We start from the raw sequence: 62381 nt of genomic DNA, 5'->3' as shown, positions 1-62381 counted from the left end.
CTGGATCTCCCTCTGATGATGTCAGATGTTGACCCTGTCTGACTTTAGTCAGTCTGTTTGAGACTTCCAGGAATCTACTGTCTGTGGCTGTCTCCTTCAGTTGTTAATCTAGTCAATCTGCACTCAGTAGTCAGGCTAGGACACCACAGGGCAGGGCAAAGTCCCTCCTGGAGGTGGGGTTATTGGGTCCTCTCACATAGCTGCTGCTCAGGGGAGTGGTCTGCCTGAGGAAGATGGCTGCTGCCATATGGGGAAGGAGTCAGCACCAGGATCCTGTCAGCTACTCTCTCCATTCTCTCCCCAAAGCCTTCGTCTCCTGTCTCTCCTCAAGTATCTCTAGACCACTCTGTGCCCCCTTTAGCCAGGGATATACTATCTGAGGCTGCCACTCTGTACTCAGCTGTCAGGCTTTAGCACCACCAGGCCAGAGCTGCATCCCTCCTGTGGGTGGGGCTCCTGGGTCCTCCTATGCTGCTGTCACTCAAGGGAGTGATCTGCCTGAGCAAGATGGCTGCGGCCGCATGGGGGATGAGTCAGCACTGGGATCTCGCTGGCTATTCTCTCTGTTCTCTCCCCAAAGTCTCCTTCTCCAGTCTCTCCTCAGGTATCTCTAGCCTACTCTGCCTCTGCCTTTGCCAGAGACCAGGGTAAGTGGCTGCAAATAAAAATTTATGCATTGGCCCTTTAAAAGGCTCTTCGCTTCTCCAGCTGCCCATCTCTGGCAGGGAGCAACCCTGCCACTTTTCTCTGCTCTTTGTTATTTGTGTACTTTTTGGGCTCTGGTGCTGTAGGCTGGAGATCCCTTCTTGTGGTTTAGAGCTTGCTCTTCTCAAGGGGATCCAACTGGCTGTTTCAATATCATTCTGGTGCTGCAGTCCGTGGGTGCCCCGCCTGCCTTCTTGAGTCTCTCCTGCACTCCTTAGCAGTTAAGTTGTGCTAAAGCTGATTCTTCTGTCTATCAGAGATTATAAAGCTCCTCTCTTGCTATTGTTCAGTTGTTTGTTACAGGTGATTTTGCCACAATTTAGTTGTAATTCCAGATTGGTCCTAGGAGGAGGTCAGTTGACTTCCATTCACTCTTCCGCCAGCTTGATTTCCTGGATTTGGATCATGCAGGAACGTCACTTCACTCAATGAGTTACAAGGATAGATTTTTCATGATGTTTTCAGAAAAGCTTTTCCAGGAGAACTTTCAGAAGTGATTCACATTCCCACTGGAAATGTTGAGCTTTGATATAAGGCTTGAAATTGCTACAGTGCTTTTGATGGGAGCCAGACTATATGAAGTCAACATATGGGGAAAGCAAAAGAATAGCAGAGAAATGAAACTGGAGTAATAGGATCACATCAACTGTCCAGTCTGTTCTACTTTTGGATCTCCAGTTATGTGAGTTAATCAACTTCCTTATAATTTAAAGCAGTTTGGAGTTGGGTTTTCTATTTTACACGGGTAGCAAATACAGGCATGGTATCTGACATGATCTAATGGGAAAGGCAATCAAATGTCTGGGTAGGACTGTACTTCACACAACAGAAAATCAGACTATGGAGAGGGTACCCTACAGAAAAACAGATTTTATTTATTAAAAAATTGTGCATTTATTCTTACATGTTTAAGCTTCAGTACCTTCAAAGTACTCTCCATTTGAGGCAGTATACCTATCAAGACTTTTCCACTGCTCAGAACAGTTTTTGAACTTGTTGACTTTGATGCCTTTTAGCACTTTTGCTGTTTTTTGTTTCACCTCTTCCACATTGGCAAAATGTTTCCTTTTGAGGACTTTTTTTCATCTGGGGAAACAAAAAAAGTTGCTTTGGACAAGATTGGGTGAATAGGGAGAGTAGGGCATGGGGCTCATGCCATTTTTGGTCAAAAACTGCTGAACACACAGTGCAGTGTAGGCAGGTACACTTATAAATCATCCCCCACGAAATAGCCAAACATGTTGAAAGAGTCTCCCCCTTCCCGGCAAAAAAAAGTCACTGAAGCTGAACACAGCTGCTCATAACACCAGGTGGTACACTGATATAGGTGGGTTCCCAGAGACCTACCAGAGGGAGAAGCCTGAACTACAAAGGGGCCCACCCTCCAGAAGATAATTCTGGGTTTTGGGGGGTTCCTCTCATATAGTGACCAAACAATAGGGGATTGTTTTTCTTGTATTAAATCTAAACGTAGGCACTCCAGGACTAGTACAGCTATTTGTGAATGTCAGCAAGGAACTAGGTTCCTCAGTTTATGTTTCACTATGCCAAACATGTGGCTTTTTTATTTATGGTTGGAAGCTGGCTCTACCCTTATAAGCATTGTGGCCATTAGTGAGGCGGAGGGTGCAGAGAAAATAAAAGCAAAGACCAGTCCTGACCAGTGTGGCTCAGGTGATTGGAGCCTTGTCCCCTAAACAAAAGTTTGCTGGTTCAACTTCTGGTCAGGACACATGCCTAGGTTGCGGGTTCAATCCCCAGTCTGCGTGCATACAATCCCCTCTTGTGGGGCAACCAATCGACGTGTTTCTTTCTCACATTGATGTCCTTCTCCCTCTGCCTTTCTCTCTCCCTTCCCCTTTCTCTAAAAGCAATGAAAAAAAAAAATGTCCTTAGGTAAGCGGAGGGCAGTGGGTTGGGGGAGAAGCAAATGTCAAAGAACACTCCGAGTTATGTTTCTTTTGAAACATAGAGTTTCTTTGCCAGAAGATCTACCCCATAGGCATAGCCTTTTGAAGAGCGTCAAGACCTCTAAACAATCCTGAAGCTTACATTTTAAAGGTTAACAAAGTAGGTAGGCATGATCAATGATGTTGTGTCTCTATCACTTTTCCTCTGCTGAGCAGTATCCAGGTTAATAATGCAGAAGTTCCAAGTTGGTGAATATGTAGAGATTTGAGGGAATGACCTGCTTAGAAAGTGTGGAAGCTTTGCGCCTCTTCCTACATATTTTGCCCCATATGTCTCTTCCATCTGGCTGTTCCTGAATTATATCCTTTTATAATAAACAATTAATCAGCAGGGTTGGGCAAAAGTAGGTTTACAGTTCATATGGAAAATAATACAAGAATCAATTCTGTTTCGTGTACTCACAACTGTAAACCTACTTTTGTTCAACCCTGTTTTCCTTGCTATCTAAAAAAACACAACAAAGTTCTGGAATAAGCCACACAGTCCTTGAGTGGTTTGCTGAGTGCCAATGATATTCCTTTACCAGATTATGCACAAGACTTAAATGTCGTAAAAGAAGTGATCTGACTGATGTTAAAGAGCATTAGTTCCTGCCAGACAAATTCTCTTCACCTCAATGCAAATTGGTGTATGCACTGTTTTACAAATGAGATCTCTTCAAACAATTCTTAACTCACATCTCATTTCAGGATATAATGCAAAATATTGACGTGGTAATCAACTTTTTTATAGCTCAAGATTGCTATGAGCTGGAGCTGGGCTGTCAGTGGAGTGGGTCCTGGAAATCATCAAGCAAGGGGTTGTTGCACTGCCCAAAGACAGGCTGAAGAAATTTCCAGAATTGAAATTCATATACATGAATGAGGAACAGCAGCCCTTCTAGTTACTTTATTTCTAGGAAACAGAAGTAAATAGATTGCCTGGTGTATCTTCTATTAAAGAGAATCACCTGAGCATGTATTACTATCCCTCGCACACTTTGATCTGGAGAATTAGTGCTAGTTGGCAAAAGATCACTCAGCTTCTACTGTAGTGCAAAAAGTGGGGTGAGGGGGTACATAATGACAATAAATGTGAAGAACTGCTTTTAAAAAAGTACAAAAATAAATACACAAAGGAATATTTATCTTGAACACAACCTGAGGCAGGAATTAAATGCTGATGTTTTATCTATGAGGTACGATCTGAGGGCATGACCATGTGGGAATGAAAAAAGAAAGTTCAGATGACAAGTAATGCAAGCAGATGCAGTATTGTGCTGGTAACTGCTTTACAGTGAGGCTTGAAGAGAGACAGTTAACCACTGTGTACAAGGGTTGTCACTGTCTACACTATACTGGACAAAACATATGGAGAAAATGTGCCTCGGAGCAGTTCGTAGGAGGGGGGAAAGAAGAAGAAATTCTCTCTCCCTCAGATGTTTAGGATTTTAATGTCCTTCACATATTTAACATAAAGTACTGACAATGAATAAACAATAAGGGAAAACTTCAGATCTTCCAGAATTCACAGGATCCCTTTGATCAAACACTGTAACAGAAACAGTCAAGTGAATAAAGAATAGGGGAGTTTACCAGAAAATTTTAGTTCAATGACATAACTAAAAATAAAAAAGCCACCAATCAGCCTTCTCTACTACCCATTGAAAGGAAAGCAAAAGTGAATTAGAGAACTTGTAAATCTTTTTTATGAAGCAGCTTAAAAAGGGGGGTGGTGGTGGGAAATGTGGCTAACGTAATGCTATAACGCACAAAGTCATGAATTCTAACAAATTCTAAGTCTCTACATTTATTGCTGAGAACTATTAGAAATATAAATGCATAGAGATATAAACTATTTGGTATTAAAAACAGACCTTGCTATATAAACGTATAGTAGTATGTCACTTTTATCTCTTTATGAAAATAATTGTATAAAGAAAGCCCTCCAATTGAACTTTAGCCTAGAACTCCCCCTAAACACTCATCACATGGTCACTGTTGAACTGAATTAATAGCTCTGGAACCCAGGAGGTCCCACCACTGTCATTTTGGAAGGCATCAAGATTGTGCCTAGAGGACTGCATCCACCCTCCACGATGTGTCTGTCTCCAGAAACATTAACTGCATTTTGCATAATTAAGGCCATAGACAAGTTTGAATACTGAGATCTAGCTGGAAAGAGTAGCAGCAAAGCTAGAATTTGTTAGAAAAGAAAGAGAAAGATTTTTAAAATGCTTCCAGATCAAGTCAGAATTAAGATATTTGTTCAAAGTCCTACCAGTTTGCAGAGCTGTGGATGTTTTGTGGTTGCTCTTTAGAAAAAGAAGAACGTAGAATAAACATGTTCATTCAAGAAAAAATACCACTTTTTTACCAAGTTTTTGTAACCATTCTCGTTATTTTTCCTTTTGTACACTACTCAAGGTCAGAGTATATATTGATTAGGATGTGTTCATAGCTCATATCTCTCCAAAGAATTTTTCATGAAGGCTGCCAACTTCTGAACATCTTCAATCCCGTTTGCATTATACAGAAAGGCCCAGATGCCTCCCAGACCCATGCCCTTTCAAAGAGATCATATGGAGTTCCAGACCTTTACCAAGAAATCGTTTTTCCCTAAAGCATTATCTTTTCTTGGCATTATGTTGCCAATGCATAATTGGATATTCAACTTGCTTCTATTCTTGGGTTCACTGGATATACATAGATTCCTTGAGATTTATCAATATCATGAATCATTTGAGATTGGGTGGAGCTAATCCTCTCCATGGCCACTGCACCACCACTGTTCTTAATCCACTCCAGGACCAAGCCCAGGTCACAGATACTGAAACACCAAGGTGTGTTGTACAGGAGTTGTTACCAGCTTGCACTTTGTATTCCAGGACTGAAGGATATTCGTTGAGGGCGAAGCTCAGCAGGTCATTGCGGATGATCACCACCGTGACCCCAGCAGAGCCTATGCACCAGAAGAGCAAATACCACACCAAACTTGGAGACATCCATTGGCTTAGATGGGAAGTCTGAGGACATGTCGCAAAATGACTCTGCTCCATGCATGGTCTCCTTGGTGCAGTAATTAACAGAGCAGGAGTTGGGGTTGAGGTTTCACAAACTTGGATCTGGATTTGCTGTGTAACTCCCAAGTTTAGGATAATGAACAATATTCACAGTCCCAAAGTTCTAAGCTGCTTCTGCGACCTTAGCTCACCACATAGCATATCTTTCTGTCTTCAGACCGAACAGGTTTTAAGGGGACAGCACTGAATCGGCCTGACCCATCTCTTTGCCTAATGACAGTGATTCTTGTCATTGTCTAGAACAGCTAACAATTCCTCCACAAGATTTTTTGTGTTGTGAATCATCTTAATGAAAGCAGATGGCCAATGGCTCATTTCAAGAACACTGTGCCAAGTCCTTTGTAGTAATAATTCTTTTTGTATCTCTAACTACAATGAGTGTGACAGCGTGGCGGTCTTCTGCCAAATGAAATTGACCGCCTGGCACCAGCACTCCACAGTGTTTCCTTGGCAGCACAGGCAGAGTGGACCTAGGGGACTGCTGGTGGGGCGGCATGCAGCTCTCTTCTTTCTCTTATTCCCAATTGGTCAGTTTTCCCCAGAGGGAGTAGACTCATCCATCATCCTGGTTGCATCATGCAGGCCCTTTGGTGGCTAGTCAGGAAGTCAAACCTCTTGCCTGTGAGGTATGGCATTTTTTTGAAGTCTGAACATGAAGGAAAAAAACAGAGAATTTGAGCACTTTTCTGATTGCCTTAATGTTCAGTGGCAGCCTTGAGAAAGAGCCTGGCACTCCCCTAGAAAATACCTGGTTTATGCCCCACATGGCATAACTTTGAAGGCCCAACTGACATTGACTGACAGCAGTGGCAGCTGAGATGGAGCCAGCAGCTGTCACCCATACTTTGTTACTGTCCTCCCTGAAATTAGCAACCCTTCCTTTTCAAGATAAGCCTCTTGGATTGAAGGGCTGCATATAATAGAAACTGACTAATTAGGTTTAAGCAAAAATAAATTTCTGGAAAGTTATGAAAAAGTTCTCAGGATGGATGGGAAGGCTGGATACTTGTAAACAGAAACCAGGCAGTTAGAATATTGAGGGCAGGCTGACGTGGCTCAGTGTATTGAGGGCTGGCCTGTGAACCTAAATGTTGCTGCTTCGATTCCCAGTCAGGGTACATGTCTTTGTTGCAGGCCAGGTCTCTGGTTGGGGGCATGTGAGAGGCAACCGATCTTTTGCACAAGAATGTTTCTCTCCTTCTCTGCTTCTCTTCCCTTCCCTCTAAAAATAAACAGAATCTTTAAAAAAAAAAAAATTGAGGGCAGGAACTTCCCAAAGTTCTCTTCTATCACTGCTTCTGAAAAAGCTAAGCGTGATCATTGTAACTTTCTTGCATCATTGCTCAAGATTCAAAATTACCAGCTTGGATCACAAGCTCACTCTCATGGGTGATGAGTCTCTATGGACCAGGACGTTTATCTCATCAAGCCCACATACAACTGGGAAAGGAAAACTCCAAAAGGAAAACTAGATATTATTAGAAAAAAAGATACTGATACTGTGTTAACAAAAGGTCCACTATAATTCACTATCCAAACTATTTTCTTCCCATATATGTACTTCCAAAAATACTCCTAAGAGAATGCAGTTATTTCATAAAATATGAAATATTTTGGCCCTGGCCGGGTAGCTCGGTTGGAGTATCACACCAAGTCAGGGAACATACAAGAGGCAAGCAATGAGTGTATAAATAAGTGGAGTAACAAACTGATGTCTCTCTCTCCCTTCCTCTCTCTCTCTCTCTCTCTAAAAATCAATAAGTAAAAAAGAAAAAGGAAAAAAATTATCACCCTTCCTCAGAAGGAAATAACTCACTGTTTACTTACTAGTGAATCCTAATGTAAGTCAAGGATGTCTGAGTGATGTAAATTTCTGCTCTAGCTCCAGCTCAGCTTAGATGGAGTCCCAGAAGGAGTGCCCCAGCCAGAGATTCTTGTGCAAGTTATTCACTGGGGAAATGCTCTCAGGTGAAAGGGACCAAAGGAAGCAGGATAGGGCAGGAAATTAATTACTCATGCTATGATTTGGTCTCAACTGGAGATTAATGTCAGCTTGATTTTACAGAGTTCTGGAGTCTGAACTGTACATAGAATTGGGCCGGTTTGACACAGGTACAAATAAATGATCTAAGTAAAAACGCTACCTGATCTACCAAATGAGGGCCCCAACCCAACTGGGACCGCCTCTACCTAAACTTACGGTTTGTCAGTTTTAGTCTTACCTCTCCAGATTTTATGGGGATTCCAGAGCCTCTAAATTCCCATATGCCTCCTTTCTTGTAAGTTCCTATTCCCACTGAGGGTAGACAAAACAAGTAAACTTGCCAAGTGAAAGTCAGTTGGTTTCTTCCAGTTTTAAATTGTCTAATTTAAGGGAAATAATTATTTAGTTAAGTAAGACCTCTAATTAGGGCTGGTTTTTTTTCTCTAACGGGTCTTTTTTTCACCTCCATCTCTTTAAGAACTTCCAAGATCTGGGTACAAAGGGCTTAGGTGTTCTGATAATGAGAGGAAAGAGCCTTTGTCAGCAACCTCTCTTTGACTTCTAGCTGAGGTGTAGTCGTGTACAAATTCTGGCTCCTGCTCTTCCCATAGTTATTACCACTGAGTGATTAAAACTAGCATAACTGATAGTCTGGTTTCTCAGCACTCAGCCCAATTGGTCTTCCTTGACTAACTTGATCTGACTTCAGCTTTCACTGGTATTTACAATCCTTTGAGTTTCTGCTGCATCTCTACCTATCCCCTGCCTGCTATGAGGTAACCACCTCCTTCCCCATGGTGACCCCATGGCAAGTCCATGAATACTCAACAGGCATCCCTCATACGCCATGTGGGCATAGAAGGAAATTCTGTGGAGTGTGTGATCAGTCTCTCTGCGCCAAAACATGATATGCCTCAATTTCTCCTGTGCGTTACCAGCCTATGATCATAGAGACACTTTGCAGCGTCCGGATAGAAATGAGGCTTCAGCGTTGCTTCTCTGCTTTTGGCTTCCTATTCATAACTGTCTGGAGTTGCTGCTCTAATCTGCCTCTTGCCCTGCACCAGACTGAACCCTGGGGGGGTGGTTTGGAGGGGCCAAGCTGGCACTTTCTGCTCCAATGTTGCTGCCAAATCTCTTTCCTTAATATCAAAACGACTCTCTGTCTGATAAGCAATTGTCATATACTTTCCCCTCCCTACCCTACAGACTTCTTATTCTAGGGGAACTGGCCCTTCCCTTCCATGAAGGCTGTTCCTCAATGGTAGATTTCAGGGAAAGGTCATCCTATCCAGATGCCCAAAAGAGGAAAATACTTGACAGAATTTTGAAAGGTGTGAGGTTTTGGTGATTTTTATTTCCCTCAGACTTATAGTTCTTGGGGTTAGAGGTCTGACTTTGGGGAAGCAGGGAGAACTAGGGGACTGTTGAGTTAGAGGACTAGAAATCCTTATGGGTGTGGACAAAAAATGAGAGGGAGGCTAGAAAGTTTTCAGGTCATAGGATAGTTGGTATTTCAGTTTACCCCAACTCAGTTGCTAGTGCCTGTTGCTCAGTAGGCAAACAAGGGAACCTGAACCCACAAAACATTTGCATTTTGTACAACCACTTAGCCCAGCAAATTAACTCATTTTAAATATAGACAAACGTAACTGCCTTGCTTTTCATTTTCCAGGTATTCCCTTCTTTCCTTTTCCTCAGGTTGGATTCCTTCTGATTGCAAGTGCTGAGGCCTATGTCTTGGGCAAATGATGTCCATCTGTGTACACAAGCTCTGATGTCTTTTTCATGTTAGGAGCAGGTGGCAGTTTTGGATCAACACACTGGTATTTTCGTTGTTTTAATGCTTCACATTGTTTTAGGCAACATTAACATCATGAATGAATATACGTGTATGTATACATACATCTTATAGTACTTTTTTACTCATCAATTACTGGATTGTTTCTTCAAATAGACTATTTTTGCTAACCACTGCACCCTTAGGGCTTACTTAGGGTGAAGTAACTGTCCCAGTGTACTTCAGGAACTAAATATGTGTGTTCATGAAAAGGTATGTTAAATTCTTGTGGTTCTTACTACACATTACTTAATTGCTGACAAAGGCCCTTCTCTCCCATTATCAGAAAACCTAAATAAACCCTTCGCACACAGACAACCTTGAGGATCTTGTAAATGTCGATGATAGACGTTATTAACAACTTAAAACTGTTAACTCCAGAAATTTAAAAGTGCAGACGCTGGATGCCTCTCTAGATTGATTTGTTCTCTAGTGAGAACAGAGGTGTGGGCTATTTAACCAGCACTGTTAATTTTGAACATGGTCCTAGGAACAGTTTGAGAAACACTGTGATACTACTCTGTAAAAGTTCAGTGTCACCAAGAAACTGGGACAGTTCCACTTCTAACTTGCCAGCAAGGGGCAAACCTTTATTATAAACAGATGTAAAGTGTTTAATTTAGCCAATAAGACTGAATCCCTTGCCCCTGACCCGTACAGCTTAGTTGGAGCATTGTCCCATAGATCAAAAAATTTAAAAAAAGCAAACTACATGGAGATGTTTTCATTTCTATAAAAATGCATTTAAAAAAAGATTGTATTTACTTTTAGAGGGGAACAGAGAAAGGAAGAAACAGCAATGTGTGAGATACGTTCATCAGTTGCGTCTTGCATGCTCCCAACCAAGGACCTGGCCCATAACCCAGGCATGTGTCCTGAGTGTAAATCAACCCAGCAACCTTTCAGTTCGCAGGCCCTCACAGGCCAGCACTCAATCTACTGAGCCACACCAGCCAGGGTTACATAAAAACCAATCTTAAAATATAGGCCTCTTCTACAGCACCTATTTTTTAAGATTTCACTTATTTTTTGGAGAGATGGGGAGAGAGGGGATGTTGATGTGCAAAGATACAGGGACCAGCTGCCTCACACCTCAACTGGGGACCTGGCCTGCAGCCCAGGCAGGTGCTCTGGGAATCCAACCATTGACCTTTCTGTTTGCAGGCTCAATCCACTGGGTGACACCAGTGAAGGATTCAGCAGCAATCTTAAGCAAGTCATGACCTGCCATGTTTACAGAACAGTAATTCTATTTTGGGTACTAATGTTAAGACATTCTAGGACAAAACCCCTTAAATGACTTTTGAGAAAAGTTACTAGTTTTATGGTAGTTCACTTTTGTAAAAGATTCAGCTTCTATTCATACCAGTGGTTATCAGTGATCAAAGATTTAGGTGTAACTACTGGATCATTCAATACAATGAAAGTATTTTCCATTAGTCTCACTATGAAGATAAACTTAGTATTTGAATAGCAGGGATGTTTCTCACTCCTGTAAAACCTTGGTGGAACTGGATTTCCAACATGTCTGTTGGCATTGGTAATAACTTGTCAAAGTTATGCTAAAAACATTTAGAACTTGTGTTTAAATTTTTAAAGCCTCTATCTATCCCGACCCATGTGTCTCAGTTAGTTGTCATTCCTCAAGCAAAAGCTTCCTGGGAATTGAACTCAGTCAGGGCACAAACCTGGGTTGTGTTCTGACCCAGGTAGGGGTGCTGAGAGGCAACCCACATTTCTTTTTCTCCCTTCCCCTCTCTAGTATCTTTAGGGAAAATAAATTAAAGCCTCAGTAAAATCAGTGTATGTACTCCTTACAAAATTGGTTCAATGTTGCACTAAATGTCAATTCTGAACCTGACATCAAAACTTCCTCAATTTCCAGCTTATGTTCAGACACCATTTACCAATAGTGGCATTGCAAAAAGGCCTCTGCCTCCCAGTTGTACACAAAACTTATCAATGCCAGACATTCTCTAATTCTTTAGTAGGTTCTTGTGTTCAAAATCTGGTTTATAAAAGGCAAAGATTAAAACTTTCCCCGAACAATCCATTCATTTACATAACTGACTTTTCAATGACCAACAGCAGCTTTTTGAAAACCAGTGTTCTCTCCAGGAATGATTACAACTTGACTAAATGTCACCACTGCTGATTTTTCTCTGGGGAGGGCTCATTTCAATGCTAGGAGGTTGTACTACTCTCAGCAGCCCCAATTTACCCGTACTTAAAATACTCAAGGGAGAGGCTAAGTAACACCAATGTGGCAATTCAGCCTAACTTCACCTTTGGGGAAACTTTATCACAGGTAGCATTCATTAGTTTTAAGTGATATGACATCATGTATCTCACTAGCAAGAGAACACTCAATTCCTCTCCCCTAAAAGGGGAGTGTTAATTAAAATACTCATTGCCTTAAAAAGCGTATTTTTGCATGTAACATTTGTGTACTCAAGAAAAATTGCCCACTTCACATTCTTCTCTTACACACGTCTCCCTAAGAAAACAAAACTACACCCATGAATCCTTTTCCAAGTAATTGAGGTCTCATGCCTCCTGGACAACTGGAAGTCAACAGGGAGTATCTTAGGAATTTATTGTAATATTTGCATATTCTCAAACTACTAGAACTATTCTACAATTAGAAACCTAAAAAAACTAAAGACTTTTCACAGGTAACATTGTGAACTTATAAAACTGCATGACTCAGCTCTTATGCTATTTACCACCCTTACCGGAGTGCATTTATAAATGCTAGAAAAACACTTCACACAAAAAATATATAATTTAAGATTACTGTATTTCCTTACAAGAGGAACGCTTTAACAAATTTTACAGGTGTCAATCAACCCTTGTTCAAATTGGGCACACATCAATCTAGCATTATGGGAGTTTTATTTGGAAGAGAACTTAACTATTAATACAAATGTCAAGATACTACACAAAACATCCACAGGAACTTTTTTTCATTTTTTTGAATTGTTCACAAACATTTCCTACATAACCCAACATACAACAAAGAAATGGTACATCTTTTTCTTTCAATTTGCATACAATGGGAAAAACAAGAATATATATTTTACAAAGTTTAACTAATAGACACTAGGCAGGCTGACAGTTTAAGTCTATAGGTGAGAAATTATCTAATAAAAAATAATCAGAATTTATTTAGCATCAGTCACTTCCATGACCAATTATTATTCCGATTAATAAAACTTGCTGCCACCAGGCTTCTGGTATATATTTATACCATTACTTTTTAGTACTGCTCCCCACCTTGTTCTTCACAATTACTAACATAGAAAACTGTTGCAAAGTAGGGGCAAGCATTTGCAAAAACAAACAAAATCCCCAGCTTATTATAAGCATGAGTGTGAATGATGGAGTTTCTACCCAAGCAATAAATGGACTTTCAAAACATCCAGAAATCACCAGAACCGAATTTGCCAAGATACTTTTTTTGCTTTAAGTTCAAGCTCAACAGAGGAGCTGAAAATCAAACATAGTGTTCAGGTTGATTTGGGGAGTTCAGCCATTTGAAAAATGACCATCTTAAAAAAAAAAAAATGACGACCAAAAATAGGTTCACTAAATTTATTTTAAAAATCATAAAACGTTTCTTACAAAAGAGCATTACATTCTGCACACTGCTCTGAATAAGATGCCAGGGGACATATGGACTACTGTTACTTTTCCTCCCTGTCCCACCCCCCCCAAATGTTACAGTGACCACAAAGTAAAGTGTTCACAATAATTACATGGGGGAATTTTCTTTTAACCACCAATAAACAAAAATTAAAATCCACTCACTCTGCTGCTGTTTCAAAATTCCAATGTTAGTTTTTGCACACCCTCCCCCCACCCTGTTTTTAAGGAACTAAAACATTACATCTGGTGAACAGCAAAGATTTCACTACACCTCAAATGCAGAACACCTATGAAGCAGAGGAATGTTGGCTTTTTAAACAGAAGCAGATTAAAAAAAAAAGATGCAGGACTCCTTCAGTTCTTCACTAGTCTTAGAAAAACTTTCCAGAATACTGCTTCACACTATAAAAAAGAAAAAATATCTTGCATTAGAATCCTTCAACATCTGCATACTGCTTCACACTATAAAAGAAAAGAAAAAAAAGTACGAATTAGAATTTTTGTTTGTAACATCTTAATCAACATTAAGACAATTTTCAATGCTAAATTAAAATGATAAGCATGTCCAGTATAATCAGAAATAAGAATTAAAACATTAGCAGTTATAAATTAGAGCAATGTAAAATTAAAAAAAAAAAGATTAATCGTGAACCAGACATTAGTAGAGCAGAATTAAGAAAATGAAATTAAAAGTTGTTAATAGTTGGTAGAAAAGACAAGAAATGCCAGTAAGGTGTGAAATGCTGCATTTTACAGCACCAATCATTTGTCCTGTAGAGGCATGGCCTGTGCCATATGGCAGACTGTGATTTGTTGTCGATTTAGTTATCTAAAAACAACAAAATCACTAGTCTTCCACACAGAACTAGACCAACATCCAATGAATCTTCTATATTTTCTACAGGCTCTGTATAATTTATAACAAGTGGTTTTGGCAGCAGTTTTCACCAGAGAAATGAGAAGTTTGCTTGGTTAAGGCTTCTTCCAGCAAGATTAGTATTGAATGTCTCCGTTTTTAGTAAGAAAGCAGAAGAAAATTAAAGCAAAGCTATTAGAATGTTTAGAAGTTAGGTCCCCAAAAGGTTGAGACACCATGGCTTCTAAAAAGAAAAACCAATTGAGAAGAAAAGCTTTTTAAAGTTTTAGTATGTGCAAGCTAACGTAACAGTAAACCTAAACTGACCTGTTCTGCAGCAAATACTGTGCATTCTGTATCTGGTCCTGTGTTCCTGTAATGGTAATGATCCGATCTTCGGACCCTTCTAAAGGCTCATCAATTTTGATCGAAGCTCCTGACTCATGACGGATTTGTTTAATCCTCTGACCACCTTTGCCAATAATAGATCCAGCCAACTGAAAAAATTTTCAAAAACAAGTGTTTATGACATACGTTAAAAGAAACCACATAACCTGTATTTTTAATGACCTTCACCAAGTGTATAACTTTATTTCTATATTCTGATTTTCAATGCCCTCTATCCAGTCAAGATTTGGATTACAACATTTTTACACTTCAGCATCTCCTTAATAAATTATTTGAGGACTCAAACCCTCTAACTGCTCTTCATAGTACTGGACATCACTCAGCAAATCTCAAACCAGAGAATGACACTTCACTAAATCCTTAAAAATGCAATTTTAATCCTAAAATGGAATTATTTTTGTTAAACCTTTTATTACAAGATTAAGGAACTTGAAACGACTCATTAACTGTTCCTTGTAATTCAGTAAAGATACTTACATCTTTGGGAATAGTTACTTGTGTAGTAATAATAGGTCCACCAAGATCACCATATGAGCCACGACCCCCTGCATAGGAATAATCTGATTTAAATAATGAGTATTAAGTTCATTTAGAAAGCATGAAATTATGTTTGATTTCACAAAGGAGAAAACTTACCATATCCGGAGCCACCCTAAAAATGGTAAGAAAACAAAACAACAACAAAAAAAAGAACAAAGTTACTTTGACTTCAAGACTACTTTTCAGGTATTTTAATAGTCCTAAAACCCCTCATTTTAGTAAACCGAATCCCCCCCCCCATATCTTCCTTCGTAAGTGTATGTTCAGAAGACAATCCCTAGGGCGAGAAATCTCTCAAGTACATGGCATTTAAAGAAAACAAAAATATTAACAAGAGGGGAAGAAGACCCTTACTGGTGAATAACAAACATCTTAATTATTACTGTATGAATGCAAACAACCATGATACTCAACCTGTGGTTCATAAGCCATCTGCCATTCTGAAGGGCTCCACGTATCTATTGCAGAGTCCCAAGTTTCATCAGCACTGAAACCAACCTGTGATAAGAGACGGAACTATTAACACGAAACCTGGCACTGTATTTTTGCCACAGAGCTGTTTTTATATGCCTAATTTCTATTCTGTTACTAAAATATGTAAATCAGCAATAATCACATATTTTGGGGAATAACAATGGCTCAATATTAAGTCGTAATAGTCTAGCAAACCAAGATGATGTAAGCTATCTAAGAAGCCTACTTCTAAGACAAGCTTTTCAATCGACAATTTTTGGGAACAAAATGTTAACTACGCCTGATTTTAAGATCCCTTATGCCCTCAACTATACGTTGATGATAAGTGAAAAAATTCTTACCATGCCATCATAACGGTCTCCAGGTCTTCCTCTTCTGTCATAGGCCATCAGATCCCTGCAAGAGTAGTACTGGTTGTAATGTCACACACATTAAATAAAACCTACCCTACAAACCCCACTGAAGTGTAGCCTCCTGTACATTAGTATGTGGGTGAAAAGACCTTACCCTCCTCTAGGTGGTGGTGGTGGTGGAAGAGGAAGATTCCGTGCTCTGCTGCCACCCCGGCCACCTCGACCCGGAGGTGGTGGAGGAGGTCCTCGCCGAGGGCTCATGTCATCATAATCTCTTCTAGATGGAGGCATTGGACGTCCACCCCGACCAGGAGGCATTCTGTCAAAACCACCTCTTCCCCGCATGGGAAATCCCACAGGACGTCCGCGGCGGTCATCAAACATCATTGTGAAGCCACCATAATCGTAGGTTTCATCATAAAAATTGGGATCATAAGGCTGTGCACGTCCTTTGATGGGAGACTAAAACAAAAACATAGCTGTTATTACAGAGTGAAGAAAAACAGCCTTGGTTCATAACTAACCACTCTTTTTACAAAATATTTAAAGTCCTCTATTTCTTCTGGCAGGTCCTTCAGACAAAAAAATATGCAAAGATATAGTAGAGGAAGGAAAGGACTGGGGCAGGGGGAAGCAGTGAGTCCAAACAAAAAGTGAGCCTTACTACTTGTGGGGAAAAAATTAGCAGCTTACTATCTTTACCCTAAGATATTAAGAGACTTACAGAGACAAATGCCTTTTACATTTCACAGTGGAGTCTATAAAGATGTTACCATTCTGAAGGATTACAGGATCACTATCTTGGGTGGGCCTATAACCCACACTGATGTTACCAGTTGGGAACCTATGCGATGTAGTACTGTAGAAACTTCCTTGAAGGACTAAAGGCCATAAAAATCTCACTAGCAATCAGATGCTCATTCTCTACAGTCTCCCCAAATTATTTCTGAATTACAGTGATAACTAGAGATGGGTGATAGAAAAATTGCTGAAGAAAATACAAGTAAAAGACTATGTATAAACAACCTGCAACTATTCTTGACATCTATGTGCTTCATTAAATATATATTCCGAAGGTACCTCTGATATGAGATCAAGGATGATCTTTATGCACTCTACAACCCTATCAGGTTTTCCTCCAATAAGAACGACTCTGTCAGTGGAATGAGGACAGCATTCCTGGAAAAGCTTGATTGTTGTCTGAGTGTTCTGTAATAAGTTAAAAAAATACATTAATTAATCAAAAGAAATAAAGTGTACCGAGGCTATGAAGCCTCAGAAGGTTCAGATAAACTTATTATTTGCCTTACGTAAATCCACCCCCTCATCTTGATAGCAACTCAACTTTTCAATGGTATAAAAAAATTTTGGCACAACAATGTGGTCAGACCTTATTGTGGTATTTTGATAACAAACTAAATATAGAAGTGATGAGGAATCTCAGGGAAGAAATTCAGAAGGGTGACTGGGAAAAGCCCACTGAACCAAGTCTATGTGAAAAACTATTTTCCAGTAATGTAACAGGAGAAAATAAAATGGTGCCTTTACCTCTCTAAGTTCTTTGATTTTAGCACCTTTGACCCCAATAATTCCTCCTGCCAGACTCTGATGAATCAACAGTCTCAATTCGCAGTCAAAGTCGCTTCCTTTATAGTGTTGGTACTGCAGAGGGAGAGTTATAAAATTTTAGTTCCAAATTAAAGATCCCCCAAATAATACACACTTATCTGCTATAAGCGTAACATACTGTTGCAGTGAGCAACCTGAATTTTTATTTCAATAACTTTACCAGTTATGTGCTTATTATCCTCAATAGCCAGGCCCAAAAAGGACATTCTGCACCACCTTAAAAAACTATTTTATTTTCAGGTCCTGCAACACCATACCCACACTGCAGCCATTTAGCATGTCGCTGTTACCACAATATTATTATTAACATTCAAATAACACCATAATATAAATGACTGCAAAGCACTTTGCAAATGTAGTTAATTCCCACTGCAGCATGGAGCAGGGTCAACAGTGAGTTGTAAGACCATTCATTTATCATGTTTTTAAGCCTTTTTCTATAGAGACGGGAAAAGCACACTATGTTAAAAACAAAATTGATCCTATGGGCCAGGCTCCATACTTCAGTGGGGTTCAATGGCACTATGACATACATTTAAGCATTCCACAGCATCAGATTCGAGCGGGAGCTGGCTGGTTGCAGTGGGTGATGGCAACTGCAGGCCCTGAAAGTAGAAAAATAAGAGTAATAGGTTAAGTGTCTAGTGTGATCAGGCTATTGTCGCATATATTGGTAAAGCTACTACAACATATTTCATTATCTACATTGTTAAATAATGAAAAACTGCTAATCTACACTAAGAACATACAATGTTTTTCTCTATAACAAATAATTACAGAATTAAAACATTCTCAAACTTCTCAAATACAGTCCTTTCTCATAGTCCTACAACAAATATTTTAACTTAAAAAACAAAAACAAAAAACTCCTCTGAAACTAAAGCCCATAGAATATGTGCTAAACCCATGCAAAATATGACCACAAATAGTTCATATTTACTCGAGTGGCCAGATTGCATTTTAAAATAAATTGTGTTCACAATCCTACACACTATGTAGCAGGCTGTATAGTGCTGCTGCTACAAGCTATTATACCCACTGTCTCTCTACCTCCCCCATTATGCCCCAATAAAACATACTTTCAACAACCCCTCCCTCAATTGGCAAATACATAAAAAAAGAGCCTACCTCTTCCAAGGTAGGGATGATTTTCTTCAGAATTTCTCCAATTGTTTCAATATCAGCACTGATACTCAATATGCTGTCAAACATCACAAATACCAGATAGTACAAAAAAGATGGAAAAGAAAAATGAGTTTTGTGTTTATCATTAGTAGTCATACAAACTTTTACAGAGAAGTAACATACAATTATTTAATACTCCCCATTTAAAGTAGCCTATGTATAGATTTAACACATGCATTTTTGTTTTATGCCCAATACAGACATGGTAACAGTATTAGGAGACTTGCAGAGAGACAGAGGAGAATGGGCTCTTGGAAGGGCTCAGATTAAGTGGGCAATAAACTGACCAGAACTGAAGCAGAGTTGAATATTTATGTTCCCCGCCACCACTAAGTTAATTAAGGATACCCTTGCCGTTACATTGGTAAAACTGGCACACCTTCTCTTAGGCAAAGTGGGGGAATATGCAAGTGGTGAACATTATACTTGGAGTAAGGTTATGGATACCAGTTAGAAATTAGATTACTAATGGGCTCTGCAAGAAAACAAATACAAATGCAAGACAAAACAAAGACAATACAAATGAGAAGTGAAGGAAAGTGAACCAGAGTTAGCATTTCATCAGAAAAAATTATGAACAGGCAATGTTGGGAAGCAAGGTGGGCCACAAAGACAGAGCGAGAGACTATTTTGGTAACAATCTGATTTACAATGCAGCAAATATGCAACACTTGAAGCTGTGCTCCTTCCATCGAAATAAAATTAGTGGATCGTTTGGGTGGGCAACTCACGGTAAAAGTTCAGTGACAAAAAGACTTAATGGGGAAAATAAGACAGAAACTTGAAAAACAATACACCGTCTAAAGGGGATACTATTTAATTATATAAAAGGCAGGTAATAAAATACATTTCTCTCTTTCTAATCAGGCAGTGAGGCATAAACTGTTGGGACATACCGCTCGGGGCCACTGCTGTCTGGGACTGAAACACTGGCATTGTACTGCATTGGTCATTGGCGTTCGTGGATGTTGGCATTGGGCATGGGCATTCAATCAGAAGTTGTCAAGTATGGTACCCGTTTGGCAACGAGCACATTTTTGGGCATAGCCAACCAGGGTTTTCACATGGGCGTTCAGGGGCGGATGGGCCAACGTCATGGTGGGCAACGCAGGGGTAAGTCGATCCAGTACATGGGCAACGGAGATATATGGCCAAAAAAACAAGGAGAGGGAAAAGGGGGAAAAGCAATAAATTTTAATTTAATACAAACTATACTCATACTCTCAATTAATGAAACAAGTTTAAGTTGTTCTGAAGACTAACACAATAATGGACTTCTCTATACCTGACTGTGGCTTAACATTTAAGGACCTTAAATGATGGTACTAGCTATTTAAAAAAAAAAAAAAAAAAAGAAAAAAAAAGAAAGAAAAAGAAAACAAACGATGTTTCAGTAGCAGGCTGGCTCATGAGGGTAGACACAAAACCTGTCATGACTCAGTTTACTGAAGTTCTTGAGGAAACGGGGAAATTAATAACCCAGATAATTATACAGAACATCTGGATTAAGAGGAGAGAGGTTTATAAAAGACAAAACAAAAATTCCCACATCACCAAAAACCCTAAAAAGACTAGTTGGTTTCCTGGAGGTTTAAAACACATCCCTAGATCCTAATAGGCAAGTTTGCAAAATTTTAAACGAATTTTTAAGTTCAGTTTACAGTAATCAAGAGGAACACACAAAGATCTGCGACCAAGAGAGAAATGAAATACTACCAAATAAGTATTTAACACAAAGTTATTATTTGCCTCAATTTAGCAAGAAAAACATTAAGAGCGTGTTCACTATGAGAAAAAATTTAAAAGGAATTTAGGTGTAGCCAAGTCCTATAAATATGCGCATTTCGGGTGATACCAACAATGTGTCTAATCACAAGAGTCAACCCACTATAAAATACGAAGACTCAAACAAATCATTGGCATTGACAAAAGGTTTCCCAATCTTAAAGATTAAGTGCCTATTCTCTTCTTTACCCATATTTAAATCATGCAAGCTCAACATTAATTTGTGTTCCATGTGCAAGCTGTTAAAGAACAGATGGACGATTAAAAAAAGGAAATAAAAATTTGAGTTTAATCAGCCACCTGCAATGGTTTTCAGTAATACTGTAATTGATTCACACACGGGAAATGGTGCGATTAAGGGTTTTTACACTGTCATTATTGTTATTTCTAATTAAGATGTTATCTTGCTTGAAGTGAATAATTTGGTGGCAAGTTATTAGAAAGTGAAGAGGTTTTAATATAGATCCCCCCACCCAACCCAAACTTTGTTAAACCAGGAACAGCAAACCTTGAAATTATCTATGCAATCAATTATTACAAATGGCTTGTATCTAAACTATTAAATGATTTCTATGATGCAACTCTTTAAATTTCTACAAACTGAAACTTCTTGTGTAGTTTAAACTCCTTAATACTTACGTCTGTACGCAGAGCCTTAATGTTCTTGCCTCCTTTCCCAATCACTGCCCCGGCATTCTGGAGAAGGTAAAAAGAAATTAATTTTGTTCTTTCCTTCTTGTGCTCTCAAGCTTTAACCAAAAGTCAAATGAAACCAACCAAACAAAAAACACCCAACCTCTTCTTCTGTCATAGGGACTGAAAATCTATTTGGGGATATCAGAATCAGGTTAAAAAGACACCAAGCATCTATGTGCTTTTTTCGTTCCAAACACCAAGACAGCTTTGGAATATTCAGAATATAAGAATATACCGAATATAAAACTTACACGCTTATTAGATTTGTAGTACCCATCTATAAACTTAAGTAACTTAGGTATGGGATACTTTCATATTGGGACCGGACAGTACCAAATAAACTGATTTGCTTTTTAGTACATTTACATTGTAATCAAGATTTGCTTATACTTTAAGAATCACCCATACCCTTCTCTTGGTCTGACCTGCAAGCCAATATATTAAGGGATTTCATTTTAATTGTTATCTAAAAAACAAAAACACCCCCCCCCCCAACAAAACAAAGACACAAAGCCACCACATGGCCTACAGGTTCGTTTAAAGTCACATAAATCTTTTAACATTCTTCAATCTTTAAGGCTTTGAAGGCTTCCCAGGGGGTCAAACGAGAAGTCATCTTAATTTCTACCCGAGTAAGAGCCATTTTCAAATTTTCAAGAAATTAATACCTTGCTCTGAAGCAGAATGCGTAATTCAACCATCTCATCAGTGTTTCTAGATCTTTTAAAAGCTTGTTCCTCTTCCATGTCTTCTGCAGGGCGTTTACCTAGAAATTAGAACAGTTAAAATTTCAAAGAAAGCACTAGCATCTTCAAGAAAACATATCTTTAATTATATTCAAGTAATTAACAGCTTAAATTAGAGAAAACAACTACGTTCTTAAGAGATTTGTTGCTAATTCCAAGTTTGTTTTAAAAAGGCCAAAGGCATTCATATTCTTGGACTTTTCAATATGGATCAAAGCATGCTCTCTCTTTCAGAAACTTCAAAATGCACGAAAATATTTTATACTGGTTTTGCCTCTTAGTTTACAGTTACCTATGCAAACAAGGATTACTTTTAGTTCATAAATAGAAGCCCAGAATTAACTCACAGGGATACCCAACTAAACACAATGATAAACAACAAAATTAACAGAAATGTTCTCTTACCAAATTCACCGTTGGTTTCGGTGTTGGGGAAGGTTTCCTCTGGCTGTTCAGTTTCCATTTTCTTGGATTATTGAACACCAATCTGTTTAAAAACATAAAGAAGCTAGTACATTTGGCTTATCGGAAAAGAAGCTGTGCATGTTGCTAAATATTAAAAAAAAAGCAAAGAAATAAGTCTGCTTCTAGAACATACCAATTATATATCCTTGCAGAGAAGAACTGAAGTGTTCTGGGCGGGACCAACTGACACCCTAGTGCTGCAGTAGCCTAAAAAACCAACATAAATCAGTTTTGCCTTTGGGATGCTGATTACTGGATACTAACAAACACTGATCTGAACACAAACTGAAGAGCTAGTTCTATAACTTGTTTTTTCATCTTAGGGTCTTAAAACCTCAAATGATTGCCTTAGAAATCCAAAGCAATCCCACTGGACACTTTTTCCCCCCGAAAGTCCCCCCACAGAAAACTAGTTATTCTTTGATAAATACAGGAACGACCAAAGGCACAGCAGCCCATGAACCTCAATTTCCCCTCCAAAATTTAATTTGTACAAAAAATATAAAACTAGTTTTATATTAAAATTTTAAATCGTTTTGGGTTTCTTTCCATTGGGACTGGGAATGCTTATTTTCTAAAACCGCGGAAGTTTCCAAATACAAAGGCAAACTCAAGCCATGTTCAATAATCAGGTCATTCTATTTAAGGATTAAATCTCAGAACCCTGATTTAAGAGCAAACCGTAACTGCCAATACTGTTCGACGTTCCACAGACTTAATGGAGCTCTTGAACGCTAGCAAGATATTGTACTCTAGGTTAAAAAGGGCATATAACCTAATAATTACACCTTTACAAACAGACTGGTTATAACACTGCCAACAGCCTTTATCTCCCCTCTTAGAACTGCCAGAGGCGGGAACATGTGGCCCCTGCTTAAAAAAAAAAAGGGGGGGTACACCTAGGTAGCCCAGCGCTAAAATAAAAAGGGGGGAGGGCACCATTTATGCCCTCCATTCTTCCATACAGTTTGTCGATAAACCACTCTCCCAACGACTAACTGAAACTCTCTCCTTCGGGCCTAACATTCAGTTAAACACTGAAGCGTGGCAGAATATTTGGCTAAAGGAGTTTAAGGACAAACAGAGGCGTCTATTTGTAAGAATAAAACGTTGCCGCCGTCCTCTAATCGCCATTCCTCAGATCTCAAAAATCGCTATGCGCGCGCACGACCAGCCGAGCCAACATGCATTCCCGTCCCCACGCGCGATACCAGAATCGGTAACAACCGAGTAACAGGAGTTGAAAAAGCCAGAGGCGAGAGCAGAAGCGCCGCCACTCTCCAGGATCCGACAGGAAATGGCGGCCTGTGTAATGGCGACTACGTGCTACTAGGCGGAGCCGGGAGCCGACCCCCTCCCCCACCCACCACGCGGTCCCGAGATCTCATCCTCCGCACCCTCCCCCCACCGCGGGAGAGACAAAGCAACGGAGGCAGCCCCCGACCGTTCGACCTCTCTCGCACCCTCTCCAAGCCCATGCAGGGGCTGCGAAAGTGCGGCGGGGCCCACACAAAAGACAGCATTCTCTACCGCCCTGGGGCTCCGCCCGCAGAGCCCCCTTTCTCCCCCCTACAAAGAAACCTAGTCCGCAAAACTAAAAACTACAGCTCATCCAACTGGCACATGCCTCGCAAAGCCCCAAAGCCTGTCGTACCACAACGAAGACTGCGGATATACGCTCAGGGAAATGGCGGAGGTGGGGGGAGGGGAACCGGGCAACGTTCTCTCGCTGAGAATCAGCCAACCACCGAGCAGCCCCCAAACGCCTCCCTCAAGTGACAAAATTCGTCTCCGACCCTCGCTCTCACGCGCCGTATGCCTATCTCCGCTCCTCACCGCGCGAGGCCGCCGTCCCTAAGCTTCCGCGCCGCCTCAACCGGTCACAGTTAGAGAACGAGCCCACGGCCCCGCCGCTCTCCCCCGCCTCCCGCGCTCTGCTACCCCGCCGCCGTGCCCGATTGGCTACTCCGGCTTCAGCTGTGGCGCCACGGCGAAGCGATTGGTCTAGGACCGCTTCAATCAAGGCGCCGGAGGAGGCGACACCCCGCCTCCCACCGGCGCCTCCCTTCAGGCTGTGAGGCCGCTGAAGGCCCGAGAAAAACCGGACTTGGAAAAAGTCAACGCAGCCTTTAGGGAGCCCAATCCCTTTCCTGCGTCCGTAATGCCGAAGTCCCAAATAACCCCAATTACCTATAGGCCGTAAACAGGCGGAACGTAAGCAAAACGTCGAGGTTCCTGCTGCCGAGAAACAGAGGATAATGGCGTCCGCAGCACTTTCGCCTGGTGCGCCCTCCTCCTCTCTCTTTCGCGCACTCACTAGCTGGGGGAGGGGAAAAGCCTCTCGCGAGAACTAAAGACTGCCTCGCACAGGCACAAGGAGGGGGCGGGGAAGGGGCGTTTTTGGGGCCTGGAGCGATCTTTTGGGTTTAAGGAGGGGCGTGAGCGCGCGTCGGTCGGGCGGGAAGAGGCAAAATAGAGTTAGGGAGCGCTGCGGTGCGGTTTCCGTTTTCAGAGTCGCGCGGCGCGGGAACTGCTGTTCCGCGAGGGGAAGGCGGGATTCCCAGGTCGGTGCTAGGCCAAGACGAGTTCCCCCTTCTCCACAGTCCACACTGTGTCCTCCCTTCCTGCACGTACCCCCTTACCGCCGGGCTGCGGGGCGAGCTGCGGGTCGGTAAGTGCAGCCCGCCCACTGGCCTGGCCCTCACCGTGGAAACCAGCTATTTGTAACAGGCCGCTACGCCCATCAGGCGTGGCCCGGGCGAGGGGCGCAGCTGGCGGTCGGCTCGGGCAGGATCCCGAGAGACGCGGGTGGGTCCGCCAGGTTGTGGCGGTGAGCCGCAGAGTCTTCGAGAACTTGTCTTTTTGGACGTACGTTGAGCCAGTACACCCGGGAATGTCCAAACGACTTTACAGGGCTGTCTGTTATGAAGAGGCCTTTCGTTCTTTCCCTCTCTTTTCTGTCTTTTTGTTAATGGGGACTGTACTGCAAGTATTTTGTAGTGTCGCTGCACTTTATCTGAAAAATTCTTGGAAGTAGTATTACATTCATCCCAAATGAATACAAACATCTAAATACGTTTAGACACCCTCGTTCTGTTTGTTCAACTTTAAAAATCCTACCGCATGTCAGGGTATGCGGCAATGACCAAAACATCAAAAACCTTGTCCGCCAATGTTACCGTTTTAGCGTATTCATATTACAGTACTTGCTTTGTGTCCGGCTTTCGTACGGTCTCTGAACTAAGCTTTGATGATTTCTTTTGTTAAAATCGCCCCGAATCGTGATAAACCCGGGAAATCGCCAGGCTCGGTTGTACCCAGTTTTCACAACATGACTCTGCAACCCTCCAGTCTTCCTCCAAAACCCCAAACTCACATTGAAGGTTAAAGGTGTTCTAATTTATACGTAAAGCTAAATCCGCTAATAGGAGAACACACGTATATATGTATATATTTATGACAAGTTTGTGCTGATTCATTGCATTGGAACTTTAATAATCTGCAAAGTAGATGTAATCAGCATCTTTTTTAAATGGCTATGATTTCGTCTATCCTTCATCTTTTACTTGCCTAATTAGGAAGAAAACTCTCGTTAGGGAGAACTGAGCACTTCGTGAAGCACCATTTACTGGCTGGGAGGATAGTTAACACTGTTAGAGCATAGTTAGTGTTTGGGATTGTGGAGTTTATAAAAGGTCTCTTTAAGGGGTAAAATGCAGTTTTTCTAATGGGTCCCACCACGAAGAATACATTATAAGTCTTGTTGAGAGGTAAAACTTAACTCGCATTTTGATTCCATGATACATGGTTTAAGATTTTTATTAAGTGTTGAAGAATCTATGAGCATATGTGGGCGTTGGGAAACGTGGATTGTAGAGATTTAATCTGCCAGTTTAGGATTTGCAACATTTAAATGAATCTATCATTTAAAATCTGGGACATTTCACTAACACTAATGGGCACATATAGGGATATGTACTAATGATGTTTTCTTTCAAACTGGTATTTCTATTGCAGCCATCATTTTCTGTGATGAGTGATGAGCAGGAATGCAAAGTAAGCCCTATCCAGGAACTCCTTCCAATTTTACTGCCTTCTGACTGGACTTAACTGGTGAAAGCTACTACCTTTTCTAGATGCCATTATTGGATTTTTTTCCCACTTGTGTTCTTCATTACCTCTTATAATTTACATTTTAAGTTTACTCTATAAATTACAGGAAAAGTCTGTCTTTTCATCATCCTTTCATCCTCTAGTGTTTTTAGCCAAACTATAGTATACCATCTATATTGAGACATTCAATGGTTACTGTTTGTGTAATTGTATGATCATTTTGCACTCCCAAGTGGATTCAGAGCTAGTGTTACTTAGGTTTGGGATTTACTTTAAATAAGATAATAGAAATGAGATTGTACACCATCTGGCTGGATGGTTATTTAAAATATTATAGCTAATATTTCTTGGATTCCCCACCCCGTGTTAAATCTTGTGTTAGTAGTTTAATGCTTATTACAGTTCTGTGGATATGTTGTGGTTATCTTTGTTTTATGGATGAAGAAATTAAGACTAAGAGAAGTTAAAGAATATGTCTGAGGTCACATAGCAGAGTTGGGATTCAAACTCCTAAACCTATTCTCCTCCTGTTTTTTATCTTACAGTAGGTTATGGAAGATCCACAAATAGCCCCACTGATTACTTCTTTATGATTTCAGTCATTACATATAATTCTCCCCCTAATTTTCAGAAAATACCTTCTCAAAATTTTGGGATTACCTAGAAGTTATTCCAAGTGAGTTAAAACACAGATTACCTTTACTTTGTAGATGCAGATAGTGGAAACATGGAGTGATTATGATTTAAATATTTGTTACTGCTTTTAAGTATCAGTTATTGGTTGAATGCCATATGCAGTGCCCAAAAGAATGGTGCTTCTGCCACTTTTTCTGTTTTTTAAAAATTGAAATATGTGAGGCTGTCTGAAAAATAATTTATAAATTAAATATGCTTGTCTTAGTGGTAAATGATAGAATTTTCCTACTGTATTCTCTTTCTGCTCAGTTCCTACAGTCAAGATCTAGAATTACTGTGGTCAGCCAAGTTTACCAAGCACAAAATATCAGTCAATTTGTTAAACATTTTTTTTATGATTGTAAAATTAGTGGGGATTAAGATTTATGTAGTTTTATATCTTGTCTCTCGTTACAAAATGAAATATGAACATGTATTAAATAGTCCTTTAAAATGTTTTTATAAGATGCTTGTTACCTTCCATTCTATAGATTGTTTCTGTTTTCCTATTTTTCCACACTACAAAAACAATGATAAACACTCTGGTACATAAATTTTTGTCTTCATTCCTGATTGTTTTCTAAATATTAATTTTGGAAAGTAAAAAGTAGATCATATGATATTAGTATTTCTTATGTACAATTTAAAAAGCATATATTTTCGAGGATTAGGGGCTGATTTTTGGGTATAGCAGATGGGAGGCCATGCTGCCCTGGCTAACATCTTCCCTCTGAGTTGCTTCTCCCTTCAGTAACTATGGTTACTCAATTTCTTGAGAAAAGGAGGAACAAAAACCTTAGGAATTCTCTAAAGGAGAAGATGCAAGTAATGGAATACTGAATTACGGAGGGGCTCAGTTATTGAAACCCAGTCTAAATATTATAGATCCCACATGATAACACTTTTTCCATTTGATTAAACATTTAATAAATCTTTTTTTGTAATAGAAATAATTCTATTATACACAGAATTTTTTAAATTACATTTGTTATTCCATGCAGCTGTGGGGAGATCAATATACCTTCCACTCACTCACTTTGCTGTTAAATGAAGAATTCTGTGTAACAAATGTGCATTTAGCAGTTTTTCCTCCAAAGTTCTTGACTTTTTGGTAAAATATATTAGCTGTATTTGAGTGGTTGCACAATGTTAAATATCTCTTAACACATTTCTTTTTAAAGGTCTTGGTTATTTTTTGAGGTTTTAGTCATTGGCAATTTTTTTTTTTTGCCTAGTTTTGATAATATTATTATAAAATTATAGGATGTAGTTAGCTCCAGAAGTAGAGATTCAAATCATAGAGGGTAGTACTTGGAGCGAATTATTAATTAGTACTGCCACACATTAATAGAACAATTTAGTTATGGTTTAGTTAGCAGTGTTTTCTCAGATTTTGTCCCAACTGTCTTTTGAAAGTTTTGTCACTCGCCATGTTCAACATCACAAACAAGTGCATGTTCGAAATAGATTTAAAAAACTTAAAAAGTAAATGCATACATAAGCCTTAAAATATGTTATATTTTTGAAAATGTATAATGAAGGAAAAGTATTACTTAACCATAACGTTGTTTTGAAGCTGTCGTAAAGATAGATGCAATAGGTGATGCTGAGTTTTTTCTTTCACTTGATTTTGTAAATGAAATAATTTGGAATGCACTAGGTGAGCTTGTCATTTAAATGAAATTCGAGAAGTCTTTATTTTAATAGAATAGTGCTTTTATAGAATAGCCATTTATGAGTAAGTTTTGCATGTAAGTGGGTTTTATATATAAAAGAGGACCGGCTATATATATACTACTATATTTTCTTTCCACGTAAGTCAACAGGGTCTAGAAAAAGGCATAGGAATGGAGACTAGCAGAATTTAAGTTCTATTTCTAGGTCTGCTCCTAGGTATGGTCTTCATATCTTAATCTTCATGCCTCAATTTCATTTTCTCAAATAGGTGATAATACTTACCTATGATAAATTATTATTTTGAAATTTAGGTAATAGCTGCAGATGTAAAAGTATTTTGCAAAAAGTTGACAGTTTTATAAATAAGAGATTTTAATTTTTATTTTCAGCAAACCCTGTGTTTATATAGCTGTACCTGCTGGAATTATAGGATTAATATCTGAAATTCATCCTTGTTCATTTCATTTTCTGTCTAGCCTTGACATTTTCATTCACAACTTGGCTTTCTTCCTTTTTTACTGTTTCTTCCCTAGTCCTAGAAGTATCAACAGTATTATCTCCTAGTATTTAATAGATTCATGCAGAAAATAGCATTTGTGTTATATGGTTGCTTATAATTCAGGGGTATATACTGTACCCAGAGTTATTTATAGTACAAAGTATTTTGCAAGCAACTGAATTGTTATTGTGGCATTTATACTTGATACCTCACTTACACAATTTTTAACTATTCAAAGCACAGCTTTGTCCTGATTTCAGTTTATTTACTGACTGTCATCACATTACTACACCTTGGGAAATTATGCTAAGGCCATTTGCCAGTACAGTATTGTTTAAATTTTAGGGAGGAAATAGGTTACTAAATGAGCTCCCTTAAGAGCCATGGATCTTGTATAACTTTTGAGGTAAAAAAAATAACAGATAGCACTTTGGAATCTTAGATTATACAAATATAGTTATTTTAGTCTAGAAGCCTCTAAGTTGTGGCTTCATGGAATTGTGCTTGGAGGTTTTAACATGCCTTTATTTGAACTAATTTCATATTTTGATGTTATTTTGTTTTAGGTCTATCTTTTAAGCATACAGCTGGATTTGGTTTATTCAATTTGAGAGTATCTTAACGGGTGAGTTGATCTATTTTCATTATGATTGCTAACATATTTAGACTTATTTCTACCATCTTAGTTTCTATTTATTGCGCTTGCCTGCTCCTTTTGTGCCTTCTGTTGGATTGTTTTCTTTATTCTGTGTTTTCCACAGCAAGTTTGAAAGGTAGTTGGGATATCCTATTCTTTTGGTGTTTGTCTTCAGCTTCTGTTGGGCATAATTTACATTCAGTAAAATTCATATTTTCTTTCATGTATAGTTCTGAGTTTTGACAAACATATAGTCACATCACATCATTATCATCATATTTTGATGTGTATAATGCACACCCATGTTTTTGGCCCAAGCTTTCAGGAAAAAAATCTTCTAATTTTTAATTCAATTATTTATTTATTTATATTTAGAAACAAGACCAATGATCACATTCCAGGGTATTATTTTGCATATGGATATTGTTTTTGCTTTCTAGAGTTATACTTCTAACACGTAAGCATAAGTAAAATAATTACAAACATTTATATAGATACAGAATTAGTACTACCCCATGTATAATGTGCATCCTTACTTTTCCCTCAAAAATTTGAGCAAAAAAGTGCACATTATACATGGCAAAATATGGTACATAGTCTTTGCCTGTCTTCTTTCACTTAGCATACCACATTTGACATTATCTTAGTCTATTTGGGTTATTCTAACAAAATACCATAAACTGGGTGGTATGAACAACAGAGATTTATGTCTCTGGAGGCTGGGAAGGCCAAGATCAAGGCAATGGTAGATTTGGTGGGTGTCTGGTGAGGACACATTTCCTGGTTCATGGATGACCATCTTTTTATTGTAACCTCCCATGGCGGAAAGGGCAAGGCAGTTCTGTGGAGAGGGGGTTCTCTTTTATAAGAGTTCATAGCTCTTTCATGAGAGTTTTATCCTCATGACCTAATCATGCCCCAAAGACCCCACCTCTTAATACCATCACATTGGGCGTTAGGATTTCAATATAAGAATTTGAGGGGGAGGACACAGTCTACAGCAACATTCATCCATGTTATTGCATCTGTTGTAGTTTATTCATTTCAGTTATGGATAGTATTTCATTGTAATGCTATAGTACAATTTGTTTATCCATTCACCAGTTGAAAGACATGTGAGTTGTTGCCAGATTTGGTGATTATGAATAAAGCTGCTATAAACATTCACATACAGTTTTTTAATGAGTGTAAGATTTTGTTTTTCTTGAGTAAATACCTAGTAATATGATTACTGGGTTGTATGGTATAGGTGAATATTTAACTTTCTAAGAAAATGCTAATGTTTTTCTTTCTAAGAAACTGCTAAATTATTTTCCAAAGTGGCTCTGCCATTTTGCATTCCCACTAGTAAACATGAGAATTTCAGTACTTGGTATTGTCAGTTGTTTTTATTTTAACTATGCTAATAGATGTGTAGTTCATATTGTGATTTGAATTTTGCATTTCCCTAATGTCTAATCATATTGAGCATCTTTTAATGTGCTTACTTGCCATCTGCATATTTTTGGTGAAATGTCTATTGAAATCTTTTGCCCACTTTATTTTTTACTTTTTCTTTAAGATTTTATTTATTTATTTTTAGAGAGAGCCCACAACTTAGGCATGTGCCCTGACTGGGAATCAGACTGGCAACGTTTTGGTTTGCAGGCCCGTGCTCAATCCACTGAGCCACACCAGTCAGGGCTCTTTTGCTCATTTTAAAATTAGTTGTCTTTTTTTAAAATTGAATTTTAGAATTCTTTATATATTCTGGATATAAATCTTTTGTCCATTATGTGCTTATCTCAGTCTGGCTTGTCTTTTTGTGTGTATGTGTGCTTGTCTTTATACTCTTTAAAAATTCTTTTTTAATTTATTGATATGAGAGAGAGAGAGAGAGGTGGGGAGGGGGGCAGGAAGAGGGAAAGAAAGAGAAAGAAAGAGAAAGGGAAACAGAAACATTAATTGGTTGCTTCCTGTGTGTACCCTGACTCAGGATCTGGATGGAACCTGCAACCTTGCTGCATGGGGGACAATGCTCTAATCAACTGAGCCACCCAGCCAGGGCCTTAAAAGCACTTTAGCAGTATGCTAGGGGGCCATTTTAAACAGTGAAATCATCAATAAAAAAGCACCAAAGTGCAAACAATGTGATACTAAATAGAGCATGAAATAAACACTTGGATCTGGCTAACTCATTTATCAGGTCCTAACAGTTTTTTTGTGCATTCCTTGGCATTTTCTTCATAAACATGCATGTCATCTACAAATAGGGGTAATTTTTTTTTCTTTTTATTCCCCTCTTCTTCCTTCTTGAGTTTCCCACTTACTGTAGTAAAAAATAAAAAACAACATAAATTTACCCTCTTCACAATTTTTAAATATACATTATGGTATTGTATAGCAGATCTCTGGAACTTGGTTATCTTGCATGAATGAAATTTTGCGTCCATTGAACAACTTCTCTTTCTTCCTTCCCTCAGCCTCTGGCAACGCAACCACAATTCTACTTTATATTTTTATGAGTTTGAGTTCTTTAGATACCTCACGTAAGTGGAATTATGGAGTATTTTTGTGATCAGCTTATTTCACTTAGCATAATGTCTTTAAGGTTGATCCATGTTATAGCATATGACAGAATTTCCTTTTTTTTTAAGGCTGAATAATATTCTTCTGTGTATATACCACATTTTCTTTATCCATTCATCTGTTGATGGACATTAAGGTTGCTCCCACATCTTGCCTATTGTGAATAATGCTGCAGCAAATGTGGGTGTGCAAACATCTTTTTGAGATTCTGTTCTCAGTTCTATTGGATATAAAATCAGAAGTGGGATTGCTGGGTTATATAGTAGTTCTGGTTTTCATTTTTTGAGGAATCTCCATAGTGGCTGCACCATTTTACACTGCCCACCAACACTGTGCAAGAGTTCCACAACCATGCCTCATTGTGGTTTTAATTTGCATTACTCTTTCGGTTAGTGATGGTGAGTGTCTTTTTATATGCTTTTTGGCCATTTGTATGTCTTCGTTGGAGAGATGGCTGTTTTAGTCCTTTGTCTATTTTTAAATTGGGTGATTTATTTTTTTTGTTGAGTTGAGGAATTCTTTACATGTTCTGGATATTTACCACTCATCAGAAATATGGTTTGCAAATATTTTCTCCCTTTCTTTTGGTTACTTTTTCACTGTTGTTTCCTTTGCTGTAGAGTTCTTAAGTTTGATGCAGCCCTATTTGTCTATCTTTCTTTAGTTACCTGTGTTTTTGTCACCTGTGGTTTTTTTTAATATCAAAGAAATCACTGACTGTTGCAATATCATGAACTTTTCTTCTGCGTTTTCTCCTAGGAGTTTTATAGTTTCAGGTCTTAACATTTAGATCTGTAATCCATTTTGAGTTAAGTTTTGAATATGGTATAAGGTAGGGGTCCATTCTTGCTTGTGGGTATCTAGTTTTTCCAACACCTTTTTTTGAAGAGACTGTCCTTTCCCCATTGTGTAATCTTGGCACTCTTGCTGAAAATAATTTGATATTATATGTGAAGGCTTATTTCTGGACTCTATTCTGTTCCATTGGCCTATATGTCTTTCTTAATGCTATTTTTTTCTATTTTAATTTGTATACTTTTAATTTCTTTTTCTGTCTTTTGCACTGATACAGTCCTTCCAGTCCAATGTTGAAATGTTGAAAGTGAACATTTTTGCCTTATTCCTGATCTTAGGGGGAAAGCATTTTGTCTTTTATACCTTTAATTTTTAAATATAAGTACTCTTGTACTCTTTTATTCATTGCTAACAGAAGAAATGAAAAACTCAGTAATATACATGAAAGTTAGTAAGAAAATCTCCCCCCAAAATTAAACACCAGTACAAAGAAATTAGTGGAATGTAGAAGATCAAAGAAAATAAAAATTTTATATATATGTATCACTTAAAATATCAAACTTTAAAGAATAATTTTGAAAAATAGCAACCCTCTGCCCTCATCCTTTGTCCCCTTTCCCTAGAGGCAACCACTTTCAACATTTGTAGCTGATTCTTTTTTTGTGTTTACTTCTATAGCTCTGGAAGCAATGCAAATATTGATACTTGATATTCCAGTATTAGGCATTACTCTATTGACTTTCATTACAGAGATGAGGATTAATCTCTTCCCGAATATTTCTTACTCCTCCTGCCTTCACCCTCGTACATAATTGTCCGTCTTGCTATTTTACCTCTGTATAGTTATGTTAAAGTTTTTGTCAGGTTAGTATTCAGCGTGTATATTATTATGACTAGGTATGTGTTATTTACAACTAAGCCATGTAGTATACAAATAGTACTTTTTCTCTCCTGTTAGATATTTTGTTTTCTCTTAAGTTGTCTTTTTCTTTTTTTCTCTTAGTTTTCTGTATTTTTTCATTAGTTCAATTCCTAACTCCTCCAGTTAGTTAAATCTCTTGTACACTGAGATGCATCAATGCTTCAACTAACAGGTATAAACCAAGAAAGAGAAAGACATGACATCCTGGGTCTTACACAATTTCTTCTTAAAAAATAATTTCCTCTGAGGTCTTCTGGGCTGTTTGTCTTTACATCCTACAAATACCCTTTACTGTAATGTTTTGCCTCTCTTTTGTGCAAGGTTGAGAATATTGTGCCTTCTTCTTTCTTGTTTTATTCTTCTATTGTGTTAAAATTCACCCTCCATTACAAAAGTTGTTTTGTATAATGCTGATCTGAAAATGCTTTTATTTCATTGTCATTCTTGATTGATGCTTTCCTGGGTAGAGATTTATTGGATGGGAATAATTTTCATTCAGAAATTTGAAGGAATTGCTCATTTACTTTATAGCTTCCATTGAGAAATCTAAAGCTATTTTCATTCCTTATACCCTGCATGTGACCTATTTGTTGTTTGTTTTCCCTTTCTGGAAGCTTGCAGAATCTTTTTCTGTTTTCTAAAATTTATAAAGGCATGCATTGTTTTATGTCTATTTTTATTTATTGTGTTGGGTCCTTTAAATCTGGAAGCTTTTGTCTTTAAGTTATAAATTTTCCTAAATTTGTTTCTTTGATTATTGCCCTTCCATTCCCCCTTATTTCATGGACTTCCTTGTACTGATGTTTTACTTTTCAAAGAAATTTTATTATTTTCCATCATCCTACTGTTTTTCATTTCTGTGATTATATTTTAAATTTCTAAGAGTTGTTACATTTTTGTCCTATGAATTCTCCTTCTTATAGCATTCTTAATTCATGGGTATGATGTCTTTGCTCTCTGAGGATATTAATGATAGCTTTTTTGAAGTTCTTGTCTCCTTTCATGATCACTTCATTGCAATTTTTTCTCTTTGTTATGATTTCTTTTTAGAGGCTTTTCTCAAATATCTTGACATAATTATGAGTGGGAAATCAGAAAGAAAGCTGATTGGAACTCTGAGTTTGCTGATACAGTCTCAGAAAGACTTTAATTAGAGAACCTCTCCTCTTAGTACAGATTTCTAGGTCTTGTCTTTGTTAGGGTGGTAAGGTTGTCCAAAGAAAGGTGTTTTAGTCTCCTAGGAGAGTGTAGGCCTAGTCAGTCCTATTTCTTGGAGTTTTGTGGAAGAAGAGAATAGCGTGTGTTCAGCATTTAGTGTTTAAGAGTTAATTTGTTCTAATTTCAGTGTAGTACCTTCAACTGTCCTCTGGTGTCCCCCAGTCTAAAGAGCCTCTGATTTAGAAGATAAAATTAACAGTCTCACTGATGTGGGATGAGGACACCACAGTCTTAATGTCTTAAAGAATCTTCTATCAGTCATGTTTTTAGAGTGTCCTTTACTTCCAAATGAATGTGGTGTTGCCTTTTGTCGGTTCTGGCTTTTAAATAAGCCATCCTTAATGGCTTAGAATTCAGCTTTCTCCTGTCTGCTTTCCAGCTTTCAAAATTTGTTGCCATTGTTTCCCCTTCCATTTTCTTTGTTCTTAAGAGTTTTTTTTTAAATTTATTTTTATTTTATTTTAAAGAGAGTGGGAGGGAGAAAGAGAGGAGGAGAAACATCTTCTTTCATGTGAGAATGAAACATCATCTGGTTTCCTCTTGCAAGCTCCCCAACTGGGGACAAAGCCCACAGCCCAGGCATGTGCCCCAACCAGGAATCAAACCAGTGACCCTTCGGTTTGTGGGATGATGCCCAACCAATTGGCCCACACTGGCCAGGACTGTTAGAGTTTTATGGAATTTTGCAAATTTGTTCTCTGGAGTTTCAGGAGGGGTTATAAAAATGGGTGTTTTACCGTTAAATACATAACTTTATATTCTATAAATTTCTAAACCTACTCTGAATCTCTATCTTCCTTGACAAAACAGGAATACCTAAACTTTCCTCTGAATTCTTTTTGTATTTTCTACATTTTTACTGTCTCAAATTTTAGATCCAACTTGCGCAATCTTAAGAATTTTTTCTGCCCTCTGTCCTTAATGTTTTGCCATTTGCCATGCTATATTTGCTTGTGGATTTTTAAAAATGCTGCTTAGTGCTTAGTAGTATTGGGGTTTTCCAGCCCAGAGAATTATATCTTTCTTGACTTTCAGGAAAATTTCAATATTATTATTTTTTGCTTATTTTAACTTTTATTTATCCCCCACCCCCTTTTTTTGAGAAATAATTGACATACAGGGTCTGGCAGAAGTAAGGACTGCTTGAGTGTGGTTGGTAGGGTAATAATATGGGAGTAATAATTTATAGTTTCAATTTGGACATTTCGCCTGAAATGTCATATGGTGTGCGTAAAGAGGCATCATTTCTGCTGGACCCTGTACATCACTGTATAAGTGATGGTTTGAAATGATTTTCACAGTAGGTTTAGTGAGCATCTATCACCTCACATAGATATAATTTAAAAAAAAAGAAAAAATAGTTGTCTTTGTAATGAGAACTCTTAGGATATACTCTCTTAACTTTCTTAACATCTCATACAGCAGTGTTAACTATGTTAGGTATATATACATCATGATGAATATAGTTACATCCCTAGTATTTATAACTGGAAATTTGTACTTTTTGAACACCTTCAACCATTTTTTAATTATTATTGAATTTTGAGAGAGAGAGAAAGAAAGAGAAAAAGAAACAATGATTTGCTGTTCCACTTATTCATGCAATCATTTGTTGATTCTTGTATGTACCCTAACCCGGGATCCAACCTGCAACCTTGGCGCATTGGGACAACGCTTTATCCAACTGAACTACCCGGCCAGGGCCCAACTGATTATCTTTTAAAAACATATTTCCTCCCCCTCTTCTAGTTTTTCCTCTTGAAACTGTGATTATCTTCCCTACGTAGCTTTTTAAAATTTTCTTTTCTTCTTAAATCTTTCTTTATACTCTGTTCTGGCTAAATTCCAATGCATAAGCTCCTCTTCATTTGTTTTTATTCTGTTGTTTATCCCATCTTTTCAACTTTTAATTTCAGAGGCTGTTTCCCATTTCTGAGATTTCCAATCGATGCTTTTCATAAATGGCTTTATTGTTTAATTATCTTTTCAAGTATATTAGTCTCATTTTGAAAGTATATTTAGTGTGCTCAAAGGGATTTTTAAAACCATTGAAGATTTTTTATTTAAAAAAATTTCTTTCCAGGTGAAAATTCTCCTGTTTGTTTTGTCTGCTGATGTGGCTCATGGTAGTAATTTTCCTCAAGTATATCATAATTTTAGTTTGAGAGCTCATTTTGGATAAGCGTTTTCCCCATGTGTTTTTTTCTTTCGTGTGGTTTTGGGGTTGCTTTCAGCCTGATCCTCTGGCCGGAGTAGTGCTAGGTCAGCTGTTTCACAAGGGGTTTGAGCTTTTAACTTGATGCAAATAGTCTACTTCTGGACCATACTATGTATACTATACATGTTATGTAGGCCCTATTTACTGGCCCACAAAGATCTTACTCTTTTTTTATTGAGTATAGCTGTATATTAAAAGTTTTATTTCCTGTATATCCTTCTAAAGTTTCTTTATCTATATACAAAGAAATATGAATATGCTTATTTTCCTTTCTTTTGTATGTAAAAGTTGGTACACAATGTTTTTGTTTCCTTAGCAATGATAGGAAATACTTCCACTTAAATCAGAAAGCTAGTGTAGAGATTGTTGGTTTATTTGTTATAGAGACACGTGGATTTGACTTGTCATGGTTTATTTTCATTATAGTGGCCAGGGACTTTTCCCTACCTTGGAATTTTTACATTGTTTTTCATATATATCATTAAAAAAAAAAATCTGTACTTTCAATCATTTTCTTCAGTGTAAAGATTCACCAGCTCAGTAATTTTAATGACCTTCTTTACTCCTTTAACATGTTACTCATGTAATTCTCACATCGGCTGTACTACTTTAAATTTTAATCATGTGTTAAATTAATAATATGACCACTTGTTTACGGTGACAGAGTGTGTAAGTGAAAAGTGATTGGTACCACATTTGTACTCTGAACCACTGGATTATTTACTGGCTCTCCTAGCTCTTTTAAATTTTTTTTTTACATGATAAAGAATTTTCACTTTTAACTAATAACATGTAACAAGTTCTTAAGTTGTCATCTAGTAATTTTGCATAAGGGAATCTAAAAGCAGCCCAAACAGTTCTGTTCATTGTTCTAATCCTTAGCCAGAAAGTATTATTTTAAGGCTTCCTGTTGCTTAATACAGGTCACAAGTAACTATTTACTACTCATAGACAAAACCCCCGACCTTCAAGAAATGCTTAGGGGAGAAAAGATTTTAACCTCCTTTCTTTCTTCAAAGAAAAATTTTTTTTACTACATCTAAGAGAGAAAAAGTCAGTACTAAATATATATGTTGCTTGAGCTAAAAGACATAGGAAACCAGACAATGTATATACCAATTAAATTTCTAAGAAATATGAGGTAAAAATCGAAATCTTTGGATTAAGTTTTAAGTTTCTACAAAGAAGCAACATTTGCTATTCTTCATACAGCAAAGGGACTTACCATATATAGAAATAATTTAATGCCTCTTCACAAGAAATAGCTTGAGCTTTGCTAATGTTTCAGAGTCCATGAAGGATATAAAATGCTAGTCTGTGAAACAAGTACTTCTTTCTTCTCTTATTTATGTAGTAGTTTGTTTTTTTAAAGACTATTTATTTTTAGAGATAAGGATAGAGAGGGAGAGAAACATCGATGTGCAAGAGATATATCGATAGGTTGCCTCTCACATGCCCCCAGCTGGGGATCTGGCCTGCAACCCAGGCACGTGCCTTGACTGGGAATGGAACTGGCAACCTCTTGATTCGCAGGCTGGCACTCTATCCACTGAGCCACACCAGCAAGGGCTATGTCGTAGTTTTCATGGATTTCTTGCTGAAGTCATAGGCAAGACATAAGGTTACCCAGGACTTCACCCTTCTTCTGCCAGAAAGTAGGTCTGGAGGATTGTCTTCTTGTTATCTTCCTTCACCTCAGTGCTGCCACTGCCATGGGATCCCAGAGCCCCAGCTTCCTTGGCCTTGAACTCTTTCTCCCTCTGCAGGCGATGCTATTTAATTTCAGCCAGAGCTGCTTTGGCCTGGTTCAGCTTCTGTTCTCTTGTGGACCTTGGATGTCATCTGGGCAGCCTGCTTCTCTGCCTGTAGCAGCTGCTGGATTCCTTGTGACTGGCCACAGAGCTGGTGATTCTGAGGCCAGTGTGAGCGGCCTAAATGGACTGGATTTGCCCCTTAGGTCATCTGACTTAGCTGCCTAATATCTGTGTCTGGGCTGGTGCCCTTGCCCCCTGTCCTCTCCGATTTCCTTTAATTTTCATACTAGCGCATGAAGTAAGTATTAAGTAGACAAGGAAGCAAGCTAGAGTGTGGAAGTTTCTCATGGTCACTAGCTTTTTGTTCATATCACTCCAAACCTCATTTTTAAAATTGTTTATTACCTGTACTCTACCCTGGTTGATAACAGGAGCCTGAAAACCCAAGCCATCAAACTCTTGCAATCATGAAAATAGGTCAGTGATTCTTTTTGCAGCTTTGTCTTATAATGCTTACTGCTTCTTGTCTTAGCTTCCAGGGCTATTTCTGAGCAGTAGATGTTACAAGTACTCCCCTGAGCAACCAGTTCCAAGTTCTGTCATCAAATCATATGTTCCTGTTCCAAATGGTGAGTTTCTTACTGGCATATTACAACTTTTGTAAATTCTCACTTTTAGATATCTGTAGCTGTAGAAGGAAAAAATACACTCATGTGAACATAGGGTTAATTTGTCTCTACTTCTTTGCTACTGTCTTATACTGAGAAAATCATAAGTTTACTTACCTGGTATGACTATTGAAATTATTTAGCTAAACAAATAAGATGCTTTATATCAGCTCAGAGTTTATTGTTATTTGTTATAACTTTATTCTTAGATCACACATTTAAGTGCTGTATGGTCAAATTCAATGCTGCATTTTAACAGAGCATGAATCGTAGCTATGAAAATAACCTTAGTGAGTATTGTTTCTTTTTTTCTATTGCCTGAGTAATTAGGAGGCTGCTTTTATTAGACTTTAGAATATTTCTGAGACCCAAACTCAGATATTGTTTCTTAATCAAATTTTAAATTATTAAAATCTGGTTATATTAATATAATAATTACTATTTATTACATGTCTTTCATAGATCTGACATTATGCTTTACAAATGTTAATCATGTAATCCTCACAACAATTCTGTAAGATAGATGGTGGGTTGACATTTTACAGATGAAAAAACTAGGTTAGAAAAGTTAAGAAATTTATATTAGGTCAGAGAACCTAATTGGGTGAGCTACCTTTTAAACCTTTTGCTTTTCTCATTATACTATCTGCTTACTTGTGGTGTTTAAAATTTGCATATGTAAAAAATGAAAGGCTTTTAAGATGCTGAAGCAAGAAAAATCAAAGGGGTGTGGTTATGCCTGTTTTATGCATTGTCCAGAATTATAGAGACTATATTTAAGTGTACTGAATTATACTTCTTTTGTTTTTTGTTTTTAGGTAACAGATACATAATTTTTATTTAAAAGAATGAGTGTAACTAGTATTGCATTAAGAGTTGAAACCTGGCTTTTAGCTACGTGGCATGTAAAAGTACCTCTCTTGTGGCTGGAAGCATGTATTAACTGGATCCAAGAAGAAAATGATAATGTTAATTTGAGTCAGGCACGAATAAATAAACAAGTTTTTGAGCAATGGCTCCTTACTGATCTGAAAGATTTGGAGCATCCTCTTTTACCTGATGGCCTTTTAGAAGTTCCAAAAGGAGAACTGAATGGATTTTTTGCTCTGCAGATTAATTCATTGGTTGATGTAAGTCAACCTGCATATTCCCAGATACAAAAGTTGAGAGGAAAGAATACTATGAATGAACTAATTACAGCTGAAACACAAGTAACCCAAAAGCCTTGGGAAGCAAAGCCTTCACGGATGTTGATGCTACAGCTGACTGACGGAATTGTACAAGTGCAGGGAATGGAATATCAGCCTATTCCAGCTCTTCATAGTAATCTTCCTCCAGGTACAAAAATTTTGATTTACGGAATAATTTCTTTCCGCCTTGGTGTTCTCTTACTGAAACCAGAAAATGTGAAGGTATTGGGAGGAGAAGTAGATGCTCTTTTAGAGGAATATGCCCAAGAAAAAGTACTTGGAAGATTAATTGGGGAACCTGATCATACAGTTTCAGTCATACCAAATAATTCTAATCAAAGCATTCCCAGAAATACAGATGATCAAGATCTTGTGTTAGGACCTTCTGACGAAGAACTCTTGGCAAGTCTTGATGAAAATGATGAGCTTGCAGCAATTAATGCCACCTCAAATACTATTCCCACAAGACAGTCAAGTTTTGAACCAGGACTTGTTATTTCTCCAAGACCAAAGGAGAAACTGCCAAATCAATCTGTGCCTTTCACTGATGGGGAATTAGATGATTTTTCATTGGCGGAGGCCTTGCTTTTAGAAGAAGCTGCCCAGGAAGAAGAAAAAATGGAGACTAAAGAATTGCAGCCATTAACTTTGAACAGAATCACAGATGAAAATGTAGTGAGATCTTCACATAAACCTAATAGTCCGAATAATTTTTTTCTGATTTGCAAAAATGGAAACAATAATTGTGGTGAAAAAAATTTATCTGAACAAATGACTAATGAAGACAAATCTTTTAGTTGTTTAATTCCTACAGACTATAACAGTAGTGCTTTTTCAGTTCATAATAATACACCCCTATACCATGGTTTTACAAATAAAGAAAAGAACTCACAGACAGATAATAAAGTAAAACAAAGTATGAGCAGTTCAGATATACGGTCCTTAAATAATAGACTTTTAAATGATGAAATGGTTAGTTATGTATCAAAAAGGAATTCACAAATTTCTAATGAAAATGATCACTATTTTCAGAATTGTTCTTTAAGATCTTCAGAGGACAGCACTAATTCTTCCATCACCATGGATTTATATTCTCCCCCCTTTATCTATTTGTCTGTTCTAATGGCCAGCAAACCAAAGGAAGTTATAACAGTAAAAGTCAAAGCCTTTATTGTAACCTTAACTGGAAATCTCTCAAGTTCTGGTGGCATTTGGAGTATAGCAGCAAAGATTTCTGATGGTACTGCATATCTAGATGTAGACTTTGTAGATGAAATACTTACTAGTTTGATAGGGTTTTCAGTAGCAGAGATGAAAAAGTTAAAAAAAGATCCTCTTCAGTACCAAAAGTTCCAGGAAGGTTTGCAGAAATGTCAGAGAGATCTAATAGATTTGTGCTGTCTAATGACTATTTCATTTAATCCCTGCTTGTCTAAAGCAACAGTACTGGCATTAGAAGATGTTCATGTGGAACACCTTGAGAACCTAAAGAAACGATTGAATAAATAATCTACTAAAGTAGTATTAGCAAACAAGGAAATATTTAGAATTAAATTTGTCCTTTTATCTTTGAAACTTTATGTAAAAAGGACAAAGGAAGTTTCATGACTTCAATTTAATTTAAAAGTATTTAATCATGTTTGTGTTTAGTTTTTTTAATAAATTTTTTTAACAACTATTAAAGAACTTGATGATTCTGTTATTGAGAAATTTATCTTCCACTTATTTCCTTTTGTGATTTTTTAAATTTTTAAATTATATATTTTTGATTATGCTATTACAATTGTCCCAATTATTCCCCCTTTAACCCCCTTCACCTAGTACTCCCCACTCCCTCAGGCAATCCTCACACCATTTTTCGCGTTGTGAGTCACATATATACATTCTTTGGCTACTCCGTTTCCTTTACTGTACTTTACATCTCCATGGTTATTTTGTAACTACCTATTTGTACTTTGAACTGTCCTCACCTCTTCACTCCTCTCTCATCTGGCAACCATCGCAACATCTCTTTATCCATGATTCCGTCTCTGTTCTTCTTGTTTGCTCAGTTTGTTTTTTAGATTCAATTGTTGGTAGATAGGTATCTATAGCCATTTTATTGTTCATAGTTTTGATCTTTTTCTTAAATAAGCACCTTTAACATTTCATATAATAATGGTTTGTTGATGAAGAACTATAGTTTTTTCTTGCCTAGGAAGCTCTTTATCTGCCCTTCAATTCCAAATGATATCTTTGCTGGATAGATCAATATTGACTATAGGTCCCCACTTTACGTGACTTTGAATATTTCTTGCCAATCCCTTCTAGCCTGCAGTGTGTCTTTTGAGAAATCAGCTGACAATCTTATGGGAACTCCCCTGTAGGTAACTAACTGCTTTTCTCTTGCTGCTTTAAATATTCTCTTTTTATCTTTAGCCTTTGGCATTTTAATTATGATGTGACTTGGAGTGGGACCTCTTTGCATCCATCTTGTTTGGGACTCTGTGTTTCCTGGATTTGCATATCTTATTTCCTTCATCAAATTAGGGAAGTTTTCTTCTTTCTTTTTTCAAATAGAGTTCCATTTTCTTGTTCTTTGTCTTTCCCTTCTGGGACCCCTATGATGCAATTGTTGGAGTACTTGAAGTTGTCCCAGTTCCTCATTTTTTTGGATTTTTCTTTTCATTGTTCTGATTATTTTTTTCCTTCTTTATTTTCCAAATCATTGATTTGATTCTTGGCTTTATCCACTCTACTGTTGTTTCCCTGTAAAATTCAGGGATGTCCAACGTTTTGGTGTCTCTGCACTACACTGGAAGAAGAAAAATTGTCTCAGACCACATGTTAAATACATTTTGACACATAATCACAAAAAAAAAGTAATGTTTTGAGTATATTTATGGTTTTGTGTTGGGCCACATACACAGATATCCTGGGCTACCTGCTGCCTGCAGGCTGCAGGTTGGACACCTCTGCAAATTGTTCTTTATTTCAGTTAGTGTATCCTTTGTTTCTGACTGTATCTTTTTTATGGACCTCTGTTGAGGTCCTCACTTAAGTTCTTTGAGCATCCTTATAACCGGGTTTTGAACTCTGCATCTGCTAGATTGCTTATCTCTATTTTGTTTAGTTCTTTTTCTGGAGTTTGATCTGTTCTTTCATTTTGGGTATGTTTTTTTTGTCTCTTCATTCTGTCAGCCTCCCTGTGTTTGTCCCTATTAGGTAGAGCTGCTATAACTCCCTGTGTTGGTAGCGTGACCTGATGTAATAGGTGTCCTCTAGAGTCCAGTGGCACAGCCTGCCCGTCACCCAAGCTGGGTGCTTGAGGAGAGCCCTTCATGTGGGCTGAGTACACCCTCCTCTTGTTGTTGCATCTTGGTTGCTGTTGGCAGGTCAATGGGAGGGATTTACCCAGGCCAGACCACTGACCACCAGCCACTGCTCTGCATGGAGGGTCAGCTGTGCAGGGTCATGGTGGTGGTGCTCTTACATGGGGGTGGTCTGTAGCTGTCCACTGGGTGTACAGGCCCTCGGGTTTCCTGGGTGGTGCAGGCCAGGTCAGCCCCGACCTGTGTTTTTCCTGGGGCCACCATGCCTGAGCTATAAAGCATTCTGAGATGGCTGCTACTTGTGCTGGGCTTGGAGATTTACACACAAAGCCAAGTTGTGATTCTAGGCTGGCTGCTGCTAGTCCAGGGCCTCAGGGCACTTAGCAAGAGGTATGGTAGCTAGGGGCTCTCTGAGGCTGGCTGTTGCTTTTTTGATAAGGTTTAGGAAGTTGTCAAGCCAGTGCCAAGACCATTCATTCAGATGAAAAAGCTACTGTTAAAAGCTGTAAGTTGGGTGGGACAGAGCCTCCAGGGATCTCCCAGAGCATCACAGTTAGCTAGGTTTATGGATATTAAGATATGGCACCAGCCTGAGGGCTCTGTGACTCTGGGGGAGGGTTCAAAAAGGGACAGTGGGCTCTGCCTGCCTTTCTGTCTGGGGGAAAGCTGTACCCTAGCTCTCGCCTTGATGCCCAGCACTTCACTTCTTCCCTGTTTGCCTCTTGTTCCTTTTAAGCTGCTACCTCGGTCCTGGAGCTCAGAGGGAGTGAGTCTGACTTAAGTTCATGTGTTGGTTCTTTAATTGTTACTGTTTAGGATTCCAGCAGTTTCTTCCACTAAATCCTTGCTGGGTTTTGCAGCCAGAAGTTATAGGGACTTCCTGATACTGGAACCCTGGGCTGTGTCACCTGGTGTGATGCTGGGACTCCTTGCTCCCAAAATATCCAGCCAAAATTTTATCCACAATATATGGATGTGGGACCAGGCTTTTCCATGTCTCCTCTTCCCCCCACCCCCAATCCAGTCTGGATGCATATGTTTTCTTTAATTCCGTAGTTATCAGACTTTCCATGCAACTCGGATTTTGATGGTTTTGAGTGATGATTGTTTTATAATTTTGTTGTAATGTTGATGTTGTGTGAGGAGGCAGGCAGCATTTGCTGCCACTGCCATCTTGACCAGTAGTGTTCCTTCTATTTCTTTTAAGATGATTGTTCAAGTATTGTATTGGTGTTTACTAATGTGTCATATCGTTGATTATTTGAAATAGGTAGTTGTATTTCTAATGTGTTGTACTAAAAAAATTTGTTTTTATTATTATACTTAGGAAAGTATAAACCAGTAAATCAGAATGTCAGGCTTTCAGATGCAGATTGTTTTTCTGGTTTTTATTTTGCTGATTTTAAATGTTTGGTATATCGTAAATGTTTGGTATATCGTAAATGTTTGGTATATCGTAAAGCAGGATACCATTTCAGAGAATATATTGAAATGTTAATAAAACCTTATTTTCAAGAATCATTATTTTAAATAGCATATTGGAAACTTTATTATTAAGGTCCAGTAAGTACTTTATTTTTTTTTACTAAAATAAAGTATTATCCCCTTTCTAAATTAGCTCTACATGTAAGCCACTTTAGTTGGAAGTATGTACTTTTTTTTAAAAGGGAGATTGTTTACCACTTTTCTATTTTGCTATTAAGTCACATTTCAAAGGTAGTTATGTTTATTCATTTTTGTCTTTAAGTCTTGAAATTTTAAAGCATTAAATACTTAAATAATAAGTTGAAGACATGTTTTATTTCAGTTGAAATGTCATAAGAAAATATCTGGAAATAAGATAAATACATATATAAAAATATAGACAGTAGAAAAATATTTAAAATACCTTTTATTGTTTGAAGGATGAGAATTAGAGTTCATGGAACAACATGGATTTTGCTGATGTGTGCCCTAATGGTAACCTCTTCTGTATAGAGGCATAGTCTGCTACTCAAGACATTTAAATGAGATGGCGTTGTCTTTCTCCTACATGTTCTCTTGTACCTTATCTCTGTGAGTGGTGCTTGAATCTGAGTTTAGACGTATTTTTTCTTCATATTTAGTCACTAAAGCCTGGGCATAGTACTGTACCATATTAATTTATCCTTTTTTGGTGCTTTGATTCTGGCTCTGTCCTTTTCTGGCCTGGATTATTCCAGAGGTTTACTAACTGGTCCTTGTCTTATTTTGTCCTCAAACCTTTCCCCATAATTCTGTCTGAATGATCTTTTCAGAATAAATTTCTTTTATTTTCTTCTTGTTAACCATTAACACCAATCTTCTCCTGCCTTTTTACTTACAAGGGTGAAGTACAAATTCTTCATAGTATATAAGGTCTTTTGTGATCTGGCCTTTGCCTTTCTTTTCAGCATCATCTTGTTCCATAATTCCCCGCCTACCTAGTCTGACTCTCAATTTTAGTCAGACCAAATTATTTGTAGCCCCCAGACACACAGGGAAATACACATACTCGGTTTCATAGTGTTTATCCTCCCTCATCCCCTTACCTCCCACATTCATTCATATTTCTAACTCAACTTAAGATCTAGACGTCCATTGAAGTGTTTCATGAGTTCCCTTGCTAACTTGCATGCCCACTGTTAATATTATCAATTTTAGCTGGAATTGTAAGTATAAAACCAATTAGGTGACCTGGAAGTTCTGTATACAGAATTTAGGGGAAAAAATTACTGTAATAAACATGTATATTTTTTAAGACATAGTCTTTTAAAAATTTTGTTGAAGTATAATGTATGTATACAAGCTGCATTCATTTAAATGGCATAGTTTGATAAGAGCTTTGATAGCTATCTTCTCTGTTTATTTTCTGGTGTACAGATGGGCTGGAAACCTTGGTGTAATATGTGGAGACACTTTGATTTGGTTATGGATGTGTAATTAGAAAAAGGGGAAAGAAAAGGGGAGTGATTTATGATGCTGATGTCACCTTTGACAGTTATATGCAGGGTGGGGCAAAAGTAGGTTTACAGTTGTCTGTATGGAAAATAAGACAGTAATTAATAAATAATAATACAAGAATAAATTGTTTCACTTACCCACAACTGTAAACCTACTTTTGTCCTAACCTGTATACCTGTGAGACCACCACCATAATCAAGATACAGAATATTTCCATCATTACTCTCCTCCCCATATTTCCTTATGCCTCTCTGTAGTCTATCCCTCCTGCTCCTGACAACAGGCAATCATTTTATTTTTTATCATTATAAATTTGCATTCTCTTCCATTTTATATAAATGCCATGATATAATGTGTACTCTTGCATCTGGCTTCTCTTACCTCAGCATAATGATTCTGAGGTTTATCCATATTGTGTATCCAGGCATATTGCAGTATTTCGATCTTTTTGTTGCTGAGTAGTGGTGCATTGTGTGGTTATACACAATTTGTGTATTCATTTACCTGTTGATGGATATTTGAATTGCTTTCAGTTTTTGGCTATTAAAAGTTGCCTTGAACATTTGTCACAAGTTTTTGTGTTAACATACTTTCATTTCTCTTGGATACACACCTGCAGGTATTACAGAATGGCAGGATCATATTGTAGTTGGATGCTTACTTTTATAAGAAACTCCTAAATGTTTTTCCAAAGTGATAGTACTGTTTTACGCCCCCATGAGCAGTGTGTGAGAGGTCTTTTAAAAAATTTTTTTATTTTTTAGTTGCAGTTTCCATTCAATACTTTTTTTGTATTGGTTTCAGGTGTGCAGAATAGTGGTAAGACAAAAATCATATACTTTACAAAATGTTCCTCCTGCTGTTTCCAGCACCCACCAGGCACCATACCTAGGTATTAAAATACTTTTGACTATGTTCTCATGCTGTACTTTCCATCTCTGTGACTGTTTTGTAATTACCAATTTGTACTTGAGAGTTCTTCTAATTAAATATTTACATAAAGAGTTTGTTTTTGTTGTAGAAATATTAAAAAATATACATGAGTAAAGAAAAATCACTAAAAATCCTAATATATAATAAGTTAACATTTTGGGATATATTCTTGTCATTTATACACCTATTTTTAATAAGAGTTATACTCTATACACAATTTTGCTTTTTTAACATGGGACTGGCTTTTTATTTTAATAAGTATAGAGTTAAACCATCATTTTAAATAGTGATTTGGTATTCCATCGCATCAGTGCCCTGTACACTGAAACTAGCCATTTGGCTGTTGATCCTTTAGGTTGTTTTTACTTCCAATTTTTATTAATATTTTAATGGACATCACTGTGCAAATTGTGTATTTCTCTATTTCTTTATGATCAACTCCAAGGAGACTTGCTGGCTCTAAAAATATACACATTTTTAAAAGACTTTTGATACTTGTTGCCAAATTGCCTTCTAGCTCTGTTTTTGTTTTTTTACTAGCTTTGTATTTGGGCATGTTATTTAACTTTTTGAGCATCAGTTTCCTTAAACATAAAATGGAGATATTGTGAAACTATATTGCTTTAAAGCCATTAGCCTAGGGCCTTACACATGGTAAGTGCTCAGTGGTGGCTATTATTTTGTTCTTCTTGAAAAAGTCCTGTCCATTCATATTTCTATCGAGTTTAAGAGTTTGTGGCTTCTCAAACTCAAATACTTATACGAGGCATTATCATTAAAAACGTTCTGTGTCAACCTAATCATTTATTTTGTATTTCTTTTGTGAATTGTCTTCCTTAATGGTAGTCTTCAATATTTCTCAAACATTAAGTGGACAATAGGACACCAAATTTTTAGAATAGTCTCTAATTAGGAGTAAAAGATGATTGTTTCATTAATAAGTTTAATAAACTTGGTATTTTTATTTGTATATTTGTGAACTTATGCTATTAGTATGCATTATAGCTTTGAGATTCAAGGCAGCAGACCCACAGTGCATTTTAAAAAGTTAATACAAATCAATTTTAATTATGTATTTGACATTATTTTCCATGATGGCCTGGTTCTTTATGCCAGTTTTTTGGGACCTCAATACTAAGGAAGTGAAACAGCTACATAAACCCTAATCAATCAATCAATTAATGGGAAAGAACCAGAAGGCTAAGATGTTTTTATTAGGTTATGTTTCCAAGAAATACAAATTGACAGATTGTCTCTGGTGATTTAACATGTGAACATTGTTGAATGTTATCAAACTATTCAAAGCTTAAAAAAGAAAATATAATAAAATTTTTTAAATATTTAACTCTCAATGTAGGTAGGGGAAGTATGGGAAGAGAGTGAAAAGAGAGTGGAAAAGTGTATTAAGTGTTTCTGTTTTGTCTTTATCCTTGGGGTTGCAAACTTTCAGAAAGGAGGGAGAAGTTCCTGATTCTTGTGTTTCTGTAATGGAATAGAAATGTAGCTTAGGGCTTCAAGAAGCTACCATGCCAAAACAAAACACAATTCTTCCCTCCCCTCTGTAATTCTAGAGATTTAAGAAATTTATTAAAATGCCTTTTCATCTTAATGTGAATTACAGTAATTAGACTCAATTTTCAATCCTTAATAAGGTTCACTGATGGTGACCCAGTGCAAATAAATGGAACATATGATCATTTGGAAGAAGACAAAGATGAGCCAGTGTCACAGGATGAGCTTTGGGTTTTGAAGTGGTATTGTTAGGGCATGCATCTTTGACAATTCCCTAATTTCTTTGAGCCAAAATTGATTTCTCATTGGTAAAGTGGGGGTGATGATTTATAGCCTATGGTTTCTGTGAGGCTCAATTGAAACAGTAGGTAAATGTCTTGCACAGTTAATAAGCAATTACCCTTCTGGCACCAAATTTTGGTGTGTTTTTCCATGGAAGTAATAAAATTAGGATTGTAGGCTGTTTGCATACCTCATAGTTTTGCTGTATGTGCATGTTTGGCTGGCTCATTTCAGAGGGTAGAAGATGAATTTTAACAGGTCAAAGTAAAAGTTAAAATTCATAAAAGCATATAGGTATATAGATCTAAATAGTGTTCATGCAGAGTACAGGTACCGTATTGAGTTATGTGTTCTCTTCTATGAGTTCTATGTCCCAACACTTGAGCCACTGAAAAGAGAATGTTTCTGAAGCCAGTTTCAAGTGGAATCTCTAATTCCGTTTTCAAAGCCTCAAACTTCCACTGGATTCCCTTTAGTGGTGTGTTAGTAAATGCTTAACAACTGGGCTTTATATATCAGTATACACGCACGTATGAATTTTACTCATATAAAGGATGTGAAACCATAAATTATAATAAAGTATAAAATACTCTACTGTAGATTACGTATAGCCAGCCATTTGATTCTCCCAGAATGCTAATTTTCGCCAAATTCTGGTATCTGTAGCCAAACTATGGTTGCAACTTATCTATGATTTGACAATATTTGTGCTGTTTATATGTACTCTCTTCCTGGTGTTGGGGTGCTTTCACATGCTGTTTGGAAAGCTTTCTCCTCTCCCATGGGAAAAAAATGTTAGATAATTCTTGTGCTTCAGATTTAAATTTAAAGTCATTCAGAGAAACTTTTTCTGCTGCATTGCATTAGGTTAGATCCTCACTGTTATGTATTTATTTAATTTTACATAGTTTTCCACAGTATTTTAATTTTAAAATTTTAATGAAAAACTTCAAACTTAGAAAAAAGTAAAGAGAATAGTATAATAAATCCCTGCATTTCTCTTACCCAGATTTAACTATTAACTCCAGGTCAGTTTTTGAACTACATACCATCCCCTAATTATCTGAAAGGAAATCTCAGACATCATATATTTAATCACTAATATTTGGCATTATGATTATCATTTAATAACTGTGAACTCTATTGTTCAAAGACTGTCTATTGCCAGAATGTAAATTCCATGAGCTCAAGGGTCTGAATCCCATATTCATTGCTGCATTCCCAGGGCCTGGCTCAGTGCTGCGAATATAATGATAGATACGTTGAATGAATGGGTGAAATGTTACTAGATTACTAGAGCAAACAGGAATGTGTATTTAATGTGTTTAGAGGTCTGCAAGGCATTTGTCATGTTTCACCATAGAATCTTTTAACAATATGGGCTAGAATTAAGAACAGTTAAGTGAATCCACTTGTTGACTGATTGTATACAAATGAATTAATGAGATTGTGGTTATTAGTAGTGTGTCACAGGGCTCTTCTCACAGTCTGGACTTGCTCAGGTTTTTTTGTTTTTTGTTTTTTGTTTTTGTCAAGTATGAGGCAGGGTTTCAAATACTGGTTGCAGGATTGGAATCTAGAAATGATTCTGACAGCCTAGGGTGATAAAAACCAATGTGGTAAAAATTTAAAAACATTTTTAAAATTCTACTTTTCAATTACAATTTACATTTGTATTATTTTGTATTAGTCTCAGGTGTACTGCATAGTGGTCAAATGATCATACACTCCAAAAAGTGCTCCCCCAGGGTTTTTCTGGTACCCACCTGGTACCATACCTAGTTATTACAGTATTATTGTCTTTCCCTATGCTATATTTTACATTCCTGTGACTATTTTTTTAAAAAAGATTTTTACTTTTAGAAAGGATAGAGGGGGAAGGAGAAAGGGGGAGAGGCATCAGTGTGTGAAGGATACATCAATTGGTTGCCTTGCCCCCAATTTGGGACCTGGCCTGCAACCCAGGCATGCGCCCTGACTGGGAACTGAATTGGCGACTTCCCCATTCACAGGCATGGGTTCAATCCGCTGAGCCACATCAGCCAAGGCTTCTGTGACTATTTTATAATTACCAACTTGTACTTAATCCCTTCATCTGTTTCACCTAGTCCCTCAACCCTCCCTCTGCTAAGACAACCTAGTCTATTCTCTATATCTATGAGTCTTTCTATTTTGTTCATTTTTTTTTTAGATTTCACATATAAGTAAAATCGTATGGTATTTGTCTTTCTCTTAGTTCACTTAGCATAATACTCTCTAGGTGTATCCATGCTGTCGCAAGTGGTTAGATTCCATTCTTTTTCATGGCCAGTAATATCCCATAGTATATATGTACCACAGCCCTTTTGTCTACCCATCTATTGATGGAAACTTGGGCTGCTTCCATATCTTGGCTATTGTAAATAATGTTGCAATGAACATAGGAGTGCATATATTCTTTTGAATTAGTGTTTTGGGTTTCTTTGGATATATACCCAGAAGTGGAATTGTTGGGTCAAATGGCAGTTCCATTTTTAATTTTATTGAGGACCCTCATACTATTTTCCATAGTGGATGCACTAGTCTGCATTCCCACCAACAGTACACAAGGGTTCCCTATTCTCTATATCCTTGCCAATACTTGTTGTTTGTTGATTTATTTATGGTAGCCATTCTGACAGGTGTCAGATGATATTGTGGTTTTAATTTACATTTCTCTGATGATGAGTGACATCGAGCATCTTTTTGTATGTCTATTAGCCATCTGTATGTCCTCTTTGGAGAAGTGTATTCAGGTCCTCTGCCCATTTTTTTTCTTTTTAAAAAAATTTTTTAAAATTTATTGATTATGCTATTACAGTTGTCCCATTTTTTTCTCCCCTTTATTCCCCTCTGCCCTGAACCGCTCTCCCACCAACATTCCCCTCCCCCTGCACCCTTAGTTCATGTCCATGGATCATACATATAAGTTTTTTGGCTTCTCCACTTTGTATACTATTTTTTAACCTCCTCTTGTCTGTTTTGTACCTACCATTTATGCTTCTTATTCCCTATAACTTTTTACCCCATTCTCCCCCAACTCCTGCTGATAGCCCTCCATGTGATATCCATTTCTATGATTCTGTTCCTGTTCCAGTTTGCTTAATTTGTTTTTTTAGATTCAGTTGTTGATAGTTGTTTGTTGTCATTTTACTGTCCATATTTTTGATCATTTTCTTAGATAAATCCCTTTAACATTTCATATAATAAGGGCTTGGTGATGATGAACTCATTTAACTTTACCTTATCTAGGAAAAACTACCTGCCTTTTCATTCTAAGTGATAGCTTTGCTGGATAGAGTAACCTTTCATAACTTTGAATACTTAATTCCAGCCCCTTGCCTATTAGGTTTCTTTTGAGAAATCCGCTGATAAGTCTTATGGGAATGCCTTTGTAGGTAACTGTCTCACTTTCTCTCCTTTTCTCTTGCTGCTTTTAAGATTCTCTCCTTATCTTTAATATTGGGTAATGTAATTATGATTTGCATCACTGTGTGCTTTCTTGTGTCCAAATTCTTTGGGATTTTCTGAGCTTTCTGGACTTCCTGGAAGTCTATTTCCTTGGCCAGATTGAGGAAGTTCTCCATAATTTGTTCAAATAAGTTTTCAATGTCTTGCTCTTCCTCTCCTTCTGGCACCCCTATGATTCGGATGTTGGAATGTTTAAAGTTGTCCCTGAGGCTCCTAAGCCTCTCCTCATTTTTTTGAATTCTTATTTCTACATGGTGTTCAGGTTGCATATTTATTTCTTCCTTCTTCTCCAGATTGTTGATTTGAGTCCCAGTTTACTTCCCTTCACTGTTGGTTCCCTGTATATTTTTCTTTATTTCACTTTGCATAGCCTTCACTCTTTCCTCTATTTTGTGACCATACTCAGCCATTTCTGTGAGCATCCTGATTATCAGTGTTTTGAACTGTGCATCTGATATGTTGGCTATCTGTTCATCGCTTAGTTCTATTTTTGGAGCTTTGATCAGTTCTTTCATTTGAGCCATATTTCTTTGTCTCAGTGCGCCTGTTAGGTTGTAAAGGGCAGAGCTTTAGGTACTTGCCAGGGCGGGGCAACCCAGGTTGCTACGTTGTGGTGCTGTATGTGGGGGAGGAGTGATGGAACCACGCTGCTTGCTTGGATCTCATCCAGCTTTCCCCTGCTACCCACAAACAAATTGGGCCCTTCTGGTGCTGATTCCTGGTTGGGTGCATTTGTCTATGTTCTAGGATCCTGTGGGTCTCTCCAGTGAACTCTCCTGTGAGGCTGGGAGTTTCTCTTGCTGCAGCAACCCATACAGGCTTTTACAGCCAGAGGTTTTGAGGCTTTATTTCCCCAAGCTGGAGCCCTGGGTTGCGTGGTCTTTCTACCTCCCAAGCTATTCCTCCCACTTTATTTGCACACAAATGTGGACTGCCTGGTCTGCCAGGCACTGCCTCGCTCACCCGACCCTCCAGCTGCTCTCTTGCCATGCATCTTTTCCACCTCAGCTGCCCATCTCCACCCTTCCTACCAGTCTGATGAAGGTTTCTTTTTTAGCTCTTTGGTTGTTGGACTTCCAAACAGTTCAATTTTCTGGCAGTTCTGTTTTTTTTGTTTTTAAATTTGTTGTCCTTTTGGTTGTACAAGGAGGCAAGGTGTGTATCGACCTATGCCTCCATTTTAGCTGGAAGTCCTATGCCCATTTTTTGTTTTTGTTTTTTTAAAGATTTTTATTTATTTACTTTTAGAGAGGGGAAGAGAAGGAGACAGAGAGGGAGAGAAACATTAGTGTGTGGTTGAGTCTGCATGTCCCCTACTGGGGACCTGGCCCACAACCTAGGCATGTGCCCCTACACTGGGACTCAAACCAGCAACCATTTGGTTTGCAGGCTGGCACTCAATCTGCTGAGTTGAGCTCTACCTATTTTTTAGTTGAAAAAATTTCTTGGTGTTGATTTGTATAAGTTCTTTATAAATTTTGGATATTAACTCCTTATCAGATGTATCGCTGGAGAATATCTTCTCCCATTCAGTTGGTTGTCTTTTCATTTTGTTGATGGTTTTCTTTGCTGTGCAAAAACTTTTTTAGTTTGATGTAGTCCCATTAGTTTTTTTTTTCTTTTGTTTTCCTTGACCAAGGAGATATATCAGAAAAAATACTGCTAAGAGAAATGTCAGATTTTACTGCATATGTTTTCTTTGAGGATTTTTGTGGTTTTGAGTCTTACATTTAAGTCATTAATACATTTTGAGTTTATTTTTTTGTTTTCAAGTTCTTTGGCTTCTCCATTTCCTATACTATTCTTAACTTCTCCCTGCCTATTTTGTACCTCGTATTTATGCCATATATTCCCTGTACCTCTTCCCCCATTCTTCCCCCTCCCACACCTCTCTGCTGTGCTGTTCATAGTTTTTGATCTTTTTCTTAGATAAGTCCCTTTAACATTTCATGTAATAAGGGCCTGGTGGTGATGAATTCCTTTAACTTTACCTTATCTAGGAAGCACTTTATCTGCCCTTCCATTCTAAGTAATAGCTTTGCTGGATAGAGTAATCTTGGATGTAGGTCCTTGTCTTTCAAGGTTTCTTTGGAGAAATCAGCTGATAAGTCTTATAGGAATGCCTTTGTAGGTAACTCTCCTTTTCTCTTGCTCCTTCTAAGATTCTCTCCTTATCTTCAATCGTGGGTAACTTAATTATGCTGTGCTTTGGTGTGTCCTTCCTTGGGTCCAACTTCTTTGGGACTCTCTGAGCTTCCTGGACTTCCTGGAAGTCTATTTCCTTGGCCAGATTGAGGAAGTTCTCCATTATTTTTTCAAATATTCAACTTCTTGCTCTTCCTCTTCTCCTTCTGGCACCCCCATGATTTGGATATTGGATCATTTAAAATTGTCCCAGAGGTTCCTAAGCCTCTCCTCATTTTTTTGAATTCTTGTTTCTACATTCTGTTTTGGCTGAATGTTTATCTTTTCCTTCTGCTCCATATTGTTGATTTGAGTCCCAGTTTCCTTCCCTTTACTCTTGGTTCCCTGTATATTTTTCTTTATTTCACTTTGCATAGAGTTCACTGTTTCCTCCATTTTGCGACCATACTCAGCCATTTCTGTGAGCATCCTGATTATCAGTGTTTTGAACTGTGCATCTGATATGTTGGCTATCTGTTCATCGCTTAGTTCTATTTTTGGAGCTTTGATCAGTTCTTTCATTTGGGCCATATTTCTTTGTCTTGGTGCGCCTTAGAAATTTGAGTTTATTCTTGTATATGGTGTATGAAAGTAGTATAGTTTCATCTTTTTGCATGTATATTAAAGCTTATTTATTTTTAGAAAGAGGGGAACGGAGGGAGAAAGAGGAGGAGAGAAACATTGGTTGCCTCTCACATGCTCCCAGTGAGGTACTTGGTCCACAACCCTGGCATGTGCCCTTAACAGGAATTGAAATGGCAACCTTTTGGTTCGCAGTCTGGTGCTCAATCCTCTGAGTCATACCAGCTAGGGCTCCCAATACTTTTTTTTTTTTAATTTATTTTTTCAAATACATTTGTCTCTGCCTACCCCCCACCACTTTCCCTTGCCTCTCCCCACTCCTTCCCTCAGCTCTTCCCCTTTGGTTTTGTCCATAAGTCCTTGCTGTATGTTCCTTGACTTTCCCCTTCCCTTCCTTTACCCCGCCCCCCCTCCTTCCCTCTTGTCTCTGTTGATTTCTTTTCCTTTCAGTGTTGCTGGTCTTATTTTCCTTGCATCTTTGTATTGTTGGTTAGGTTCCACTTATAGGTGAGATCATATGGTATTTGTTTTTCGCCCCCTGGCTTATTTCGCTTAGCATAATGCTCTCTAGTTCCATCCATGCTGTTGCGAAGTTTAATAGTTCTTTTTTTCTTTCTGCTGCGTAGTATTCCATTGTGTATATGTACCATAACTTTTTGATCCAATCATCTACTGATGGGCATTTAAGTTGCTTCCAACACTTGGCTATTGTAAATTGTGCTGCTATGAACATTGGGGTGCATAGGTTCTTGTGAACTGGCGTTTTGGTATTCTTAGGGTATAGTCCCAGCAGGGGAATCATTGGATCAAAAGGCAGTTCCATTTTCAGCTTTTTGAGGAAATTCCACACTGCTTTCCACAGTGGCTGCACCAGTCTGCATTCCCACCAACAGTGGACTAGTGTTCCCTTTTCTCCACAGCCTCACCAGCACCTGTTGTTTGTTGATCTGTTTATGATGGCCATTCTGACCGGTGTGAGATGATACCTCATTGTGGTTTTGATCTGCATTTCTTTGATGGCTAGTGATGCCGAGCATCCTTTCAAATGCCTCTGGGCCCTCTGTATCTCCTTGGAAAAGCATCTGCCCAGGTCCTTTGCCCATTTTTTGATTGGATCGTTTATCTTCTTGGAGTGGAGTCGAGTGAGTTCTTTATATATCTTGGAGATCAAACCTCTATCTGATGTATCATTAGCGAATATATTTTCCCATACGGTTGGCTCCCTTTTCATTTTGCTGATGTTTTCTTTAGCTGTGCAGAAGCTTCTTATTTTGATGAGGTTCCACTTGTTTATTCTTTCCTTTATGTCCCTTGCTTTAGGAGACATATCAGTGAAAAAAATTGCTGCGTGGGATATCTGAGAGTTTCCTGCCAATGTTCTCCTCTAGGACTTTTATGGTTTTGTGACTTATATTTAAGTCTTTTATCCATCTTGAGTTTATTTTTGCCAACACTTTTTTGAATAGACTATTTTTTTACCCCATTGCATGTTTTTGCCTTCTTTGTCAAATATTCATTGATCATACAGGTATGCATGTTATTTCTGGGTTATCTATTCTGTACCATTGATCCATATGTCTGTTTTTATGCCAGTGCCATGCTGTTTTGATTACAGTGGCCTTGTAGTATAGTTTGGTATCAGGTACATGATACTTCCAACTTTGTTCTTTCTCAAGATTATTGTGGCCGTTTGGGGTAGGAGTGTGCTGTTTTGTTAAAGGCAGAAGAGACCTGACATTGTTAGGGAGGAAGTAGTTGAAAACAAAACATATTTACCCTGTAGGTGGTAAGCCTGAACAGTGCTTAATTTTGTTTTTTAAATTAATGGTCAATATTTAAAAATTGGGAACCATCACAGCTGTTTTGATAAATTGGAGGATCTGGCAACTGGGCTTGAGCTGTTTAGAGACAATTATCTGGAGCTGAGTCACCGTTCACTCCTTTAGTTTTGGCTCCTACTTGTGTTCTCTCCACTCCCTGCTGTCTGACATGCTGCTGGTTTCACTCCCTTAGGTATCTTCATTGGCCTTGTAGGCATTTGCATTTGCAACCCCTGGATATCCTGGTTTTGTAATGCCCTGTCAGGGAGGAACCAGAACACCTAGGAATTAGGACTGCTCAAATGAGCTGCATTGAGATTTTGTGAAGTTTCGTAAAGTTACTGGCCCCTTTCCTCCTCTTCCTTTTTTCCTTATCTCCCTTCTTTACTTCCTTTCTTCCTTCTTCCCTTAAAATAATCACTCCCATAAGGAAATAGGTTTCTTGAAATATGTACTTCCATGACTTATAAGTACGTATTCTTTATTATTTGGTTTACTTTTCTTTCAATGGCTATCCCTTATGCATTTATCTAGATGGACATGGTACTGAACTGTAACAAAGCATCAAGTTTTCATCAGAGGGTGCATTTAAGATGTGTAAAAAAATAGATACATGCAGTTCTCCCATCCCCTACTGTGGGAGATTCTGACTCACCAGATCCCTGGAATGGAGCCTGGCATCTGTAGGTTTAACAAGCCTGGATGGAGATTTGGATTCTCCTTGGAACCACTGCCACAGGAATTATAATTATGTCTGTACAGTACCTGAATCATGAGTTTCTTTGTTTTGTAATTACTGGGTGTGTCTATGTGGAGAACCTCAAATAAAGCAAACAAAATGCCGCAGAGGAAGGTAGCATCTTGCCTCTTGTGGAACCTATAGCCGAATTAATAAAACAACTAGAAGATAAAGATTCTGACACTCTGGATTTGGATTGGTTCAAGAAGGCTTCAGAAGGAGATCAGTTCCAAATGGAAGCTTGAAAGAAGTGTTTGGTATTTGGATAGTATTGAATGAGTAGAGGGAAGGAAGAGAGGATGTTTTGCAGCAGAGAAATAACATGCGGAAAGGCATGGACACCTTAAGTTTGACTTTTTAAGGAGACATTAAGGAGATCTGCCTGCCTCACTGGAAAGGAGGGTTCATTGGGAAATTGCTTAGACAAGGAAAGTCCTGTCAGGAAGATAGCTGGGTCCCAGGTGAGAAGTTAGCACTCGGAGTCAGAGATATCTGAACTTAAATCATGCCTCCAATACTTGCTGTAACTGATTATAGACATTTTTAGACGTTTATCTTCTCCAAACCTGTTTTATTCTATAAAATGGGGTTAATGCTACTCCTGAGGGGTGTTGAGGGACTGAATGAGACACCAGTGCTTGGCACAGAGTAGTACTCAGCATAAGGAGTTATGGCCATTATTGATCTGGCGCGATGGAGGTACGGCTGCGAGTCCTGGAGCGGGGTGGTTGCAGACTGGCAGTGATAAGCTGTTAAGGTGAACACAAATGTAGGAATGACGGCCATTAATTTTGGTGAGAAGATAATTTAGACTGGATTTTTGGTATCTACTTTGTGAGGTAGTTATTCACATTCAATTCAGCCTTCCCACCTCCGTTAGGTGTTGTGCTAACACTGCGTGGAATCTCATAAAATTGCTGAGCATCCTCCATGCTCAGCAAATCAATGCTCTTGCTACTCTTGCTTTAGTTTTCTAAAACCCTCATAGGACAAGCAAGGGGAGAGTTGGAGGCCCATAAAAATAGATCCCATTTATTAAGTACAGTGCTGTTTTACTTGCATTCTACATGATTATAAAAATGAAAACTAAGAGATTTTCAGACTACTTAAAATACCTATTATATCTTTCCTGAAGTTTGTTTTCATTAAGTAATGAATAGCTTAACTGCATTTTTAAGACACATGTAAGTTTAAAGAATGATGGTACAACAAATATCGGTGTTCCCACTCACAGCTTTAGAACTAGAATGTTCACAGTACTTTAGAATTCCCTAGAGTGCTCCTTCCCACTTCCCTCCTTCAGAAGGAACCATTATCCTGAATTTTGTGTTTAATGTTTTCTTGCTTTTCTCTTTAGTTTTATCACTGTATATATTCTTAAATAATAGGTTATGCAATGATGATTTATAAAAAATGGAATAATGCGATATGTACCTTTCTGTTTCTTGTTCCACCAACATTGTATTCCTGAGTTTCATCCACGTTGATGCATGTAGCTATGGTTTACTAATTTTGCTGCATAATATTTCATTGAGGCAAAAGACCACATTTTATGCATCCATGTATCCATGGACATTAAGATTTCCATTATTTTGCTTTTACAAATGTTGCTATGAACATTTGTACCTGTCTTGGTGCATACAAACAATTATTTTTGGGGGAGGAGTATGTGTTTATGTGCCAGTTAGGATTAGGCTGGGCTGTACCTCCTCTATTACAATATAATAGATATGTACAAAAAAGATAACTGTGTTCTGAGCATACTGACTTTGCAATGTCAGGAGGACAGGCAGATGTCCAACAGGAAATCAGAAAAGTGGAATGCAGTACTAGTCAGTACAAAATATTGGTAGAAAAGATTGAATAAAATTCCCAAAGGAGAAAACATAGAAGAGAAATGGACTGTGGACATAACCAAAGCTAGTACTTACATTTGGAGATTGAAGGATAATCAGAATGAGAAGTAGATCTGAGAGTGGACAGTATTATGAAGATATTATGAAGAGTTGTTGACAGTGGCTTGCTGTAGAGTTTGATGAGGGTGAGAACTGAAAAAAAGCTGTTGGATTTAATCGTTCAGTGATTATCAAGAGAATTTTTTGCACATAATTAGATGCTGAAGAAATGGAGGCCATAGAAAGAAACTTGGTAATGAAGGAAAGTGGGGAGGAATGTAGTTCAAAGAGTAGCCTGGTATGGGAAGGTGATTTGTGTGTGTGTGTGTGTGTTTTAAGATGGGAAGCGCTTCCAAACATTTATTATATTGGCAGGAATAAGTCACAGAAGAATGAAGATCAATAAAATATAGCTAGGTTGGGAGGATTATTAATGAAGTAAGGTCCCAGAGAAGGGATGGGAATGAGGGCCACTGAGGGGGCTTTTACCATGAAATAGAGAAGGGTCTCTTATTAAAAAATGTTTTTTATATCAATCACAATCATTTATTTCAGGACATAATATGCTAGTTAGACCCATGAATGACACTAAGTTATAATTGTTTTTAATATCTGTAGGATATTTATTTTATTTTGCAAAGATAGGTTCTTTAAAAACTGAACAGATGAATAGTTCTCATTCACTCTGTCCTGCTGTTAAAGATGTTACAAAGATACATATTTAGAATACCACTCAGCTATTCTCTCTTGATGCTGTATTCAAGTTGACAAGAAGTGCCTTAACATTCATAGACATAGCTGTTATCAAAAGGATCTGTGATTTTAGCAAAGAGATACAGTCCAAATTTTATTCTTTATGTCTACTGATTTAACTACATCACTCTGGCACATGATATTATTATTTCTCCTACAGCAAGTTCTAGTTTTCTCAAGGCTTTTGTCTCAATTTTTCTGGATATAGAGTTTATCATATATTTCAAACATTCAAATTAAAATATTACCTTCATATAGACATGTACATGTCCTTTCCAGTTTCAAGCTAAGCAAAGATACATTTAGATCTGTATTAATGTATCAAAACAAAAGATACCCAACTTAATACTGTAAGAAATTGTTACATTCCATTTAGTGTTCCAAAATGTTGATTTTGATACATTTTATTCAGATAGAAGTCTGGTCACACATGGTCCAAGAACACTCCAATAATAAAGTAACTATAATCAGGTTTAAAAATAGTTTTTAAGCATTATAGCGGATGATGCCATACTTGTCTATGATCTTGCCAGCATAAAACCACATCCACACCTCAGAACTCACCAAATCATTCAGCACAGCTTTCTTAACAGCTGTTGAAAGCTACTAGTTTGAGCATTTTTTACAGCTCTACTAGCTG

The 62381-nt window shown here is 37.9% G+C and overlaps 2 protein-coding genes and 1 pseudogene across 12 annotated transcripts; 1 reads left to right on the top strand and 2 right to left on the bottom strand.

Moving 5' to 3' along the window:
- Positions 1–5109: 5109 nt before the first annotated feature.
- On the bottom strand, positions 5110–10792 carry LOC129078486 (phosphoserine aminotransferase-like; annotated as a pseudogene).
- Positions 10793–12439: 1647 nt separating this feature from the next.
- On the bottom strand, positions 12440–24665 carry HNRNPK (heterogeneous nuclear ribonucleoprotein K). Of its 9 annotated transcripts, none has more exons than XM_054582965.1 (17): positions 24537–24665; positions 22480–22553; positions 22287–22368; positions 21804–21901; positions 21079–21135; positions 19551–19594; positions 18598–18670; positions 18003–18074; positions 17389–17502; positions 16921–17049; positions 15995–16302; positions 15829–15883; positions 15428–15511; positions 15110–15125; positions 14951–15033; positions 14393–14562; positions 12440–13671 (listed from the first exon to the last, which is right to left on the bottom strand). In XM_054582965.1, the coding sequence occupies exons 3-17, from the start codon at positions 22342–22344 to the stop codon at positions 13638–13640; spliced, it is 1395 nt and encodes a 464-aa protein (XP_054438940.1). In that variant the 5' UTR covers positions 22345–22368; positions 22480–22553; positions 24537–24665; the 3' UTR covers positions 12440–13637. The 9 variants fall into 9 exon arrangements, with proteins under 9 accessions (XP_054438940.1, XP_054438947.1, XP_054438941.1 ...); XM_054582972.1 differs by having other exon boundaries at positions 12440–13611; XM_054582966.1 differs by lacking the exon at positions 24537–24665 and adding an exon at positions 24183–24286.
- A 231-nt stretch (positions 24666–24896) lies between these two features.
- RMI1 (RecQ mediated genome instability 1) lies at positions 24897–42810 on the top strand. Of its 3 annotated transcripts, none has more exons than XM_054582963.1 (4): positions 24897–24910; positions 29877–29935; positions 39955–40051; positions 40909–42810. In XM_054582963.1, the coding sequence occupies exon 4, from the start codon at positions 40939–40941 to the stop codon at positions 42787–42789; it is 1851 nt and encodes a 616-aa protein (XP_054438938.1). In that variant the 5' UTR covers positions 24897–24910; positions 29877–29935; positions 39955–40051; positions 40909–40938; the 3' UTR covers positions 42790–42810. The 3 variants fall into 3 exon arrangements, with proteins under 3 accessions (XP_054438938.1, XP_054438937.1, XP_054438939.1); XM_054582962.1 differs by lacking the exon at positions 24897–24910 and adding an exon at positions 26772–27135; XM_054582964.1 differs by lacking the exons at positions 24897–24910; positions 29877–29935; positions 39955–40051 and adding an exon at positions 40323–40380.
- The last annotated feature ends 19571 nt before the right edge of the window (positions 42811–62381 follow it).

Source organism: Pteronotus mesoamericanus, unplaced genomic scaffold (genome assembly GCF_021234165.1).
Source record: "Pteronotus mesoamericanus isolate MK-2021 breed Mesoamerican mustached bat unplaced genomic scaffold, CSHL_Meso_final contig_73, whole genome shotgun sequence".
NCBI lineage: Eukaryota > Metazoa > Chordata > Mammalia > Chiroptera > Mormoopidae > Pteronotus > Pteronotus mesoamericanus.
The sequence above is the reverse complement of the archived record's forward strand: the minus strand, read 5'-3'. Positions and strand labels throughout refer to the sequence as shown.

Bases quoted from the DNA above. Each gene is read 5' to 3' on its own strand.
- HNRNPK (XM_054582965.1), bottom strand. From the start codon at position 22,344: ATGGAAACTGAACAGCCAGAGGAAACCTTCCCCAACACCGAAACCAAC. The intron at 21,902-22,286 runs GTAAGAGAACAT...TCTAATTTCTAG, and splicing joins CGAAACCAACGGTGAATTTG to GTAAACGCCCTGCAGAAGAC. The intron at 15,884-15,994 runs GTAAGGTCTTTT...CTACTCTTGCAG, and splicing joins CCACCACCACCTAGAGGAGG to GGATCTGATGGCCTATGACA.
- RMI1 (XM_054582963.1), top strand. From the start codon at position 40,939: ATGAGTGTAACTAGTATTGCATTAAGAGTTGAAACCTGGCTTTTAGCT.